Raw genomic sequence first — 69,979 nt, 5'->3', positions numbered from 1 at the left:
AACCCTAAACCTAACCCTTACCTTAACTTGAATCGGCTTGCTTTCAAAGCGCTATTTAAAGCGCCCTTCTTTCTCCGCGCTCGCTGTTGTCGCCCTGTTGATGACGTCAGCGATGCGGTTTAATCGGGCGCGCTTTAGTCGAGCGCGGTTTTGTCGTGCCACGGTGCTCCATTCCTGGAGGCTTCTAAGAGGAGGACCTGTCTGGAATGATATATAGCCGTAATGGCGAACCTATGCCACACCCGCCAGAAGTGGCACACAGAGCCATCTCTCCGGGCACTCCAGCTGTCGCCTGTTGCTCTTCCGGTTGCCAGCTGGTCTTTGCGCACAAATGTGCGCCAGAAACCAAACGATCAGGTGACCAGCGACATGCACACTCTGGAAACGGGAAAGTCAACTTCCCAACACGTATATGCGCACAGGGAACTGCTCTTCCGGTTTCCGGTGCTCCCCCCCCCCCCGCACATGCTTTCATTTCGGTACTAGGTGCTGAAAAGTTTTGGCACAGTGGTGGGATTCAAATAATTTAACAACCAGTTCTCTGCCCTAATGACTAGGTGGGTAGGCCAATGAGCCGAGGTGGCGCAGAGGTTAGGGTGCAGTACTGCAGGCCACTTCAGCTGACTGTTATCTGCAGTTCAGCGGTTCTAATCTCACCGGCTCAAGGTTGACTCAGCCTTCCATCCTTCCGAGGCGGGTGAAATGAGGACCCAGACTGTGGGGGCGATATGCTGACTCTGTAAACCGCTTAGAGAGGGCTGAAAGCCCTATGAAGCGGTATATAAGTCTAACTGCTATTGCTATTGCTAGGTGGGACTCAGTCATGTGACCAGGTGAGCGTGGCCAACTCAATGTCACTCACGTTGATGGGCGCTTTGCCTTAGCTCTTACAATGTAATAAGAATTAACCGGAGAGGCAGTTTCTGTAAGCAGGGCAATAAAGATTAGGCTAGAAACAACACCAGAATGTTTCCTTCCTGCCTTCCTTAGAGTATTAGCCCTGTAAAGTGGGGGGAAAAAACCAAAATGAGATTTCTTCCAACAACCGGTTCTCCGAACTGCTTAGAAAGTTACCAACCGGTTCTCCCGAATAGGTGCGAACTGGCTGAATCCCACCACTGCTCCCAAATCAGTATTTCTCAACCATGGCAACTTGAAAATAGGTGGTCTTCAACTCCCAGAATTCTCCAGCTAGCCATGCTGGCTCAGAAGTTCTGGGATTTGGGAACACTGGTATATAGGATCTCCTGCTGGAGCAGGGGGTTGGGATTAGTAGACCTCCAAGTTCTCTTCCAACTCTTACTTTGTTAACTTCAATTAAGCTTTCTGATTCACAGCAACAAACATGAGAGAAAATCATTCATTGTGGTTTCACAAAATCAATTTTTAAAAATGGAAGGCACCACAGTCTCATAAAATTTGGGGATCCTATGAGATTTGAGGCTTAGGAAATGTGGCACCCAGCATCTGAGAAAGTTGCCAAATGTTTTATAACCCCCAAGTCATAAGAGACAGTGGTATTACCCTTTGACTGAAATAATAAATGTAGGAAGTGCCTAGCCTATAGAATAGTGTATCTATATAATAATTAAAAGGGAGTATGCCATCAGTAGGCTTAAAAAAGAATTGACAGATGGTATTAGTGTATTCCAAAATAATCTTTTCACCAGGAAGCACAGACGCCAAGAAAATTGTATTAGTCCATAAGAAGCAATACAATTTTAATGGTAAACTCAAAAAAAGGACAAACTCAAACATCTACAAAGTTTTGATTAACCTTTCAAGTTTGCCAGATCTTTTCATCAGAAAAGAGGCTGCCAACAACGACAACAAAGTGGGAATGACTCAAGGGGAGGAAGGGATGGGAAAAGGCTGCCTTGATACTGAAAATGAGCTGGTTAGAGTTTGAAAAGAAACAAAAAAACATTCAAAAAGTCTTATTAGATAATATTATAAAGTTATGGCTAAGAGTCTCATAATAATGTTCTCGGTTTTTTAAAAAAAATGTAATGTATTACTTGGATTTATTTCCAGAAGCAGCTGTAGATTAGAGATACGCAAAACAGATCAGGAATACAGTAGATATTTGTATAAAATGTGTGTATGCTGAGATAAAGATATATATTTCAAAGCCAAGGGAAATTATCAAAGCCATTAAAAAAGCAAAAGTTAGAATATTTTGGACATGTGTTGCGACACCCAGAAAAATATGGCATACTTTACTTATCCTCCAGGGAAAGATGGAAGGCAAATGAGGTCCAGGCAGAAGAAGAACATCATGGCTTCAAAAAAAAAAATCTAAGGGGTTGGTTTGGAAAAAAACTCAGCTGCACTTTTTCATGCGGCTGTTGACAAAAATAGGATTGCCAACATGATCGCCAATGTCCGATGATGGATATGGCACAAGAAGAAGAATATCAAAACCACTGAAGAAATAACAATTCCAAATCTGAAAGATAAACCAGATTTGGAGGGGGGAAATCGCCATTCTGGTTGTTTCTGTGCAGAACCAAGGATACCAGCTTTTTCCCTGCTAGATGCAGCAAAATATTTATTGGCTGGTTGGCTGATTGGTTAATTGATTGATTGATTGATTGATTGAATTTATATTGCTGCCTATTTGCCCATGGCAACTCAAGGCGGCTTGCAGAATATAAGAAGCTTAAACTTTTTTTAAACTTTAACTCTTCGTTCAAATTGCCCGGATCCTTGGAGTCCCATAATCCTTCTAAGGTTTTTCCTCACTGATTTTCCAGAGTAGCAAGGGATTGTCATCCAAGATGATGCTAACCTCCTAGAACACTTTTTCCCCCCTTCTCTTGGCAGAGAGAGAGAGATCTTCCTGAAGATGCCATTCCTAACAACAACTTCCTTCGGGAAGATGGTACTTCGCTGGATTTTCAGGCACTTGAATGGGAGAAAGGATATTACACAACGGGTTGATTCAGAGCTACTTCTTCAGGTCCTGCTACATCTCCACGTGGCTCTGTTTTCAGATCTCTGGCTGGCAAATCAGTTACCCCCCCCCCTCTGCTCTTCCCCCTTTTGATCTGGGAGAGAGGCACAATCCTGTTCCAGGCGTCAAATATCGAACAGAAAGGGCAGTTCCCCTTTTCAGCTAAGTCCTCACCCGAGTCCTCACCACCCTTCCCTGGTTCTCCCCACTCTTCCCATCTGTGTCGGCTGCATGTCTTTTGGCATTTGATTTATTTATTTATTTATTTTTAAAAAAACACTCTCCCTCTTCGGCTCTGTTGCTTAGTAACCAGCCTCTTTTCTGTTCCAAGAAGAGGATGGAGTGGGAGGAAAATTAGTTCTAATCCTGGAGGATGTCCATATTGGACATGCCCTCCCTCCACCTATTCTCTTTCCTTTGTTCTCCCCCGTCCTCAGGAGGAAGAAGTCCATGGCCATGTAGGCTTCGTCGGGCATTATCGGCACCCACACCGTGCAGCAGTTCGAATCAACATGAACTGCAGCATTGCCGCGAGTTCTTATTCCATCAGATTATAGTGGGAGAAACTCCCACGGCTGAAAGTAAATAAATAACCATGTGAGGAAGAACACCACCCAGTAGGTTCAACAGCTAAGCCCACTGTTCCCTGTGAGGCAGATGTAATCTGAAAAGGCCCACCTGATCAAGAGCGTGAGGCAACGAAGAATATGGATTTGAAAATTCATCTATCAAAGACAGGGACGTGCAGTCAGGGGAGGCAGGGCCTCACCAGTCTGATAAGGAAAAGAAAAGAAATTTTAAAATAATTAAAAAGGCCAAGGTAGTTGCTGCCAGACTCCAGAGTCACAGTGACTCTGAATCTGCTTAGTGCTAACTGTAGGGGGAGGCGAGAGAACTATGGGCCTCCTTTGCATAAGGAATTTTTCGCCTTTTAAGAGTTAAGCAAGGGTTAAAAGGCCAAAAATTCCGTATGCAAAGGAGGCACGTGATTCTCCCGCCTCCTGATCTGGGAGCAGCAAATCATTCAGCGAGAATGGCCGGCCCGGAAGGCATGCCGGCACTTTAAAGTCCCAGCGCGCCTGTCCGCCATAGAGTGGGCTTGTTCTCTGCTTTAAGGGGGCTTTGAGTGGGAAGAGGGGCTCTGCTTGGCTTTCCCCCCTCTCCTCAGGTGCAGCTGGGGTGAGGGGTGTGGATGGCCCGTGCCCTCGCTCTATTCCGGCTGGTGGGGGGGGAGGCGAAATCCTGCATGCTTGCCTCACCAGCAGTGAACCTCACTGCACGTCACTGCCTCAGGTGCAGCTTTGGGTGAGAGGGGTGGATGGCCCGTGCGCGCGCACTATTCCGGCTGGTGTGGGGGAGGCGAAATCCTGCCCGCTTACCTCACCGCACGTCACTGATCAAAGATAAAGCGAAATGCACTAGACACAATGAAACTGACAGGGAGTTGAGAGTCGGCGTTATACAAGTATCATAAATAAATGACGTGCTGTAAATTTGAGGTAAAACCATCCATGGCAAAAAAATATCTAGATCAAATAGATGAATACTGTATGTGTACCTTGACAGAACATGTATTAAAGGTGAGAGGAAAAGACAGAGACATTTTAAGATGTGCAAATGCTAACAAAGAGGTAAGTTTAGTACATGAACTGTTGCAAGAAATGAATATTTGTCAAAAGAAGTGACAAAGCCTACGTATTAAGGCAGTGATTCTGCCTATGTTTTTATTCTATGGTGGTGGGAGTTGGGTGTGTCACAGAAGTAAGTCATGTGCAGTGAGAAGGCAGCACTTGGGTGTACGAGATGAGGAAGAGGAAGGTTCAAGTATGAATGGGTGGTGCATGATTTTTGGAAGTAGGGGGTGGTTTGGTCAAGTAGAAAAAATAGAGAGTTGCAAAACGAATGTAGGATGAAAGAGTGAATGGGTCAAGAGAAAATTGTGGTTGGATGGAGTGAATGAAATCCTCAGCAAGAGAGGGATGAGAAGTTTCAAGAGCAAAAGGCAGCGTGTGAGGTGGGGGAAACAAGGATCATTGCAAGATGGTTTGAGCCCTGAACAGAAAAGGTGATCACATGCTTCAATGTTGGTGGAGAAGAGAAGAGAAGGGAAAGCAAGGGAGGAAGAGAAGCTGAGTCCCTGGTTTTATGCCCTCTCTGGCCTTTGATCTTGATCTTGTATTCGGATTGGTTGTCAGACTCCCATGGGCCCATGCAGGGGCAACTCTCTAGGCTGCGTTTTGAATCCAGGTTTGGTTGAGTTCTCAGATGCCATGTGGCGTGTTGGGTTATGCCTTAATCCCATCACTCTGGAGCTGAAGGGGAGAACTCTTTATTATGTAAAGTGGACCAGCTCAGGCTTTAATGGCTCATTGACAAAGGGGGGTGGGCAGGAAGCTACAGGCAACTACTCTGTCTTTTAAAACATCTTCCTTCCTTTTCACATTCAGAGAAATATTCTGCCTTTTCAATATTTCCTAGGATATTTCATTTTTCTGGGAGAGGGCTTGGGTGATAACTTCCTACAGCTCCATGCCTGTCATTTTAAGCTTCATGACTAAAGTGTAGGGAAACTGAGCTGGCTTCAACTACAAGGCCGCAAATGCTGTGTGTCTCCGTCGCTGGCTCTATTTCTGCCGTATCTCTATTAAAGAGATAGGAAGTCCAACCGGAAAAAATAAAAGCCGCAGCCCTCCTAGGGATTGAGAGAACTAGCTGTCCCCGGGTCTCTCTCGGCCTCTCTCTTCCACACGCACATTGACGGTTCTCGGGCTAGAAGCTTCCGTTCTCATCGCCACCCTTCCCCTGTTTGCAGTCCCTTCCTGCAAGCTGTTTCCGAGGGATTAATTCATTCACTTTTCTTCCTGTTCGAGGACAGGAAGGGCAGCTTCCTATCCAGAGGAGATTGCTGTCGCCTTGGTGGTCATTCTTATACTTTCTCCGTTATTGTATGCTGTGTGTTTCAGCCCTTATCATCTCTCAACCTCCCTCCTCAAAAAAAAAAAAAAGCTTTAAATACAAGACATTAAAAATTTTTACAGGTGGAAACTGTATAGAATTGCCCAAGTGGGCAGATCTCCTTGGGTGGACCTAAGACCGAATTATGTAACCGTTGCCCTGTTTATCCTGCGGTACAAAGAGCAGCATGAAAGGCCTTCCTCGATCAGATGTTATCCCTATCACATCCTGCGTAATTTCTTAGCCTCCTTTCCTTCCCTCACTTAGTGCCATCCAGATGTGTTGAATTTAAGTCTTAGAAGCCTTAACCAACATGACCCATCGATAATATCTGAAATATGTGACCAATTAAGGGCTGCCATATCTGGGCTGCAAAATCAAGGCCAACACTAGATGGCAACAACGAGGCCGTTTTTCTTTGCATCTCTTTGCTGACCTCTAGTTGTCAGTGCAGGAATCCCACCCAGATCGCTGTCTAGTTTCTGCTTGAACATATGCCAGGATGAGCTCACCATCTCTCTTGGTCCCTCACCCAGTGACATGCAGTCAGGGGAGGCAGAGCCTCACCACTGTCATGAAAAGGAAAAAAAATGTAAAAGGAAAAAGGCTGAGCTAATTGCTGCCAGAGTCACAGTGGATGACTCTGCTTAGTGCTTAACTGTTTAAAAAAGCCTCTTAAAAAGCGCCCTCTACAGGAGGAGGCGGGAGAACCACGTGCCTCATTTAGTCTGACTTTATGATCACTCGAGCAGAGTTAAGCAAGGGTTAAAAGTCGAAAAATTCCTTATGTAGATGAGGCTCTTGGTTCTCTTGCCTCCTCCTGTAGAGGGCACTTTTAGAGGCTTTTTTAAACAGTTAAGCAGAGTCATCCATTGGGGACTCTGGCAGCAGCTAACCCAGTCTGACCTCAGCAGCTCTTGCCTTTTTCCTTTTACATTTTTACATTTTCATGATGGCAGGCAAGAGCAGAGTTGAAATCCTCTGTGATTGTGAAACAACTGGAAAAGGTATGTGGGTCGGAGGGAAGGGGAGGAATTCAAAATTAATGTAATTTGTAAGTAATTGTAAGTAATTTGTGTGTGTGTGTGTGAGTGAGTGAGTGTGCGTGTTTATTTCTTCACTCAAACAAACTCTCAATGCTTTAGTCAGTGGGGTGGCTCAGTGGTTAGGGTGCAGTACTGCAGGCCACTTCAGCTGACTGTTATCTGCAGTTCAGCGGTTCTGATCTCACCGGCTCAAGGTTGACTCAGCCTTCCATCCTTCCGAGGTGGGTGAAATGAGGACCCGGATTGTTGGGGGCGATATGCTGACTCTGTAAACCGCTTAGAGAGGGCTGAAAGCCCTATGAAGCGGTATATAAGTCTAACTGCTATTGCTATTGCTATTGCTATTGCCTCACCAGCCATACACCTCACCGCACGTCACTGCCCTCACCAGAGGTGATATTCAGCCAGTTCTCTCCGGTTCAGGCGAACTGATAGCGGTGGCTGGGGGGAGGCTCCACCCCCCCACCAGGACATAATGCGCAAGCACTGCGCATGCGCAGAAGGCGATGTGCATGCACAGACGAGACATGTGCACTCACGTGTGCAAACCGGTAGGGAAGGTAAGTGAATTCCTACCCCTCACTCTATTGTCAAACTATTGTTAAGATGGAGGGTGGGTTCTAAAATGTGGTCAGAATCCACCTTTCTATTATTTAAATCCTATTTTCTGCTTCCTGTGTTGTGGAATACAGGGCACCAGCTCTGGACCGTCTCCTTTGAGAAAGCTCCATCTTGGTGGAGTGCCATCGTAGCCTCCCTATTTTTTTCCCCACAAGGCTAAACATATCCAACTCCTTTGATGTTTGTGTTCATCTACTGTGTGCTCTGATTGGTTGTTAGCTCTCCAACCGAGACATTGCGAAGAAGTAAACCTGCCAGGTCTCATAAATTCTTGGCAACAAAAGCTGGTCGGAACATTATGTTTCATTGAAATTGTGTAACCAGAAGACTTGGATGATGGGAAGGTGGTTATCTGGAGGAGTCCTTAAAGTCTTTTATTGAACCCAGAGATACCATCGTTTGGAATATATAAAATATGTAATTTGTAATCCCCAACAAGCCTTGGTTTGTTACACAGCTGAATATAGGGTAGTTTAGTTTAGTTTTATTGGTTTTGTATGCCGCCCACTCCCGAAGGACTCCGGGCGGCTTACAATAAAAGGGAAGGGGGATAAATAACACAATACAAAATTTAAAATACAACAACATTTCGTAGCTTATTAACCAAACCTTTTGCCTTAGCATGTCGTGCAAATATAACCTTTATGCTACTCATAAATTTTATAGGTGGCCAGATTCTCCCCATCACTTTGCTGTTTTTGTTCTTTCTAGAAAACCTGCTTTCAGAATGGAAATGCTGCAGAGAAAGGGGGGGGTTCCACCACAAATCCGCGAAGCCCTTATCCGCAGAGACATAAGCGTGAAGACTAATTCACGGCGTTCAAAACGCTAAGGAAAAACGCGACCCTACCGCGATGACATAATCGCGGAGGGCAAATCCGCGCATTCCCAAGCACTCAGTACCCTAAACCTAACCCTAAACCTAACCCTAAACCTAACCCTAAACCTAACCCTAAACCTAACCCTAAACCTAACCCTAAACCTAACCCTAAACCTAACCCTAAACCTAACCCTAAACCTAACCCTAAACCTAACCCTAAACCTAACCCTAAACCTAACCCTAAACCTAACCCTAAACCTAACCCTAAACCTAACCCTAAACCTAACCCTAAACCTAACCCTAAACCTAACCCTAAACCTAACCCTAAACCTAACCCTAAACCTAACCCTAAACCTAAACTTAAACCTAAACCTAAACCTAACCCTAAACCTAACCCTAAAACAAACCCTAAACCTAACCCTAAACCTAACCCTAAACCTAAACTTAAACCTAAACCTAAACCTAACCCTAAACCTAACCCTAAAACAAACCCTAAAACAAACCCCTAAACCTAATCCTAACCCTTACCTTAATGGAAATCGGCTTTCTGCCGCGGCGCCATTTTAAAGCGCCCTTCTGTTGCCGCGCTGTTGTCGCAGCGGTGATGACGCGCGATGATGACGTCGCAGCTTTAGCGACGCGCTTATGTCTCCACGGATAAGGGCTTCGCGGTTTTGTCGTGCCACGGAAAGGGGGTGCATTACTTGCTCAGCATTTTCTTGAATGAACTCCCACTGATTTCCCCTCCCTGCAGGTTATTAGATGGCCTGATCCCAGGACAAGTCTTGAGGGATAACATGAAGCAAGGAAATAGCAAGGGAAGAAAAAAATTAGGCACCATTGCATTTACCTGTCATCTGTCAGACCATTTTGAAGCACGTCAAAAATGCTGCACTTGCAACATTCTACACCCACCTATTTTTTTGGTAAAGCCTATCAACATTGCTACATGGATAAATGGCATGATTTATTGTCATTATTTTCCTGGTCTTCCTATCCAGGGCTTTTAGTTCTGCTTGAGTCAAGTCCTTTATTCCATCTGTATATCTAATGACTGGAATTGCCCAGCTGTTAACTGCCTTGGTATTTCTGCCAGTTAGTGTGGATTTTGACTTCCTTCGTTCTCATGATGTATTCACTTCTAACCTTTTTTTCTTGATTTCAGTTTGCTTGGCGGTGTCAGCTTGAAGGACGCCCAGGTATTTGTCTTCCCCCAAGCTCTTGAAATTATTTCCATACAGGATCTTGATTCCTTCAGTTTTTACAATTCTTCCTTGATTACAATTCCTTCAGTTTTTACAATCCTTACCTTCCCACCAAAGGTGGCTCCTATTTTTCTACTTGCATTTTTACATGCTTTCGAACTGCTAGGTTGGCAGAAGCTGGGACAGGTAACCGGGAGCTCACTCCGTTATGCGGTGCTTTTTTACAGTTTTACAGTTTTTACAATTCTTACCTTCCCACATGATGGTGCCACGTGTGTCCTGTCCAAACCCCACTGCAATATCCTGGCTGCACATTTGAACAGCGTTGAGCAGTGGTTTTATTTCAGATGGTCCTTTTCCATACAGCCTCAGATCATCCGTGTAAAAGAGGAACCGTGTTTTCCTCAAAATATGACCTACCCCAAAAACAAACCCTGACCCGATTTTCATTTCTGAGGCTAATATAAGCACTACCCTAAAATAAGCCCTAGTTAATAGCAATAGCAATAGCAGTTAGACTTATATACCACTTCATAGGGCTTTCAGCCCTCTCTAAGCGGTTTACAGAGTCAGCATATTGCCCCCAACAACAATCCGGGTCCTCATTTTACCCACCTCGGAAGGATGGAAGGCTGAGTCAACCCTGAGCCGCCCGGAGTCCTTCGGGATTGGGCGGCATATAAATATATTTAATAAATAAATAAATATACCCACCCTCCCACCCGATCGACAAAATCAAAAAGGTTAGGAAACTCTGCAATGGAAGAACGCTGGTCACAATCATGGACAATGATCCCCCCCCCAAAAAAAGCATTAAGCTCCCTTTCATGAGCTTCCAATCTGCTAGGTTTCATTGTCCTTTGGCAAGTGATGCGGTGGCTCAGTGGCTAAGATGCTGAGCTTGTTGATCAGAAAGGTTGGCAGTTCGGCAGTTTGAATCCCTAGTGCCGCGTAACAGAGTGAGCTCCCGTTATTTGTCCCAGCTTCTGCCAACCTAGCAGTTCGAAAGCATGTAAAAAATGCAAGTAGAAAAATAGGAGCCACCTTTGGTGGGAAGGTAACAGTGTTCCATATGCCTTCGGCGTTTGGTCATGCTGGCCACATGACAGGGGTGGGTTTCTCGCCCCGTTCCAACCGGTTCAGTTGGAACGGGGCTGGCGGCGTCCTCGTGCACGCACGCAGCGCACACATGCGTACTAGCGTCTGTGCGATGCTCCAGCTGCTCCTGGAGGATCGCGCAGGCGCTGTATGCATCCTGCGCATGCGTGGAAGCGCAGAACTCGTCAAAACCGGGTAAGGAACGCGGGCATGCAGGTGGGCACTTCGCCGTTCCCGGAAGTTACTTACTTCCGGGTTCGCCGACCAACCAGTTCGCGAGGACCGCCGCGAACCGGTTGAAACCCACCCCTGCCACATGACCACGGAGACGTCTTCGGACAGCACTGGCTCTTCGGCTTAGAAACGGAGATGAGCACCGCCCCCTCTAGAGTCGGGAACGACTAGCACATACATGTGAGGGAAACCTTCACCTTTATTGTCCTTTGAAATTGGCCACCCTATCTTCTCAAAGAGTCATGTGCACCACCCAAATCACAAGCTGCTTAATAAATTAATAAAATAATAGCTGTTGATCCTTTTTAATTTTAGCCCACTGAAGTTAATTGACCCTCAGCTGGTACCATCAGTAATTTACAATACAAATCTGCAGTACAACCAATTAGAATTAAATACTCGGTCATTAAAATATATAACATCAACAGTTCTAAGATCCTACAAAAAGAAAAATGACACATTTTTTTTAAAAAAAATGTTGTAGTTGCCTTTAAATGTCAAAACAGTTGTTACAACAATACAACTGTTTCCCCCTAGAACAGTTATGTATTTAATAATGGATCAAGCAGGGAGCAAGTTGAGGGAGTCATAAATAAAGCTGGCCTCCCATCCTCTGCTTTGGAGAAGTTATTGCCAACTGAGAAATTCGGTTCCACCACAAATGCACACAACAAAAGCGTGCCTGACTAAACCGCGGTGACTAAAGCGTGGTGACAAAACCATGCGACGAATGAGCGACAAATTAGCCCTAAAGCGCGCTGACAAAAGCGCACCGACAGAAGCGTGCTGTAACGTAACCCTAAACCTAACCCTAAACCTAACCCTAAACCTAACCCTAAACCTAACCCTAAACCTAACCCTAAACCTAACCCTAAACCTAACCCTAAACCTAACCCTAAACCTAACCCTAAACCTAACCCTAAACCTAACCCTAAACCTAACCCTAAACCTAACCCTAACCCTAACCCTAAACCTAACCCTAAACCTAACCCTAAACCTAACCCTAAACCTAACCCTAAACCTAACCCTAAACCTAACCCTAAACCTAACCCTAAACCTAACCCTAAACCTAACCCTAAACCTAACCCTAAACCTAACCCTAAACCTAACCCTAAACCTAACCCTAAACCTAACCCTAACCCTAAACCTAACCCTAAACCTAAACCTAAACCTAACCCTAATCCTAACCCTAAACCTAACCCTAAACCTTACCTTAAATTAAATCGTGCTTCTGTCGGCGCGCTGTTGTCGGCAAGCCTTTGACATCGCGGGTTTAGCGCCGCGGTGTTGTCGGCGCGCTTATGATGTTCGCGCTTTTGTCGGGTCACGAGAAATTCTGGGGTTTGAAGTCCTCTCATCTTAAAGTTGCCAAGATTGAGAAACACAGTGATAGAGATTAATCTGTTCTAAACTCACTCTCAGGTGCTCCTAATGCCTACTAAAATGGTCAACAAAGCTAGCAGTCTCTGAAGCTTAAAAAAACGAAAGGCAAGATTTCATAAAAGATGTGATGTAAACACTGAAAAAAAAAACCCCAGGCATCCCTCCTCTCTTGTAAATACTCCATTCCCTTATATTTGTGGCTGCTGAGAACGGCATTTTTAGAGTAGGAAGAGTAAGCTTTATGGAGGAAGCTACATTTCCTCTTCTCTCACAGGAAGAAGCCAGATCTGAATCCAAGGTCATGCTGGCAGGAAGAACTTTAATCCGGGGCAAAATCCAGGAGGACCACAAAAATAATATTTTTAGAGCAATGGAACTGTTCAGGAGAGGTTCTCACTGGTTTTATCCAAACATGCCTTTCCTCATCCTGAATTAATTTCGTACAGAAAGAAAATGTTACAGTAATTTTTAGCAGTAGCTATTATGCTATGATGCCAATATCATCGTGTCACCAAGGCCTGAGTGTTGAAGGAACCAACCGGCTTGTCCCTTAAGACATAACAAAGGAGCTTCCACCTTACCAGAAAAGCTTGACATTTTCCTTAAAGGGATCAAATAAAACATAAAGTTGTTAAACATGGTATTTATACAGATTAACAGTTGGAAGGTCATCTAGTCCAACCTGCCACCCAAGCAGGAAACCCGACACCATTTCTTGACACCAATCTCTTCTTGAAAGCTTTCAGTGATGAAGCTCCCACAACGTCCGAAGGCAACTTGTGTTCCAATGGTTCTGTTTCCATCCATTATTCCATGTCTGACCTTCAAGTGCTTTGGAAAATAGCTTGACCCCCTCCTCTCTGTGGCAGCCCCTCAAATATTGGAAGACTGCTATCATGTCTCCCCTGGTCCTTCTCTTCACTAGACTAGCCATGCCCAGTTCCTGCAACCGTTCATCATATGTTTTAGCCTCCAGTCCCCTAATCATCTTGGTTGCTCTTCTCTCCACTTTTTCTAGAGTCTCCACATATTTTTTAATAGTGTGGAGACCAAAACTGGATGCAGTACTCTAGGTGTGGTCTTACTAAGATTTCATAGAGTGGTATTAGTACCTCCCTTGATCTTGATTGTATCCCTCTGTTAATGCAATTTAGGATTGCATTGGCATTTCTGGCTGCCGCCATTTCTGGCTCATATTTAACTGGTTGTTCACTAAGACTCCAAGATCCTCTCACAGTTACTGCTATGAAGCCTGGTTTACCCCCAGTCTATATGTGTCTTTTTGGTTTTTCTTGACTAAGTGTAAGACTTTACTTTTCTCCACATTGAATTTCATTTTGTTAGATAGGGGCCCAGTGTTCAAGTCAAGATCAGTGGTGAGATTCAAAAACTTTTACTACCTGTTCTGTGGGTGTAGCTTGGTGGGCATGGCAGGGTGTTGTAATATAACTCCTTGTGTAGGCGTGGTGGTCACCCATGGCCCAGTGCATAACAGGGCATGCAGAGCCACGCTGAACCACATAGGAAAAAACAAACTCCTAAAGTACAGAACATCCTGATAGTACTCCATAACATCCTGATAGTACAACATAACATCCTGATAGTTCACTCTAGATGTGCCTTACCCAACGCCCAGGATTTGACCATATATAGACAGAACTTCCCTGAGCAGTAGATTACCAATTGTAGTTTGACAGGCTGTCTTAAATCACATGCTGATTGCTCCTCCTGCCTTTGTCCTATCTCAATAAAAGGGCTTCCAGGGTCCAATCTGGGTCGCCTCATCCCGAGAAGAGCTCGTGTCCGTGTCTTTTCTCAACATTGGCCTCATGAGGCGAACCACGGGTACTTCACAGCAGGGGAAGGATATTGCAAAATCTTCATTCCCTCCCACTCCAGGGGAAGGATACTGCAAAATCCCCATTCCTTCCTGATCAGATGGGACTCAGGAGGCAGAGAATAGATGGGGGCGGGGCCAGTCAGAGGTGGTATTTACCAGTTCTCCGAACTACTCAAAATTTCCACTACCGATTCTCCAGAACTGGTCAGAACCTGCTGAATACCACCTCTGGTCCTATCATCTAGGGTGTTGACTATTCCTACCAGTTTTGTATCATCCGCAAATTTGTAAGTTCCCCTACATCTAAGTCATTTATAAAGATATTTATTTATTTCATTTCATTACGTTTGCATTGATTATACTTATGACAACGTAAAGAAACCACCCTGAGCTTCACATAAAAATAAAAGCCTTTAAATAAGACAAGACCCCCAACAATCCAGGTCCACCATTTAAAATAAAAAGATGAGAAGTTGTGGGAAAAAATGGCCCGGACTTCATTTGAATGCTCTCTGGAACAGCTCAGCCTTCAACAGTTCCCTGAGTGTAGTTAGGGAAGCAGTGGTGGGTTTCAAAAAAAATTTGGAACCTCTTCTGTAGGTGTGGCCTGCTTTCCGGGTCCACTAGTGGAACCTCTTCTAACCAGTTCGGTAGATTTGACGAACCGGTTCTACCGAATAGGTGCGAACTGGTAGGAACCCACCTCTGTAGGGAAGGGACCCATTCTGATCTCCATTGGGGGATTGATCCAGAGAAGAGAGAGATGACACAGTAACAGAAATAAGAGAGAGATGAGAGCGAGCGAGCGAGAGATTTTGAGAAAGCCTTGTCTCTTCATGACTGCTCAAAGCACCCAAATCCATTCTTGGTATCTCAGCAGGTGCAGTGCTGCTAACACACCTCAGAGCTGTGAAGAGCTCTACCGTATATACTCGAGTATAAGCCGAGTTTTTCAGCCCACTTTTTGGGCTGAAAAAAGCCGCCTCGGCTTATACTCGAGTCAGTGAAAAATTTGCCCGAAATGGAGGAGAAAAGGGGCGGGGCCATGCCGCTGGGTGACGCTCGTGAATGGCCCAGCGCCCCTGTGAGTTTCCCCTCCCTCTGTGTCAGTTTGCCGCGCAGCGCGCACCGCACCATCCCCCCTCCTCACGTTCTAATGTAATGCAGGGCTGTCTTACGATTCCCCTTCCTCCCCCTCCTGCCGCTCTGCAACGATGTCCCACCTCCTCCTTGTTATGGCAAGCAGCCACATAGCGATGTCCCACCTCCTCTGGTACAGTGATCCAATGATAGGAATCACTGTGCCGTGTGTCATAGGAGGCGGGACATCGCTCCCGCGGCTGCACGGGACATCATCATCACAGCGGGACATCAGCATCATGAGGTGAGTGAAGTATTTCATTGAATACACCGCTAGTTTACTGTTTTTCTTTGAAATAAATATTCAAAAACATTATTGGTATCTATTTTTATTTTTGAAATTTACCGGTAGCTGCTGCATTTCCCACCCTAGGCTTATACTCGAGTCAATAACTTTTCCAGTTTTTTGTGGTAAAATTAGGTGCCTCGGCTTATATTCGGGTCGGCCTATACTCGAGTATATACGGTAAGTACTTGTTTCTGAAAATCAAGCTGCTACTAAAAAGGAGACGGCAAAAAAACCAGCCAGTGTTTGTCCTGTTCCGTTGGCAACTTTTATTCCCAGATTTCCTGAGGGCTTCCTGGATCCTGCTTCAAATGTACAGACTCTGCAGGGGAAGAAGGGGAGGGGGGGGGAAGTCATTGCACGAGGCCACCTAAGTCCCTCTTGCTCCTCTTATTCAACACTTTTCGCCTCCTTCCTTCTATACCAGTGTTTTTCAACCTTGGCAACTTGAAGATGTCCGGACTTCAACTCCCAGAATTCCCCAGCCAGCATTCGCTGGCTGGGGAATTCTGGGAGTTGAAGTCCGGACATCTTCAAGTTGCCAAGGTTGAAAAACACTGTTCTATACGCCCACACAACAGGCTGCAGCATCTTTTCTTATTTTCTGCACTCCCCAAATAAATGGCAGGGATAAGCACTCGAGAGCCCAGGCAGGGGCAGGCAGGTAGGACCACTGAGGTGGAAATCAGCCCAGGTGGAGGAGGAGGAGGAGGAGGTGGTTGTTTTGCGCGGTTCCAATGAAATGTGTGGGGAGGTGTGATTCAGCCAGGAGACAAGAGGGATTCGTCATCAGCAAATGGTTGCATAACTCTCTTGGCATTGCCAGCAGCCTCATAACACCCACCAACTTAGCATGAGACGCCAACACATCCACCCAGTCTCTGAAAAGGGGCATGTCTGCCATCTACTGGAAGACAGATGAAGCTCTTTTTTAATTCCTCTGATCAATCCTGTCTGATTTTTTGGATATTCTCTGGACAAGTCCCTGCAGTTTTCTTGGCGAGGGTTTTCAGAAGCGGTTCCCCTTTGCCTGCTTCCTAGAAGCCAGTGGTGGGTTTCAAAAATTGTTCGAACCTACTCCGTGGGTGTGGCCTCCTTTGTGGGAGTGGCTTGCCGCCCATGTGACCGGATGGGAGTGGCTTGCCGCCCGTGTGACCGGATATGAAGATGCCGACGACACTTGTCAGAACCACCTTAAATTACCGCACACACAGCACTGGCATGCATAAGAATAGGATGCAAACTTGTTTTTTAAAAGGCATCTTTGGTTTGCGTTAAAACAACTTCAACACACGCAATGTTCCGATTGCACCACAAACGCAGTAGTCATCCTTACCTTTCACAGAGGCACTGAGTTTTATAAATAGGAGCATGATAGTGTAGAATAATTATTTCCAAGGACCAGTGGTGGGTTTCAAAATTTTTTGGAACCTCTTCTGTAGGTGTGGCCTGCTTTCTGGGTCCACTGGTGGAACCTCTTCTAACCGATTCGGTAGATTTGACGAACCGGTTCTACCGAATAGGTGCGAACTGGTAGGAACCCACCTCTGACTAGAACTGAGAGAAAATGAATGTCCCAAAGTCATCCAGTTGGCTTTGTGTTCAAGGTGGGACTAAAACTCAGTTTTCTGATGTCTAGGTCTTCCCAGTCTCTAGGTCTCGTGATGGTGAACCTATGGCAGACGTGCCCGAAGTGGCACGTGAAGCCATGTCACCTGGTACATGCGGCGCAACCCATTCCTCTTCCGGGTTTCTGGCACTCAGTGCTGAAAAGGTTCTCCATCACTGCTGTAGATCTTTGGAGGCAGGTGGGATGGGAAGACAGGTGAACGATGCTAGTAGACAAATTGGTCAACTGTTTTCTCTCTCAATCCTGTGCTCATTCGTCGGTGTGATTTCAAACTCGCGCTTTTCTCCCCGTGGTTTTGTCGGCGCGGTTTTGTCGAGCGTGCATTTGTCGGTGAACTGGTAAACAGTAGTTTTACAGAGTAAGGGTGGAGCAGAGGTGGGTTCCTGCCAGTTCTAACCTCTTCTATAGAAGAGGTTCCACAAATCTACAGTGCCGTTTAGAACCGGTTCCAGCTCCCTCCCCCAGCCCGTCTGTACATCATCAAGATGAAGAGCGAGAGGAGGAATTCTGGGAGTTGAAGTCCACAAGTCTTAAAGCTGTCACGTTTGAACACCCCTGGGGGGGTTCTAAAAGGTTAGGGGTACAAGGGTCTTGTAACTTGACAGCTTTAAGACTTGCGTGCTTCAAATGCCAGAGTTTCTGAGCCAACATTCTGGTTGCTAAGCAAGAGTGTTGTTAAGTGAATTTCCCCCCATTTTACAAGTTGGCCACGCCCATCCAGTCACATGACTGCCAAACCACTCCCACCCAGTCACATGGCCAGCAAGCCACTCCCACAAAGCAGGCCACACCTACAGAAGGGATTCTAAAAAAATTTGCACCACTGCCCTGTAAATTTTAAAATAAGAGGTATTTAGAGACTGATACCAATATAAAGAGAGAATAATGCTTCCATAACCCAGGAATTTTCTGGGTTTGAACCATAACAAGCAAAGTGGATGCCATCCAGTCTTCTCTTGTTCATTTATTCTCGGCTCCCTTTGTCCTTCATTCTTCTCCTTGTGTCATGACAAGCAAGCTGACAGGTGTGTTATGCAGCGGGTGGAAGTGGTGAACAGATGGGACAGAAGGAAGGATGGGGAAATATGGAGAGTAACTTTCCGATTGCAGCCTACCCAGGAACTGGGTTTCTCTGTACATGCATACAAAAAACAAAAAAAACCCAAGTAACTTCCTGAAAGGAAAAAAGAAATATTTCCCAGCTAACTCTAAGCTTATATAACCCAGGAGCTCTCAGGTAGGAAATTGCTTTTCTTAATATATTTGAAGGGATGCAGTGGCTCAGTAGCTAAGATGCTAAGCTTGTTGATCAAAAAGGTCGGCAGTTCAGGGGTTTGAATCCCTAGCGCCGCGTAACGGAGTGAGCTCCTGTTACTTGTCCCAGCTTCTGCCAACCTAGCAGTTCAAAAGCATGTAAAAAATGCAAGTAGAAAAATAGGAACCACCTGTGGTGGGAAGGTAACAGCATTCCGTGGGCCTTCGGCGTTGAGTCATGCCGGCCACATGACAGAGACGGCTCTGGACAGCGGCTTCGGCTTTGAAACGGAGATGAGCACCGCCCCCTAGAGTTGGGAACGACTAGCACATATGTGCGAGGGGAACCTTTACCTTAGTATATTTGAGTTTGGATCACACATAAAACCACCCATGTTGGCCAAAACATGATTTTATTCTATAAATATCTTCAATCTTTTTTACGATCATGCTTTTCGAAATCTAAACGTTGAGGCTAAATTAGAAGTTACAATAGGTCTGATTCATACTTTGTACTAAACTCATAACAGCCATGATTTGCAAATTATATTGACTGCATTCATATATGTACTACAATGGAGTTAGTTAGGCTGCTGGTGGTGAGCACCATGTCCATCTGAAATAAGACCTCGTCCATTTACAGTGCAGAGTGTCGGGCGGATAAACAAGTGAATCTAGTGCAGTGATTTTTTGAATCTACTCTGTGGGTGTGGCCTCCTTTGTGGGAGTGGCTTGACGGCCATGTGTTCTCTCTCTCTCTCTCTCTCTCTCTCTCTCTCTCTCTCTCTCTCTCTCTCTCTCTCTCTTTCCTTCCTGTCCCTTTTTCCTTTTTTTCTTTCATCTCTCTCTCACTTTTTCTTTCTTTTTTTCTTTATTTCTTTCTTCCTTCCTTTCTTCCTTTCTTTCTTCCTTTCTTTCTTCCTTTCTTTCTTCCTTTCTTTCTCTTTCTCTTTCTCTCTCTGTGTGAGTCTGTGTGTGTGTGTGTGTGTGTGTGTGTGTGTGTGTGTGTGTGTGTGTGTGTGTGTGGTGGGTTTCAAAATTTTTTGGAACCTCTTCTGTAGGTGTGGCCTGCTTTCCAGGTCCACTGGTGGAACCTCTTCTAACCGGTTCGGTAGATTTGACGAACCGGTTCTACCGAACTGGTGTGAACAGTAGGAACCCACCTCTAGTGCATATTATTGTGCATATTACTGACACATGGTTAAGTGAAATTGGAGATCTAATCCATCAACAGCCTTTCCTGAGCTCCTAGATTAGGGCAGATGGGAGAGCTGCCCCAGGCTTATAGTGCTAAGGGATTTCAATTCAGCACCATGTCCAAATGTGCTGAAGATTTCATGGCAAAACTAGCTTGTCCTGGAATATCTCACCCCCAATGGAGATCATCACATAAAACTGATGTTCATCTCCAAGCATGTGATCTCAATATAGAGGACATAATCACCAATCCTTTGACATGGCGAGATCACTTCTTGGTCAAGCCACACATGATTGGCATCCCTGACCCAGAGGTGGGTTCCTACCAGTTCGCACCTATTAGGTAGAACCGGTTCGTCAAATCTACCGAACCGGTTAGAAGAGGTTCCACCAGTGGACCCAGAAAGCAGGCCACACCTACAGAAGAGGTTCCAAAATTTTTTGAAACCCACCACTGGTCCTTGGATAGGATTATTCTACACTATCATGCTCATATTTGTAAAACTCAGTGCCTCTGTGAAAGGTAAGGATGACTACTGCGTTTGTGGTGCAATCAGAACATTGCGTGTGTTGAAGTTGTTTTAACGCAAACCAAAGATGCCTTTTAAAAAAGAAGTTTACATCCTATTCTTATGCATGCCAGTGCTGTGTGTGAGGTAATTTAAGGTGGTTCTGACAAGTGTTGTCGGCATCTTCATATCCGGTCACATGGGTGGCAAGCCACTCCCATCCGGTCACATGGGCAGCAAGCCACTCCCACAAAGGAGGCCACACCCACAGAGTAGGTTCGAACAATTTTTGAAACCCATCACTGCCCTGACCCCTTCAAAGATAGAAGGCCACTTTTGGATAGTCTGCTCAAAGTACTTAATAGATTTGGATGCTTGGATTTTTCCAGTAATCTTTTGTGGAAAATAGAAAGGACAGTGTTCTTGCAGCCAATGTGACGCATATGTTAGATTATTTACAGATAACATTGCTCATATTTATTGAGGATTGGGTACCACATGGGCAGGATCATGCATAATGACTAAAGTAGTTTCTTGCAATATTATCTGGGATTCAATAACGTTCTGGAACCTGAGAAAATAAGTAACATCCTATAGTACAGTAATGTGAGTTTTGTCATTTGTGGGCAAGGGCAAAGTACATTTAATCTCTTGGAAAGTGTTTAGGATAGTGTTTTCTTGTTGACAGCTGCAGGCAAGGAAAGGTGCCATTGATCCTTCCCAAGCTGCACTTCCAAGTATTTGTCATGGAGATGAAACCAAATAAATAAACGTTTCCAAATTCTCTTCTCCCTTGACTGCACTCATTGTGCTGGCTGAGTTTCTCTAGCCACTGCCATGGAAGAGCCACAAGTAGTTCCAAGGGTCGCATTTAATGTCATATCTTGGCCCAAGCTAAAATCCATCTGAATAAGTTATTTCTAAATTAATTAATAGAGATTCTTGAGGGTTTCTAGGTTCTGAGAGAAAGACCGGTTTGCAATCAAAGTTGCAATCGTCTAGGGAGTCAAATCCATTGAACACCGTGGCAACATTTGCCCAATCCATTCAGCCGGTTTTCTCCAGCTTGGGCATCAGGGTTCTCATTTGACCAGTTGGCGCACATTGGATATTAAATTTGCTGGCCATAGAGACCCACCAATGGCAGCTGTCCTGCAGTGGGCCAATTGGAGGTTGCCCACCTCCCTCAGGCTCATCCTCCATTGACACAGAATAGGTGGTTTGTCTTCTGTTGTTTGATGGAAAAGACCATCATTTGGACAACTTCAGAATGGTAAGCTGCCCAGAGTCATATGGTTGAGCTGGGCAACTATAGAAATTGAATGAATGAATGAATGAATGAATGAATGAATGAATGAATGAATGAATGAATGAATAAATGAATGAATGAATGAATGAATTTTTGAGACATTTTTAGCCTACATCAGTAGCAAGTCCCTGGGATGGAGGCTTTTATTTGAACATAGATCCCTGTTCTGACCCCCTCCTCCGTCCAGTAACAAAAGCTGAGACAAGCTTAAATGAAATGTCCTTTAATAACAAGACCAGAATCTCGGTGGCTAAAAGCCAAGTAAACAAACAGATAAGGACTTTGGCAGCAAGTCCGACAAACCTTGGCAGCAATGCAAACAAACTCTGACAGCAATCCAGCCTGCCAAGTTAGTTTCTCTTTAGTCCAAGCGTTGACTTCTGCAAGAAGGGCGTGTCACAAGCAGTCTCTTTTATAGTCTGGAGAGGAGCCTAATGACCATCAGCTGAGCGTAATTACCTCCTGTTATTGCGTAATTGTTCTTGACGCCGAGTGGTTCTTCGACAGCGTGCATCCAGGAACAACTCACTGTTGGTTTCTGGATCACTCTCCCTTGTCTCCTCCCCACTGATCCAAGGCTCAGGCGCCACCTGGTGGCCAACCAGTCTCTCTGCGCCCTGCTCTGTCGGAACCCTATCCAGGGTCCTCCACATCCTCCAGGGCCGACTCATAGGGCCCCTCGCTGTCGGAGTCTGGTGGCAGCTCCAACGGCTCCTGCTGGGCCACAACAGATCCCTAACTAACAAGCTGGCCACCAGGTAGCCAGGGCAAGGGAGCTATGCGGATGAACTCACAGCCAAGCTGCTGCTATTTTCCAAGCAGCAGACTGAGGGGAAAGAAGTCACACCACCCACCATCCCCAAACGTGTATTGTACTGTTTTTGATAGCCTAGTTTGCAGCTGGATGAATTGCACAATGGGACACCCATCTTCCAGCTGAATTCATCAACAGCCTCAACTGAAATAGGCAAGAGAGGTACTGGCTTGTAAATGGAAGTTCAGTGTCAACCTGCTAAAGCTTGTTCTTATGGCATGGAGAGCATTCCAACCAGCACATTGATTGGCTCCCCAGGCCTTCTGGGAGAAGGAAGATGAACCTCTAAAACCCACGAGGAAGAGAGAGATGGCCGCCGTTTCGCTGAACAAAGACAGGCGTTCCACAACCATATTCCTGTTTTCACCAGTTTATTTGACACATTTGTATAGGGGAGGGAAGCATGAAGGAAAACGATTCTCACCCATCCCACCAAGAATCTTGAGAAAATCTCCAATTCCAAGCAACTCAGCAAAGCAGATGTCCAGTCTAGCAGGTGAGCTGCAGACAGGAGGTGTCAAAGATTGAATATAACTACTGGCCTTGCTACCTGTTTCCCTGTCAATCACTGTCCCTATGATGGAAATCTTGTGGCTACCCTATTGTTTGGGGTGAAGGAGCATCCATGGTCTCCATTCCACTTACAGTGGAGGCCAGATGGACCTTCTTAACATGTGCTAGCAAAACATTTGCTCAAATATCATCAGAGGGATTTCTACATCATCCTTTGGTCATTAATACTTCTCTACACCTACAACTTTTCTTTTTTATTCCCCCCCCTCTTTACCACAGATAATCCATTTAGCTAGAAACAGAAAAAAAAAAACTATTCTACAAAGTAAAAATCTTCTATAGTTCTTCACTCTCAAAAAGTTTGAGAAAATGCCCCAGTTCACTTAATCCCATATTCCAGGATTGTGAATTGTTTTAAACGATAAAACTAAAATTTCAAAGCCCATTCGCTTTTTATATATATATAATTTGCTCTATATCTCGCCTCTATTGATTTGTTTTTTTCCTCGTTCCCTTTCAAGGTCAAAAAAAATAATATTTTCCTACATATGTACTGTATGTAAGCGGATAGCCAATGTGTCTGCACTTTTTAAAATGTTTACCATTTGCTCCTTTGGAATATTGACACAGAAGAAGGAAAAGATGCGCACGAACCTTCTGGCTGGGGATATCAGGATCCCGGCTGTCTAAAGCACATTTTATTTATACAGTTAAGAACCTTAATGGATCCCTTAACCCTTTTATTGTTGCAAAATGTCAAAACGGCAACATTACACTAGGCAGTTTTTACGGAAAACCTGGTAGTATTTTGAGATTCTGGCACAAATAAAGAAAACAGTGTGCAGGTGTGCAAAACACCAGCACCTGTATTTTCAGAACAACCGGGAGAGTGGGGGTGTCTGAGGGAATAAAGGCTTGGTGGGATGGCCTGTAGAAGTTTGAGAAGATCCTGTCGTAATCTGCTTGCTAATGTAGATGGGATTTTTGCAATGAATCGCTAAATGGAAACACACCACGTGGATTCATCTTCCCACAAATTACAAAACCTGAAAAGCAATGGTATAATGGAAAGAAAGATTCATGGATGGAAGCAGCCTAGATGCTAAAGCCATCCTACAGATGGTGGTTCACTTCTATTACAGGAAGGGATACTACAGTAAATAGTAGCCGAGGTGGCGCAGTGGGTAGAGTGCAGTACTGCAGGCCACTTCAGTTGACTGCTAGTTCAGCAGTTCAGCGGTTCAAATCTCACTGGCTCAGGGTTGACTCAGCCTTCCATCCTTCCGAGGTGGGTAAAATGAGGACCCAGACTGTGGGGGCGATATGCTGACTCTGTAAACTGCTTAGAGAGGGCTGAAAGCCCTATGAAGCGGTATATAAGTCTAACTGCTGCTAGTTCTAATTTTAATTAGCTTGGAGCATCAAACTCCTCCAGAGGTCCAAGTCTTCTTCTGACAGGACCCTCTCTGGCTCCCTGGTGGCATTCGTTTCCATCAAATCCTGACAAGGTCTTGTCTTACCCAGCCTAGCAATCACAATATAAACTAAAAAAAAAGAAACCCAACCAAACCCAGATGTGAAGATTCAACAGCAGGTGGAACAAGCTTTTTTTGTATTACCTACGAGTCAATCCTCAGATTGGGCAGTTGCTTCCTAGGCCAAGGAGAAGCCTCAAATCACCACCTTGACCCATCACGCTGGCACTTCTTAAACAAGCAGCTCGTTTTTAAAACATTGCGTTATCTTCAGCAGTGATATCATCCATCCAAAATCTCACTCACATATTGCTCTAAGATCAGAAGGAAGTCATATCCTTTGGGGAGTCTGGCAATATCCAGGCATACCCTTCTAAGGCTCCCCAAACACCCATCGAATTTCATTTTGATCCTGATTCAACTTGAGCTAAGGTAGCTCCAATTCAAGCTATCTCGGGACAAGCCTTCAACTTTGCTCTGGCCGCTCCCAATTCCCTACTGGAGAAGTCCCTTCTCTTCCAATAACAAGAGCTGTCGTGTTTCCCTGTCTTCCTTCCGCGACACCAGCTTTCCCCTCCGTGGGAAAGCTATCCTTCTAGGACTCACGAGGACAGAAGAGAAATAGCTTCTCAAATCAATTTTGAAATTACCCCCCAACAGCTGGCAAAGAACGGCGGAGCGTTTTATTTCCCCCGCCACCGCCTTCTCCACTGATTCCCCAGTAGGTTGCTGGCCTCGACGGCTGACATGGATGGACGTGAAGTGAGTTACGCGGCAAGATTGCAAAGGTTCCACCGGCTCCAATGGGATGGCCTCTGGCCCCAGGCAGGTTGCATTTGAGCCGGCTCGAAGCAGGCTGGACGGTGATGCTCTTGGTTTGATTGAACTCCTGAGCCCCGCGGGGCAGAGATATCCCCAGATGGGGGGGGAGAGCACAAAATGAAAGGATACCCCACACTTGGGGGAGGGTGCTGACGCAGCGTTGTGGCTGTGAAGCCGCATGCAGGAGGGTAGCTCATGCAAGAGAGTGGCTCTCGAAGTACCTGTGGGACAAGAAATGGGTTAGTTAGTTAGTTTAGTTTATTTAGATTGGATTTGGATTGGATTTATTACATTTATATGCTGCCCTTTTCCCCGAAGGGGACTCAGGGTGGCTCACAATTCAAATCAGGGAAGGGGGTACGGACAGGGAATAAAAAAGACGAACATAACAATACACAATTTAAAAGCACACAACAGTCATACCATTCGAGGAGGGGGGCAAAAGCTCTTAGCCCCAGGCCTGTCGGAACAGCCAGGTTTTAAGGGCTTTGCGGAAGGCCTGGAGGGTGGTGAGGGTTCGAATCTCCACGGGGAGCTTGTTCCAGAGGGTCGGAGCAGCCACAGAGAAGGCTCTCCTCCGGGTAGTTGGCAGTCGGCATTGGCCGGCGGATGGAATTCAGAGGAGGCCTAATCTGTGGGATCTGATTGGTCTATTGGAGGTAATTGGCATATTTAGCTTGTATGCCACCCACTCTCGGAAGACTCCGGGCGGCTTACAAATAAAAGGGAAGGGGGAATATAAAAATAAAAAAACAACGATTAAAATACAACAACATTCATGACTTAGGATGGGGCTGGATAATTCAACAGCCCCAGGCCTGCCGGAACAGCCAGGTCTTGGTCGCTTTGCGGAAGGCCTGCTAACGTGCCTGCTGTGGGAACAATGTCTAAAAATTGCGTGACCCGTCAAAACCGCGCTCGACTAAACCGCGCCCGATTAAACCACGTCGCTGACGTCATCAACAGGGTGACAACAGCCAGTGCGGAGAAAGAAGGGCGCTTTAAATAGCGCTTTGAAAGCAAGCCGATTCAACTTAAGGTAAGGGTTAGGTTTAGGGTTAGGTTTAGGGTTAGGTTAAGGGTTAGGGTTAGGTTAAGTGTTAGGGTTAGGTTTAGGGTTAGGTTAAGGGTTAGGATTAGGTTTAGGGTTAGGTTAAGGGTTAGGGTTAGGGTTAGGGTTAGGGTTAGGGTTAGGTTTAGGATTAGGTTTAGGGGGGGTAGGTTTAGGTTTAGGGGTTAATTTTAGGTTTAGGGTTTACAGCGTGCTTCTGTCTCCGCGCTGTTGTCGCCCTTTTGATGACGTCAGCGACGCGGTTTAGTCGGACGCGGTTTAGTCGAGCACGGTTTTGTGGTGGAACCTAAAAATTGTCCCCCTGCCCCTCTTTTTTTAATATAAATTTTTATTTTTATTACACAGACAACACATACACACAACAATAAAAAAAGCATCATCACATACAGCATGTCGTTTGGTTACAGGTGTTTTAACATCCATATTCTCGAATAGCATTTACCACCACAGATTTTTCATCTAGTATAACTAAATACCTCACTTTCATTGTACAGTATATGTTCAATTACGATTTGTATTATTTTTTCCCAATAAATCATAGTTCTCTTACATTCTTGATTATCTATTGGAAAATAGTATACCTTTATATAATCCCCATGTGAAAGAAAAGATTTTTTTTTACCAACCATTTATATTTATATATCACTACTATATCACTACATAATTCCACCAATCAGGTATGTTTATGTTCATTGTTATCCTTATACTTCATACCTTCAAACAGAAATCTTATTCCTTCATTTTTCAGCAAAATATTCTAAATAGTCGCTACATATATATACCATTTTTTAATTATTCCCTTATTAAAATTATTTATCAACAACAAGATATCATTGTAATATGTTCTTAAGGTTATACATTATATCACCAATCCTCTATCAAGTATACATAAAATCGTTGTTATCCTTATCCTTTTTAAAGCAAAAAATTCTAAAGTATTCAATTCACAGATGTATCAGTTTTTCGTTGTATGGTTGTTAATCTATTTCACAGCATGATTGTGTTATCATTTAACTCCTTCAGTTAAAACATGAGTAAAACATTTTTCATTTCCAAATTTTTTCCCCCAGCCACTGATAAAACAAGTCCCATATCTTATAAAATTGCTTGTCCTCTTGTTCTCTAATTTCAAGTGTCAATTTATCCCTCTTGATATCAAGGAGAAATCCAGTGGGCTCCTGATGTTTTTGTCTCCGGTTCTTGACAGCCCCAGGCAGCAGAAATAATGGCAGGGCTTGTTCAAAACATCTGGAGAGCATAAGATGATGGGCCTTGGTCCTATAGGATCTCTTCTACAATGATGCAGGCTGTTTGCCACCGGCAGCACTGCTGCCTCATTTTCCTTTTCCAGGGTAGATGTAGAGGAAGGCAGACAAACACTGAACCATTCAGGTTGACAGTGGCCACTTGGCAAAGCAGACCCCAGCATGCCACAGTGATGGACCTACAGAGATCATATAGTCACCCCACACCCTGAACGACCAATTGGCCAATCATTATAAACAGCCTGTGGTTGTGAAATAATCTAACGAGGTCTGGTGATATAATGTATAATGTTAAGAACGTATTATAATGATATTTCGCTGCTGATAAACAATTTTAATAAGGGAATAATTGAAAACTGGTATATATATATATATGCAGTGACGTTTTGTTGAAAAATGAAGGAATAAGATCTCTGTTTGAAGGTATGAAGTACAAGGATAATAATGAACATAAGTATATTTTCTGGAAAAAAATAATACTAATAGCAATAGCAATAGCAGTAGACTTATATACCGCTTCATAGGGCTTTCAGCCCTCTCTAAGCGGTTTACAGAGAGTCAGCATATTGCCCCCAACAACAATCCGGGTCCTCATTTCACCCACCTCGGAAGGATGGAAGGCTGAGTCAACCCTGAGCCGGTGGGATTTGAACCGCTGAACTGCTGATCTAGCAGTAGCCTGCAGTGCTGCATTTAACCACTGCGCCACCTTGGCTCTTAATGTTAACTGAATATATATTGTAGAATGAAAATGAGGTTTTTAGTTATACTAGATGAAAAGTTTGAGATGGTAAATATTATTCGAGGATGTGGATGTTAAAACACTTGTAACCAAACGACATGCTGCATGTGATGATGTTTTTTTTTCTTTTTGTGTTTTATTTATTTATTTATTTATTTATTGATTAATTGATTGTTGTGCCTATTAAATATATAACAGAGAGATACGGGGTGTGTGTGGGGGGGAAACGTAGTTGGGAGGGATTGCCACAGGTAGGGGAATAAGAAACGATACTAAATTATAATCTATTAAATGAAACAATGAATGTATAAGAATGATAAATGTTAAAACACCTGTAACCAAACGACACACTGTATGGCTTTGTTTTTTTTTTCTTTTGTGTGTTTTTTTTCTTTTTTCTTTTTTGTTTTTCTTTTTCTATTGTTGTGTGTATATGTTGTCTATGTAACAAAAATAAAAATAAAAATTATAAAAATAAATAAATAAATAAACAGCCTGTGGAATTTGTATATATAAGGATTCCTTAGGTAATCCAGAAGCCTGGATGACGTTCGCCAGGAGTAAACTTCTTTTGCAAAGACGGCCATATTAATTGTGATAGCTCAAAAGCTGCACATGAGCATTTTCCTGCTGCTACGTAAACACTTTGGTGTGCAGTCCTGAAAACAGGCAATTGGCCTTCTCAATCTAAGCCAGGTGATAATTCAGTAAAAACCAGGACTCGAAGAAACCTTAAGCTGACGTTAAACCTATTTTTCTTTAGTGAACCCACCTCTGGGAGGGGTGTCACCATTTTCCACGCTGTCCTCCAGATGTTGCCTCTCCAATTTCTTCACCCTCTGCACCTGGTCCCATCTTGGTGATATGGCGTAAAAAGGACGTGGCATTGATTGCTCGCTGAAAAAACAAAAATGGGAATCAGATGCCTAGAAGGATGGAAAATTGTCTTGATTGGGTTTTTTTTAAAGCCACTAGGTGAAAGTTACTAATAGAACTACCGTATATACTCGAGTATAGGCCAGCCCGAATATAAGCCGAGGCACCTAATTTTACCACAAAAAACTGGAAAAGTGATTGACTCGAGTATAAGCCTAGGGTGGGAAATGCAGCAGCTACCGGTAAATTTCAAAAATAAAAATAGATACCAATAATGTTTTTGAATATTTATTTCAAAGAAAAACAGTAAACTAGCTCTGGGACATCGTTATGTGGCTGCTTGCCATAACAAGGAGGAGGTGGGACGTCGTTGCAGAGCGGCAGGAGGGGGAGGAAGGGGAATCGTAAGACAGCCCTGCATTACATTAGAACGTGAGGAGGGGGGATGGTGCGGTGCACCCTGCGCGGCAAACTGACACAGAGGGAGGAGAAACTCACAGGGGCGCCGGGCCATTCACGAGCGTCACCCAGCGGCATGGCCCCGCCCCTTTTTCTCCTCCATTTCGGGCAAATTTTTCACTGACTCGAGTATAAGCCGAGGCGGCTTTTTTCAGCCCAAAAAGTGGGCTGAAAAACTCGGCTTATACTTGAGTATATACGGTATTAACATACAGTATCCATCAGTGTGTTACTGTTGATAGGCCCAGGTATGCAGACGGCTGTAAAGCTGACAATAATAGTTGAGCAATATACAAAATGATGTTGTATCTCCTTTGATTAAAGAACACAAAAACACAAGCAGATAATCAAACAAGCCAAAGCTGGAAGGACTCATATATAGAATTGCAGCAGATCTGTCACCATGAAGTATTTGTTTGAAGAAATTCAGGGCGATTTCCTCTCTAAAATATTGAACGTAACTTTTTGTAAACATCACCCTGAGTAGCGAAGTAGAACCAATGAAAAAGGAAAGCTGATGTCGTTTATTTTTATTTAATTCTAATTCTAGTCTACCTAATAATCAGAACACATTGTGTGGATTACAAAGTATCCCAACAAAGTAAAACCCTAGAAATGAAAATGGTAATCAATAAACCGAAAAGAAATATATGTGTGTTTGTGTGTTGCAATTGTGCTGATAAATATTGTGCTGATGGTCTCTTGAGATGAGCCAATAGACAGAGAAAGGAAAGCAGTATGCTTCCTGCCATATTTGGGCATACCAGGGGTTGTGACACAAAATACATACATACATACATACATACATACATACATACATACATACATACATACATACATACATATATATGTGTTGTGTTTGTGCAACACAATGTAACAAAGGCAACAGTAAAAATATTGGGTTTCTGTCTGGATGGTCTCTTATGACGAGCCAATGGACAGAGAATGGAAGTAATGACCTTCCTCCCATATTTGGGCATACCGGGGGTTGTGACTTTATATATATATTAGATTATATATATATTTATATATATATATATTAGATTTTTACAACCCCTGGTAAGCCCCAATTATGGGAGGAAGCTAACTGCTTCCATCATCTGTCAATCGGCTCGTCACAAGAGTCCATCACGACAGAAACCCATTTTTTTATTTTTTACTGTTGCCTTTGTTATATTTGTGTTTTTTTATTTGTGCTGATAAATTTATTTATTTATCAGCACAAATAAAAAAACCACATATATGTGTGTGTGTGTGTGTGTGTGTGTCTGTCTAGTTATTCGGGTTTTCTCCCGCGTAAAATTGGAGATGTCTTGGCGACGTTTCGACGAAGTCTCATTCGTCATCTTCAGGCTTGGTGCTTCCAGGAGCAATGTGAGATCTCAGCTGTTTCTTCCTTTTAACTGCCAGTGGGGGTTTGAACTGATTGGGTATATATATAGCCAAGCTCCCACCCAATATATATATATACACACACACACACACACATACACATATATATATATATATACATACATACATACATACATACATAGGTTCACCAACAAATGCGCACACAACAAAACCGCGACAACAAAACCACGGCGAGAAAACTGCGAGGTCGGAATTGCGCCCACAACAGCACGCTGACAACAGCATGCCGACAAAAGCGCACCATCAACAAACAATGCGAAAACAAGGTGATAACCCTAACCCTAACGCTAACCCTAACCCTAAACCTAACCCTAAACCTAACCCTGAACCTAACCCTGAACCTAACCCTAACCCTAACACTTACCTTAACCTAATCGCGCTTTTGTTGGCGCGCTGTTGTTGGCGCGCTGTTGTTGGCGCGCTGTTGTGGGCGTGGTTTCGACCTTGCGGTTTTCTCGCCGCGGTTTTGTCGGCGTGCTTTTGTCATGCACGCATTTGTCAGGTCATACATACATAAATACATACATACATATATACATACAAAATTTAGGTTTAATTATAGCCCATCTTTCCCGGTTTTCATGGAGAGCAAAACAATTTTGATCAAAAGGGAATCTAAAATGTAGAACTCATGCATACTTAAAACAGACTCAAGTTGAATGCTGCCAAATCTGTATTCTTCATCAAACGTGACAAGAAATGGGAACACAGAGGGGCAAGGGGGAGGCTTCACTCTCAGGTTTTGCAAAAAAGGTAACTTTTTAAAAAGTTGAGAGAGGACGCTTGATGCGCCTAGGAGCCAGAGACTGAAAACAAATCAGAAAAAGATGGGAGTTTGAATACTGTAGAGTCATCAAGAGTAAGGCATTGTTCACAGGAATCTTGACAAGGACCACACCTGTCAAGAAGCAGAAATCTGCTAGCACTAACCAATTTAATTAAAAGGTACCAGCTTTCGTAAGCTGCAGCTCTATCCTGTCAGGAAGGTGAGAACTAAGCTGCTAAATTCTGCAACGGGCGCCTCTTCTGTTTTTCTACTGTTTAACAAGGTGTCTCTAAAAAGATACAATTTAACTTATCCAGACCAGAGGACAAAAGTAGGAAGATTCATCACAGCTACTGAAATCCAGCATGCCTTTCTTTGAAATTAAAAAGGGAGTGCAGGAGGAAGGCAGAACCATCCCCATCTTGAGTTGACCTTCACCTTTTGACCTTACCTTCCATTGACTGCGGGCAAAGTTCTTCTGAATCTGCTCACACACAGATCCATGGATATCCTTCTCCAGAGCTGTATCCCCAGAGATCCTGAAAGGGATAAAAGAGAGGGAAGTAATCCTCTGAGTGTTTCCTGAATTGTGTATGATCTATTTCCTTGTTCGCGAGAATTCTTGTTTTACCCTGGGCTCAGGGGTGGGTTTCAACCGGTTCGCGGCGGTCCCCGCGATCCGGTTGGTCGCCGAACCCGGAAGTAAGTAACTTCCAGGAACGGCGAAGGGCCCTCCCCCCGCGCCCGCGCGCCCACGCACGCCCACGCTCACTCCTTACCCGGTTTTGCCGAATTCTGCGCTTCCACGCATGTGCAGGACGCATATAGCACCTGCGCGATCCTCCAGGAGCAGCTGGAGCATCGCACAGACGCTAGTACGCATGCGCGCGGCACGCACGTGCACACGTGCGGCGCACTCATGCGCGAGGACGCCACCGGCCTCGTTCCAACCGAACCGGTTGGAACAGGGCGAGAAACCCACCCCTGCCTGGGCTCCAACCACACTATTTGGTCTTTGAAGGAGAAAGGTGGCTTGATGACTTTGCTGCTCACTGCCAATAGGAACTGCTCAGGGGATTTTTTTGTGCATATCCAACCAAAGGCAAACCACTTTAAGAGCATGATGGTAGTCAGGGCCGAGTTTTTCTATAGGCTAACTAGGCTTCAGCCTAGGGCCTCAAGATCAAGAGGGGCCTACATTCAAATTGTTAGCAAAATTAAAATTACACTATTCTAAAAACAGTGAACACTAAAACACTGAACCGAAAATAAGGAGAAATTCTACGCATATGACTAATAAACAAACATAAAAATGTATTGGTTAAGATTGTTCCAGCGCCACGGCAGTTGGGGAGCCCGCCCACGTTCCCGGCACCGGCGGTCGGGCGAGAGGCGCGGCCGCTCCCTGTAGCCGCCCTGTCGACGCGGAGCCCACCAGTGGCCAGGCAGGTGAGGGTGAGGGGGCCGAGCCGGGCAGCTGAGCGCAGCAGGGGAGGCGGCTGGCCTCGCTGCCTTTGCCGCAGAGCAGAGCCGCCTTCCGTCGGGAGGCCAGCTATATATATTGATATATATTGATATATATCACAGTAAAGATGTATTTTATTGTCTCTCATGTAATTTACAAACTTAAAAATGGGAGGTGAAAGGGCCTCATAAGTGGAATAGCCTAGGGCCTCTTTTCATCTAAATCCGGCCCTGATGGTAGTAGAAGTGGGGGATGCATATAATTTATCTTATTTGTTTTTTGTGCAGAGTGGTATACGGGAATCTTTGTCACTCCAGCATCTACAGTAGCGTAGGACAGGGCAAGATTCTTTAGATCAGTAAAAGAGCTTCAAAAAAAAAAAATCCAAGATCCATAATCCTTTTAAGGCAGGGGTGTCAAACTCACGTTATCACGTCATTGTCACGTGATGTTTTGGGACTTTTTTCCCCCTTCGCTAAACTAGGGGTGGGCGTGGCCAGCATCTGGCCTGCGGAACGGGAATTTGACACGCCTGTTTTAAGGGATCGAGAGAATAGGAATGGAAATGGGAGTGGTGTGGAAGAATGGTTAAAAGGGAAAACGTTTATTCCCTCAGAGAGTGAGATTTACCAAGGATGTTGCAGAGCTTGTTCACAAGTGAATCGTTTCTCGGGGTCCCGTTCTAGAAGATGCCGAATGAAATCTTTGGCTACAGGGGAACAGAAACACAAACCTCTCATGATTTAGTTTAAAGTTACCAGAAAAAGCTTTCCCCCACCCCCACACCCCGGCAAGCAAATAGATAAAACGCCCCCATTATGTCTATATTTAATATCTTAGCCACCGAACCATCACTTTGTCACTTAATGTAGCAAGATTGGGGAGTGTCAAAAGATAGCGATTTGTGCCAGCTTATTGCCACTAGGAACCAGTGACAGTTGCTGGAAATCTGAAAGAAAATACCACTTAAAATGCTTCATGAAGATGGTAGATCTGGAGGGTCTGGAGGGTTGCGGGGGAGGCAGTGGTGGGTTTCAAAAATTGTTCGAACCTACTCTGTGGGTGTGGCCTCCTTTGTGGGAGTGGCTTGCCACCCATGTGACCGGATGGGAGTGGCTTGCCGCCCATGTGACCGGATAGGAAGATGCCGACGACACTTGTCAGAACCACCTTAAATTACCTCCCACACAGCACTGGCATGCATAAGAATAGGATGTAAACTTGTTTTTTAAAAGGCATCTTTGGTTTGTGTTAAAACAACTTCAACACACACAATGTTCTGATTGCACCATAAATGCAGTAGTCATCCTTACCTTCCACAGAGGCACTGAGTTTTATAAATATGAGCATGATAGTGTAGAATAATCATATCCAAGGACCAGTGGTGGGTTTCAAAAAAGTTTGGAGCCTCTTCTGTAGGTGTGGCCTGCTTTCCGGGTCCACTGGTGGAACCTCTTCTAACCGGTTCGGTAGATTTGACGAACCGGTTCTACCTAATAGGTGCGAACTAGTAGGAACCAACCTCTGGGGGGAAGTATCAATAAAAGCCAAGATGCCCCAGCTGTTCTTGCTAGGTATAATTACAGATTGTACAGTTATAGAGACTAATTTGATTCTGAATTTAACAACGGCAGCAAGATTGTTGGTGGCGCAGTACTGGAAGAAGGAAGAATTGCCTACCATTCAAGAATGGACGTTAAAAGTAGTAAACTTAGCAGAGATGGCCAAAACCTCAGCATATTTGAAGGACTATTCAGATGAGAAATAAAAAGCTGGAATGGAGAAGATGGATTGACTACATTCAAAATAAATATTGGACTAAGAAATTTCAATTAGCTTATGAATGAATGAACAAGGAAGGTTACGACTTATCTAAAGTTAGCTTAATAAAAGGGGAGTTAAAGTACAAGAGGGAGGTAGGATGCTATAGTTAGTTAGCTTATGTTAGTGTATGATTGTTAAATGTTTATACCCTGTATTTTGCTCTGGGAGGTTGGGTGGAGGGAGGGTTGGAGGAGGGGCAGGATTGGGGTGGAGGGAGGGCAGGGAACAGGGTAATATTTGTAAAATCTATTAAAACTCTTCAATAAAAAAATAAAATAAAATAAAATAAAAGCCAAGATGGCAGCTTGAAGCATATATTCAAAGCCCTGCTCTTATTTTACATGCCATTCATGTTAGTAAAGGGATGGAGCTTTGATCACACAGTCATAGCCGCCATCTTCTTCTTTTTTCAAACCCCTCCTTAAGGATGTTCCTTGTGGGCCCTTCCCTTTGTGCATCACAAGGCTTAATGATTCTCTTCATTCCTTTGAGAATATGAAGTATGTGACAGAGTATATTGCCAAGCAAGAAAGAAAGATATACAGAAGTTTAGAGCAGTGTTTCTCAACCTTGGCAACTTGAAGATGTCCGGACTTCAACTCCCAGAATTCCCCAGCCAGCATTCGCTGGCTGGGGAATTCTGGGAGTTGAAGTCCGGACATCTTCAAGTTGCCAAGGTTGAGAAACACTGGTTTTAGAGGACCCTGCTTATCCAATTTTTAACATGAATTTTCCAGACCATTTAAATCTATAAAAGCACACACAGTAACGTTGCAACTAAAAAGATGCCAAAAAAAGAAGGCTTATATTAAAGGCAAAATGTGTACATTAAAGGACAGCTTGCACAAAAGATACTATTTTAGAGGGAGGTGTGCATGAAAATGTATTCTGTTAGAAGAAAAACGCTTTGCAAAATGCTTACTTGGCAAAAAAAGTAAAGAATATGCACACATTTTTGTTGTTGTTGTTGTTGTTGTTGTTGTTATCAACAAATCTACTCATGGGGGAAAGGGGGCCAACCAGAATATGCAGATAGCAAAATGAATAGGATGGTTAAGGCATGGATCCCTGCATTTAAGGAACAGGATTGAAGTCCTTTCCCCAATCAATATATTTCAGTCAAAACACGTCCCCTTTAGAGGGATTCTGAACAGGGTTTCTACCCCTTGAGAGACCGCCTGCTGCCAATTACCTCCTCTAGACCGATTAGATCCCACAGATTAGGCCTCCTCCGAATTCCATCCGCTGGCCAGTGTCGACTGGCGACTACTCGGAGGAGAGCCTTCTCTGTGGCCGCTCCGACCCTCTGGAACGAGCTCCCCGTGGAGATTTGAACCCTCACCACCCTCCAGGCCTTCTGCAAAGCCCTTAAAACCTGGCTGTTCTGACAGGCCTGGGGCTAAAAAGCTTCTACCCCCTTCTCGAATGGTATGACTGTTGTGTGTTTTAAATTATGTATTGTTGCGTGTTGTTTTAATTTTTTTGTCTGTATCCCCCTCCCTTAGTTGAGTTGTGAGCCGCCCTGAGTCCCCTTCGGGGGAAAAGGACAGCATACAAATAAAATAAACATTCAAACATTCAACATCCTTCCAAGGTTAGAACTGGCAAGAAATCCTTCCAGTGCCACTTTCTTTACCCAAATGTGCCACTCACCTGACTCAGAGATGTCATCCCAGTAAGGGGAGTCAAATTCATATTCAGCTTTCAGGATCTGGTTGAAAAGCTCGGAGTCGTTCTCGTCATAGAAAGGAGGATAACCACAAAGTCTACAGATTGGAACACAGGCAACAAATCTCACATATGCATGCAAAAACATGTTGTGACTTATTCTAAATGCAAAAGATGGATAGTTAGGTGTTGTGGCCCAGCAGGAGCCGTTGGAGCTGCCACCAGACTCCGACAGCGAGGGGCCCTCTGAGTCGGCTCTGGAGGAGGTGGAGGACCCTGGACAGGGTTCCGACTCCGAGCAGGGCGCAGGGAGACTGGTTGGCCACCAGGTGGCGCCTGAGCCATGGACCAGTGGGGAGGAGACAAGGGAGAGTGATCCAGAAGCCAGCAGTGAGTTGTTCCAGGATGCACGCCATCAAAGAGCTACTCGGCAGTCAGGAGCAATTACGCAATTACAGGAGGTAATTGCGCTCAGCTGATGGTCATTAGGCTCCTCTCCAGACTATAAAAAAGACTGCTTGTGACACGCCCTTCTTGCAGAAGTCAACACATTGACTAAGGAGAACGTAATTAACTTGGCAGGCTGGATTGCTGTCAAGGTTTGTCTGAATTGCTGCCAAGGTTTGTCGGCCTTGCCGCCAAGGTCCTTATCTGTTTGTTTGTTTGGCTTTCAGCCACCGAGATTCTAGTCTTGTTATTAAAGGACATTCTAATTAAGCTCATCTTGGCTTTCATTACTGGACGGAGGGGGTCAGAACAGTTAGGGAAGTAGAAATGTACTCACAAGATATAGGAGATGACACCAAGTGCCCAAGAATCCACAGCTTTTCCATAGGGCTTCTGCTCCAGGATCTCAGGGGCTACAGAGACACAATGGCCAGGAAGGTAAGGAAGGTATGAGGCTTTATTAAGAGCTGTACCCACAGTTCAACTTTCTGCAGCTTAACATTGTTTTAAACTGTGAAAGGAAGAAACAGTTATCCAATAGACCAACTACAATTCCCACCAACCGCAGCCAGTACGATGAGCTTGGGGTTTGGTGCAGTGGTGGGATTCAGCCAGTTCGCACCTATTCGGGAGAACCGGTTGTTAACTTTCTAAGTAGTTCAGAGAACCGGTTGTTGGAAGAAATAATAATGAGAATGTTTTTCCCCACTTTACAGGGCTAATCCTGTAAGGAAGGCAGGAAGGAAACATTCTGGTGTTGTTTCTAGCCTAATCTTTATTGCCCTGCTTACAGAAACTGCCTCTCCGGTTAACCCTTATTACCATTGTAACAACTAAGGCGAAGCGCCCATCAACCTGAGTGATGTTGAGTTGGCCACGCCCACCCAGTCACATGACCACTGAGCCCCGCCTACCCAGATGGTCCTTAGGGCAGAGAACCGGTTGTTAAATTATTTGAATCCCACCACTGGTTTGGTGACATCTATTGGGAACTGTTATCAACAAAACCTATTAATGTTGATCTTGCAACTTCCACCCTTCCATTGGGTGTATGTATTTACAGCCAACCCTCCACCCCTATAGCTGTGCACAGAAAAAGGGCAAAATAGCAATTCTGAGTACTATTCTTTTTTTTTTGTACTGTTCACCACTTAGTTAATTGAACATAATACTGAACGGAACATGTGAGTTGTAGTACCATAGACTGCAAAAATAATCAATCAATCTGTCCTGGGCAATAAAGACTTATTGTCTCTTGAGGTAAAGCAGACATTTGCATAATTTGGACATAGATATGAGCAGAAGATAAACTAGAAAAAATATTATGCTTGGAAAGACAACAAATTAAGTAAATGAACAAATTCAAAGAGATTATTGAAATGTTCTTGGAACAACTATTTGTTGTTACAAATAGATCAAAGTGTTCATACCAGAGGTGGGTTCCTACCAGATCGCACCTATTCGGTAGAACCAGTTCGTCAAATCTACCGAACCAGTTTCAAAAATTTTTTTGAAACCACCACTGGTGGGTGTGTAATGTCCCGCAGTTATCTACACATTAATAATGATCTAGTAATATTTCCTTATACATTTTAGGGACCTTTCCTTACATATTTGGTGTTTTCTTTCATACTTTTGGATTTCTAATTTCTGTTTCCGTTAGTTGGCAATTGCTAAAACCAATCCCACGCGAAAAAGTATTCAAACCCTTCTTGATTTTAATTGTCAATTTATTTATTCCTGCACATTGTAATATTTATTCATTTACATATCTCTGTTTTTCCACTGTTGTGCAAACACAATTCCAGCAGCTGCTAACATGTGTAAAATTAAACATACGTATATTATAATCCCTTTCAAACAGCCAACAAAATATTTCTGGTTTTAATTCCATATCTTGCTTTACGATTGCTTCTAACCACTAACTTCTGAATAGCTACTTGGACCGACCTAAGTACTAATTCATAATTTCATATCCGGTCACATGGGCGGCAAGCCACTCCCATCCGGTCACATGGGCGGCAAGCCACTCCCACAAAGGAGGCCACACCCACAGAGTAGGTTCCAACAATTTTTGAAACCCACCACTGGCTCATACGTACATGTCCATACAGTCAAAAGTTGAATCCAACATATGGACATCTAAGTAACTAACTAATCCTGTAATGCTGTCCTTGTAACCCTATAATTAAAATGCAGAGTTATTTCCCAGACTATAACAGTTAAGATTCCCATGTAGATTCAGTGCATTGCTCCAGCAACTCCCTGTTTTGGTTAAATGTAGTACAACCCTCGCTTTTGTTGTCAGTATTTAAGGCAATTGCCAGTTGCAAAGTCTTGCGTTAATTGTAATCTCTTCTTGACATATCTATTCTCAGCCCACCACCCATGTAGCATCCAAGCAGCAGGAGGAAAGAGGAAACAGTAAAGGTTTAGGAAAAGACAAAATATTCCCCAATCTCTTTCGATTCTAATTCAAGGCCCCCGGAAGTTTGAACAGCATCTTCCTAGAGATAAGGATGGTGCCATCTTTCCGGGAATTCCAGAAAGCTTGAGAAAATCTGGCCTTGGGGTTGATGTATTATTGTTCATCTAGGATCCTTTTTTTGTTTCAATTTGTTATTGTCTGTAAGATTATTGTAGTCTGGGCTGCCCATTTAGTTAAAGGATTTTATCTGTTGTTAAGGTTGTTTGTTTTTTTCCTGGTTTGATGTACCACCCAGGATTGGACAGCTTATAAATGCCAATACATTGGAGAGGAATAGGAGAAAGGGAAAGACAGAGGAAGAATGGGAGGGGATATAAGAGTAGGAAAGAGGGGAGGAATCGGAAGAAGGGGGGAAGGTTAAAGGGGAGGAAGAGTAAGGAGAGAAGGGAAAGGAGAGGTGGAAAGAAGGAAGGAGAGAAGAAAGAGAAGAAAGCGGGGTAGGAAGGAGGGAGGGAGGCAGGGAGGGAAGCAAGGAGGGAAGGAGGCAGGGAAGGAAGAAGAGAAGGAGAGAAGGAAGGAAGGAAGGAAGGAAGGAAGGAAGGAAGGAGGGAAGAAAGGAGGGAATCTAAGAGAAAAGAAAGAAAGGAAGAAGGGAAGGAGGGAAGGAAGGAGGGAATGTATGAGAGAAAGAAGGGGGGAAGGAGAGAGGAAAGGGAGGGGGAAGGGAAGGAGAAAAGGAGAAAAGAAAGGAGGGAAGGAAGGAGGGAAGGAGAGAAGGAGGGAGGGAAGGAAGGGGAGTGGCAGAGAAGAAGCGAGGGAAGGAAAGAGGGAGGGAGGGAAGAAGATTCCTAACTTTTGATGTCTATAATGATTTTGTTATTATGGAAATGTCTCGAAAAGTAGTCAATTGTAAAGCAAAACAGTGGCGGATGTTGTATTGTCTTTTGCAATCTATTGGCTGTTGTATTTTTCTTTTACTAATAAAAAATATATATATAAAAAATGCCAATACATAGAATAAATAACTAATAGGTTTGTGTATTCCTTAACTGGATGAAAGTCATTTTTTTAGCTCTCCCACTTGCAAATGAGCAGATGGACTGTGAGCAGATGGATTAGGAATCGGAATATGCTATGAAAATATTGCAAATCTCAGTTTGTAGGTGAAAAAGGGAAACAGAACAGAAACAATTGGCAGCCTCTTTAAAATTGGGGGGGAATGCTCCTGATGGTTCAAAACCCACTGAAGGCTGAGTTTCAAAGTTTTGGGTTGCATTTTCCGGTCCCCATATTATCCCCAGCTCAAGAATAGTGGAGCAAATCAAATGTTGCCAAAAAAAACACCCCGTAAATCACATGCTCTGTAAAACATTTGCATAATGTAGTCTTTCTTTGTCATGGACTGTTATCATTAAATATTTAATTCAATGATCAATTTTCTACATGAATGGCAAAATGTGCAAAACATCTACACAAAAGTAGATATTAACACAGAACATGTTTGGCCCTGTTGAAAGAAATGTCCTTCTGGGTTCAGCTCCAAGTGGGGGAAAAGACACTGGAGACATGGAGGCTGCTTGGAAAGATGGTTTATTGGTGGACAGGACCACATGGCTTGAGCCCTGTACAGAAAAGGTGATCACATGCTTCAATGTTGGTGGAGAAGAAGAGAAGGGCTGAGGGAGGGGCTTGCTAGGCTTTTTATACCCTGTTTAGTCCCACCTCTCTGTTTCCTGTTCCTGTGTAAGAAATGTATTCTCATTGGTTGTCAGACTCTCATGGTGCCATGCAGGGGCAACTCTCTGGGCTGTTTTGAATACAGGTATGAGTTCTCAGAGGCCATGTGGAGAGTTGAGTAATATCCCTTCCCCCTACAGCTGCAGTGGGGAAGTCTTTATTATGTAAAGTGGACTAGCTTGTCCTTCTCAATGGCCTATTGACAAAGTGTGGATGGGCAGGAAGCTACAGGCAACTCTTCTGTCTTTTAAAGCATGTTTCTTTCTTTTCACATCCAGAGAAATATTCTGCCTTTTCAATATTTCCTAGGATATTTCATTTTTCTTGGAGAGGGCTGGATGATAACTTCCCACAGCCCCTCACCCTCCCCCATTGCCACACTCACCAACATAGCCAGGGGTTCCACAAGCAGTAGACATGATGCCATCAGCCTCAATTTTAGACAGCCCGAAGTCCGTAATCATAATCTTGGCATCTTCAAACGGTGTGGCATATAGAAGATTTTCAGGCTGTTTCAGGACAAGCAAAACAGAGTAAAGTTACATACCTTAAGTTTCGTATGTCTTCCTTCATGTAAGGAACTTAAAAGAGTTCCTAGTTTCTACACAACCAAAGATAATAAGAGTAGAACTTTTCTTCCACTTGCACTTTTTTTTCTGCTCTGCCCTAAAGGCATTGCCTTCGTCTTCTCGACACCACGTGACTGGCACAGGCTTAAGTTGGCCTTAACTATATTGGCATTAATATAGGCTCCCCCCCGCCCTTATTCCAACACCTTCAGGGGTGCAAAAGAGACCCTTATATAGATATGTCTGGCAGCAAAAATTCAGAGGAACATTAGATGACAGCAAAGAAATTCAAAAAAACTCACTCTTTGTCTGTCTGTCTGTCTGTCTGTCTGTGTGTGTGTGTGTGTGTGTGTGTATCAGAGGTGGGTTCCTACCAGTTCGCACCTATTCGGTAGAACCGGTTCGTCAAATCTACCGAACCGGTTAGAAGAGGTTCCACCAGTGGACCCGGAAAGCAGGCCACACCTACAGAAGAGCTTCCAAAAATTTTTTGAAACCCACCACTGCCACAGAGAGAGAGAGACAGACAGACAGACAGACTGACACAGAGAGAGAGAGAGAGAAAGAGAAAGAAAGGAAGAAATAAATAAAGAAAGAAAGAAAAAAGAAAGAAAAAGAGTGAGAGAGAGACGAAAGAAAAAAGAAAAAAAGGGACAGAGAGACAAAAGGAAGGAAAGAGAGAAAAAGAGAGAGAGAAAAAAAACATGGCCGGCAAGCCACTCCCACGAGGTCACATGGCTGGCAAGCCACTCCCACAAAGGAGGCCACACCCACAGATTAGGTTCCAAAATTTTTTGAAACCCACCACTGGTGTGTATGTGGGTTTGTGTGAGGGAGGGAGGGAGGGGGAGAGAAAGAGAAAGGGAGAGACAGAGCAAGAGGGGGGAGGGAGGGAGGGAGGGGGAGAGAAAGAGAAAGGGAGAGACAGAGCAAGAGGGAGGGAGGGAGGGAGGGAGGGAGGGAGGGAGGGAGGGAGGGAGGGAGGGAGAAAGAATGAGATGCCCGTGCACCATCTAATGCTATTTTCCCTTCATGGATCAGTAAGGGGGTTTATCCATTCCAATAATACTGAGAGCTACATCATTGTGTAACTTCCAGGTGTCACAAACCAGAGATCATAACCAAACCCAATGCAACTTAGAAGACAATAGTAACCCACTCCAGTATTCTGCCAACAAATGGATATTTACAACCAAGAGAACCGCAAAATAATTCTGGACAATGACCCTCACACGGACGCACGTACAAACAATTTGAAAGGTACTCTACAAGGTATTGGGAGCAACCAAAGAAGGTAAGCAGAAATAGCACTGGAGTTTAGGATTTGACAAAAGCCAAAAGGATGTTCAGCTGCTGATGTGTCCAAAGCAAAATAAAAATCTGATGCTACAGATGCTACATGTGTATCCCTGGCAAATGAAATGTCAGATCTATGAACCAGGGCAAATTTGATGCTTTCAGAGCAGAAACATTAAGGCTGACATTGACATTCTGAAAATCAACACAATGAAATGGACTGAAACGCATCACTTCACATTAGTGAGACACCATATTTTTTGCCCTGGGCAAGAACAGGAGAAATGGAGTAGCCATCACTGTTAACAAAAGGGTGTAGAAGCCAATGCTTAGATACAACTTAAAAATGGTGGAATGATCACAAATAAATCCAAGGCAACCCGATCAATGTTACAAATAATCCAGTGGTGGGTTGCAGGCGGTACGCCCCAGTAACGGGCGTACCACAGCCAGCCCGGAGCACCGTTCCAATACAGTGCTCCGGAGGGCCTACCTGCCCGCCCAAGCTCCTTACCTGTGTTTTAAAGCTTCTGCGCTGCCATGCACGAGCACGGCGCGTACACCACCTGCGTGACGCTCCACAGAGCAGCTGGAGCATCGCAGAGGTGCTAAGACGCATGTGCGCGCACGCTGCACGCATCCATGAGGACACCGCCAGCCCCGTTCCAACTGTACCGGTTGGAACGGGATTTGAAACCCACCACTGAAGTGATCCGAAACTATACTCCAACCATAGATGCAGAGCAAGTTTTATGGCAACGTGCTGCACCAAAAGAAGAGATCATACTAAAAGGATGTTTTGTTGTTTCCTTGGTTCCTTCGAGTCAGTCTTGATTCCTGGTAACTGCTTAGACAAGTTCCTGGAAAGTGAATGGCCCAAGGTCACTCTGTGGTTTCATGCCTAAGGCGGGACTAGAACTGTCTCCTGATTTATAGCCTGAGGTATTAGCCACAAAACTTTTCTCAAAAAGCTATGCAATACCATTTCTGAATAACAGGAAAACTTTTCTCTGTGCCCAAAACAAAGTAGAGGAGAGACTAATAGGAATTCTGGCAAGAAAATGTAATGTTTATAGCAAGTATCTCCTCCCAACAATCTAAAAGGTACCGTATTGTTCAGAGTATAAGATGCACCTTCCCCCTCACCAAAAGAGTGGAAATGTTGGTGCGTCTTATCACCAAATACAACCATTTTTGGCCTACTGAAGCCCCCACATCCCACTTTTGCAAAAAACAGGCCGTTTTTCACAAAAACAGTGGCTTTTTTGCCTTGCCCCAACAGCACTCTGCAGACTTCAGCAAAGCTGGAACAAGACAAACATGCCCCTGTTTTTGTAAAACAACGGGCAAAAAACAGGCTGTTTTCCACAAAAATTGAGGCCTTTTTGCCTTCCCTCAGCCCCCAGGGCACTCTGCATGCTTCAGCAGGGCTGGGGCAAGGCAAAAAAACCTCCATTTCTGCAAAAAACTACCTGTTTTTTGCTTGCCCTAGCCCTGCTGAAGCCTGCAGAGTGCCCTGGGGGCTGAGGAAAGGCAAAAACTTTTTTTCTTATTTACCTCTTCGAAACCTTGGTGCGTCTTTATACACTGGTGCATCTTATAGTCCGAAAAATACGGTAACTCTACACATGGACATTAATGGATGGACAATCCCCAAATCCCAAAGACTGGATTATTGTAATGTGCTCTACATGGGGCTGCCCTTGAAGAGTGTTCGAAGACTCCAATTAGTCCAGAATGCAGCCGCGTGAGCGATTGTGGGTGCACCAAGGTACACCCACGTTACACCTATCCTCCGCGAGCTGCACTGGCTACCCATTAGTCTCCGAATCCGCTTCAAGGTGCTGGTCGCTACCTATAAAGCCCTACATGGCATCGGACCTGGGTACCTGAGAGACCGCCTCCTGCCGATTACCTCTCTCAGACCAATTAGATCGCACAGGTTGGGTCTCCTCCGGATTCCATCTGCTAGCCAATGTCGGCTGGTGACTCCCCGGGGGAGAGCCTTCTCTGTTGCAGCTCCGGCCCTCTGGAACGAGCTCCCTGTTGAGATCCGGACCCTTACTACCCTCCCGGCCTTCTGCAAAGCCACCAAGTTCTGGCTGTTCCAGCAGGCTGGGGGGGGGGGGGCTGAGAAGCATCTACCTCCACGGAAATTGTGAATGTTGGTTTTGTTTTTAATATGTTGTCTTTGTCTCGTTTCCCCCTTTCCCTTGTCTTTTGTGAGCCGCCCGGAGTCCTCCGGGAGTGGGCGGCATACAAGACAAATAAATAAATAAATAAAAATCAAATAATGTATTGTGGGCTATACACTCAATAAACAAAAACAGAGAAGCTCTCTTTGATTAGCACAAACAAGGCCTAATGCTAATTAGGGCACAGATTACTACTCCCTGCCTACAAAATTACAACTTAAGCAAAATAATCAGTCCAACAGTATTCACCTTCATGAGCATGCAGCAAGGGTAAAGATAGATAGAAATTAATTTGTATCTTAATTTGAACGGAGACTCGATTTGATAAATAGATTGCTTGAGGATTTCTAGACAAAAACCTGTGGGTTTCTTAAAGATGTAACCAACAAAAGTATCCTGAAATGCAAAAAGCAGAACAAAGCTAAATGGCTGTTTGATAATATTATCCTGGGGGGAAGAGCTGCTCTACTAAAACAAGAACCAGAAAAAAACAGAGGTCTGAGTTTGATTGTCTTTATTAAGATACCTTTGGTTCCACCACAAAACCGCAAAGCCCTTATCCGCGCCGACATAAGTGCGGAGGGCAAAAGGCGACCCTACCGCGATGACATAACCGTGGAGGGCAAATCCGCGCCTTCCGAAGCACTCAGCACCCTAAACCTAACCCTAAACCTAACCCTAAACCTAACCCTAAACCTAACCCTAAACCTAACCCTAACCTAACCCTAAACCTAACCCTAACCCTAACCCTAACCCTTCAGCTCCTGCCAACCTGGCTCTTTGAATGCATGTAACTGCAACTAGATAGATAGGTGTTGTGGCTCAGCAGGAGCCGTTGGAGCTGCCGCCAGACTCTGACAGCAAGGGGTCTTATGAGTCAGCCCTGGAGGAAGTGGAGGACTCTGGACAGGGTGCCGACTCTGAGCAGGGCGAGGAGAGACTGGTTGGCCACCAGGTGGCGCCGGAGCCTTGGATCAGAGGGAGTGATCTGGAAAACACTTGTGAGTTGTTTCGGGATGCACGCCCTCGAAGGGCTACTCGGCGGCAAGAACAACTGCGTAATTATACGAGATGATTATGCTCAGCTGATGCTTATTAAGATCCTCTCCTGATTATAAAAGAGACTGCTTGTGCCACGCCCTTTTGCAGAAGTCAACATTGACGATTAACAAGAAACAAACTTGGCAGGCTGTATTGCTGCCAGAGTTTGTTTGCATTGCTGCAAAGTTTGGTAGGACTTGCTGCTGGAGTGCTTATCTCTTTGTTTATTTTGGGCTTGCAGCCAACGAGAGTCTGGACTGATTAAAAGTATTCTTATTTACGTTTGTTTTGGGCTTTTGTTCCTGGACGGCGACATGGGGGTGAGAACAGATAGGTACCATTTTGGTGGAGAGGAAACAGTGCTTCATGCATCCAAGTGTATAGTCATGCTGGTCACATGACCACAGAAGCAACTTCAGACACTACTGGCTAAGAAACGAAGATGAGCACTGTCCCCTAGAGTTGGACACAAGGACAGGGGAAACCTTTACCTCTATCTTTAGTATAACCCACAATCTTAATCTTACTAATGAGGCAAGTATTTGGACCCAGACCTTGAAATCCCATTTGATTCCTCTTTTTCCCTAATTTGCCCCACTGAGCAAAGAAGCTGGGCCTTCTGCTTATTCCCTTTATGGTGATAAGCGGCCCTACTTCATACATCTCCTAGTTTGATAGATTTAGTTTATATCTTCTTATCTACTTATCTCAGGTCAACAATTGTTGGTTTCAGAGTGAGGAAAGCTTTCTGCATTCCTCATTTGTTGTTTCTTTAACTTGGATAAATATACCACATTGTTTTAAACCAGAAGAACTGGTCTCCTGTTTTCTTTGTGAACCAAGAATAAAATTCCAACTTCTAAACTCCACAATACATCAGAAATAACTGAAGGAAAGCAGATAGCAAATGGCAATCCAATGCTAAATTCCAAAAAAAAAGCAGAAAAGGGCAATTGCTGACTCATTGCAAAGAGCCTGCACGAAGTCTGGTTAAGATAAACCTGTCTTTTTTTTTTTCCTAGACAAAAATTAGGTATACAAAATTCAGCTGCTTCCTCCTTGTAGCCTCACTCTTAGTTTACATCTTGGTTATGCCAACATGTGGCAGAGAGACAAAATACAGGAGCCGATTTTATAGATAGGTTATACATTGAAGTAACGCATTCAGAAATTTGTAGATCACGTTTTAGAATAACTTCTTCCCTTCAGCGCTCATGGTCAAGTGCTTTGGGTACTTTACAAACATAGCTAAGTACCTTGGCTACAATACAAAATCTGTGTCCTCGTTGACATCCTAAAAGCAATGCTGCTTCTGTACAACACACTGGGCCAGTTTAACACACAACGTAACCCTGGCTAATTTTAATTCTCAATTCAACTTAGATAGATAGATAGATAGATAGATAGATAGATAGATAGATAGATAGATAGATAGATAGATAGATAGATAGATTATATATATATATATATATATATATATATATGTATGTATGTATGTATGTATGTATGTATGTATGTATGTATGTATGTATGTATATATATATATATATATATATATATATATATATATATATATATATATATATATATATATATAGAAAGAGAGAGAGAGAGAGAGAGAGAGATAGATAGATGATATAGATAGATAGATAGATAGATAGATAGATAGATAGATAGATAGATAGATAGATAGATAGATATAGATGGATGATAGATAGAGATAGATAGATAGATAGAGATAGATAGATAGATAGATAGATAGATAGATAGATAGATAGATAGATAGATAGATAGATAGATAGATAGATGATAGATAGATGATAGAGATAGATAGATAGATAGATAGATAGATAGATAGATAGATAGATAGATAGATAGATAGATAGATAGAGATAGAGATAGATGATAGATAGATAGATAGATAGATAGATAGATAGATAGATAGAGATAGATAGATATATAGATAGATAGATGATAGATAGATGATAGATAGATAGATAGATAGATAGATAGATAGATAGATAGATAGATAAATAGATAGAGATAGATAGAGATAGATAGAGATAGAGATAGATAGATAGAGATAGATAGATAGAGATAGATAGAGATAGGCCACCAAGAGGCGCCTGATCCTTGGACCAGTGGGGAGGAGACAAGGGAGAGTGATCCAGACGTCAGTTGTTCCTGGATGCCCGGCACCAAAGAGCTAATAGGCGTCAGGAACAGTTGCGCAAGTATAGGAAGTAATTACACTCAGCTGATAGTCATTAGGCTCCTCTCCAGACTATAAAAGGACTGCTTGTGCACACGCCCCTTTTGCAGAAGTCAACGCAGGAACTAATGTTGGAGAACATTATTGTGAGCTTGGCAGGCTGGATTGCTGCCACGGCTTATCTGTGTTTATTGCTGCCCAAGTTTGTCTGTGCCGGTTTGCTGCCAAGGACCTGTCTGTCTGTTAATTAAATGCCGTAACTTATCTTTGGCTCGGAGTGTGTTGGGGGGGGGACGAGGGGGGCCAGAACAAATGTCTATCAGCAAAACATGGTTTCTAGTTTTTTTTTTGGGGGGGGGGGGTTCCTCTGTCTTGTATAAAGTTGGGACCTGCTGGACACCCCAACATACTCACTTTGAGATCCCGATGAACGATTCCCAGATCGTGTAGGTAATTCACAGCCTCTAGCACCTGACGGACGAGGTGGCTGGCATCCTTCTCTGTGTAATAGCCTCGTTCAATGATGCGGTCAAAGAGCTCTCCACCTGTCACCCTGCACCCCGGAGAGAGAGCTGGTTTACATTCACACTCTTTCAGCAGGAGGAAGAATCCAACTATCAGGAATGATTTTCTTTCCCAATTAGCAATAGCAATAGCAGTTAGACTTATATAGCGCTTCCTAGGGCTTTCAGCCCTCTCTAAGCGGTTTACAGAGTCAGCCTATCGCCCCCAACAACAATCCGGGTCCTCATTTTACCCACCTCGGAAGGATGGAAGGCTGAGTCAACCCTGAGCCGGTGAGATTTGAACCGCCGAACTGCAGAACTGCAGTCAGCTGAAGTGGCCTGCAGTGCTGCATTTAACCACTGTGCCACCTCGGCTCTTGAAAAGGGAGGCTAGGGAATCTAATGTGCAGCTTTATATGAGTAATGCTGATTTGTTTATTTTATGCCTTTGAGTCAGTTTGGTGTAGTGGTTAAGACATCACGCTAGAAACCTGAGGATCAGAAACTCAATCCCATCTTAGGCACAAAGGCAGTGGGATGACCTTGGGCCATGGAAGAAGAAGGGCAAACCCCTTCTGAAATCTTGCCTGGAAAATTGTCCAGACAGTCACCGGGAACACTGATTCAAAGGCACAACTATATACTCATATATACATACATACCAGTGGTGGGTTTCAAAATTTTTTTGAACCTATTCTGTGGGTGTGGCCTCCTTTGTGGGAGTGGCTTGCCGGCCATGTGTTTTCTCTCTCTCCCCCCCTCTCTCTCCCTCCCTCCCTCTCTCTCTTTCCTTCCTTTTGTCTCTCTGTCCCTTTTTCCTTTTTTTCTTTCATCTCTCTCACTTTTTCTTTCTTTTTTCTTTTTTCTTTCTTTCTTTCTTTCTTTCTTTCTTTCTTTCTTTCTTTCTTTATTCCTTTCTTTCTCTTTCTCTCTCTGTGTGAGTCTGTGTGTGTGTGTTTGTGTGTGTGTGTTGGATTTCAAAAATTTTTGGAACCTCTTCTGTAGCTGTGGCCTGCTTTCCGGGTCCACTGGTGGAACCTCTTCTAACCGGTTCGGTAGATTTGACGAACCGGTTCTACCGAACTGGTGCGAACTGGTAGGAACCCACCTCTGATACATACATATACAGTATTTGATATGGTGAGCTCCAGAGCTTCTGTTCATACCAGAAGAAGGTAAACTGGTCCTACAAACTGGGATCCTTTATTTAGAGGGTTTAATGTGCTATCTTTCTCTAGTTCTCTCCTCCAAACTCATTCTTACATGGACTTGGAATAAAATTAAGTATCTCAAATATCAGTTGCTCTTGATTCTCTGCAGACCTGCCTTCCCTATGTTATCTGATTATTATAACCAGCCCTTCCCAAGATGCAGTTCCTCAAATTACAATCAGGATTGCACCAATTAGGAAAAAAAATAATTTGAGTTGTAACCTCATTGGATGCAAGGACCTTCTTCTTTGAAAGAACTACTTGCATTGTTGTGATCTACAAAAGAATTGTCATTTTATATCCCTCCAGAAGTAGACATTTATCTCAGAGGACAAATTGCCCACCCCAGACCTCACAAGTAGAAACACATTCATAAAGCAGGGACTTCTACTCACAGCTGCATGGCCAGGTACAAATGAGTGGGACTTTCATAAATATCTTCCAAAGCAACAATGTTCTCATGTTGAATCCTATAACAAAAATTAGGAGATTGGAGAGTGAAGGGCAGCCAACATCCCAAGAATCTACCCTCACCTTTTCAGACAGGTATGTGTTGTCAAGCACCAGGGAAATCAAGGCAATCCAATTGTGTATAAAGATTTATTGTAAGCTCAAGTTCTCTACGAGAATCTGAACTACTAATGGTCAAGGGAAATTAGTGGGAGTTAAGAAAAGAAAGGAATTCAAGGTGGGCTGGCTTAGATCTCCTGTGGGACTCATGAGATGAGATGCGTTTGACTCAGCCTGGACAACTCCTACATGTGTAGGAAGCATAATGAAAGATAAGATAAGATAAGATACTTTATTTGTATGCCCCCCTTTTCCCTGGGGGGACTCAGGGCGGCTCACAGTTCAGGGGGAGGGGAGGACAAACCAAGTTACATATAAGACAATACATCATTAAAAGCACAACATTCATACTATTCGGGCAGGGTTAAGGTCTTTAGCCCCAGGCCTGTCGGGACAGCCAGGTTTTAAGGGCTATGCAGAAGGTCTGGAGGGTGGTGAGGGTACGAATCTCCACGGGGAGTTCGTTCCATAGGGTCGGAGCTGCCACAGAGAAGGCTCTCCTCCGCGTGGTTGCCAGTCGACATTGACTGGCTGATGGAACTCGGAGGAGGCCTAATCTGTGGGATCTAATTGGTCGAGTGGAGGTGATTGGCAGTAGGCGGTCTCTGAAAGCCATGTAGATACTCCTAAGGCCAAAAGTTTGATTAGAGTTGGGTAAAGCCCTACTCACATAGGAATCTCACCAGGGACTCTTCTCTACAGTTAAGATCGCTCTCCACACCAATCCTTGAGCAAAAAAGTATCCTGGCATAAAACCTGTTGCTCCCATTGCCAGCCACTAGCCAGAAAATGGTGCTTATTTACTAGCGCTTATATAGAGAGCAAGTTAGGGAGGATAGTGGATTTCTAGAGTTTGGCTTCCCTCTACTTCCACCAAACATTAACAGCTGGTGAGAATCCACCAGTTACACTCTTTAACTGGGACAAGGCACAGGAGGAAGTAAGTTCTGAGAAGTGGATTATATATCTGCCAGCTGTACAGCTGTGAGAGGTGGCAGAAAAAGGGGAGAGCAGATTCTGATGCTATGGTAGGATTAGAAATTTAGAGGGTAAAAAGGCCAGCTCTCCTCAATTAAGCTGACTTCTCTCCCAGTTGTGGTGTGGAAATCACCACATAGCTCTCCCACATTTTTCAGCAAAGCCAAAAAAAATGGGATTTGGGGATACTGTGTTTTCCCCAAAATAAGACAGAGTCTTATTTTCTTTTGACCCCTGAAATAAGCGTTTGGTCTTATTTTCGGGGAGGTCTTATTATTTTTGAGGTATAGGAGGCAGCGAGCGTGGTCACCTCATGCCTGCTGCTGTGTTGCCATATTTTTGGGGAGGGCTTATTTTTTGGGGGAGGGCTTATTTTAGCACATGCACTCAAAAGCCTGATTGGGCGTATTATCCGGGGAGGTCTGAAACAGGTAGTTGAATGGTGCAATAGACGGGTGTGGATGGCTTGGGTGATAAGAGAGTTTCCCCAGTACTTATTAGCTATTTTCAGGTGATATTTAGACATAGTTTCAATGCTTCCCTGAAAGATCAGTAAATCCAGGTTTAAAAGTAATCGTACTGATAATAAGGAGGGGGACTGCATGGTGTGCCAGGAGTCTTTTTCCTAGTATTTCCCCCTGCCCCAATTCCAGTACCTGTTAGCTGTTAATTGGGCTGATCTATTTTTTTAAACACAAGTCTCTAAGCTGGTCAGTTTGGAGACTTGATGGGTACAGGGGGAGAAGCTGGTTTAAAAGACCCACATTCTCCTACTACTGTCCTCAAATGGACAGAATGGCCCCAGAATACAGAGGAGATGGGAGTGGTCATACCCCCATCAGCCTAAACTTGCCATTAGGTGTGTGCCATCCTATCCATTCTCTAAATGAATGCTGTCTAAGGAAGAAGACCTTGTTAAGGATGACTTAAGGCCGGGTGGAAGGAGGAGAAAGAGAAGGAGAGATAATAGGAAGGGAAGAGGAAGAGTGGAGGAGAGGTAAGGGAAGAAGAAAGAGGTAAGGAGAGGAGGGTGGAAGGGAGAGAAAGAGAAGGAGAGTGGATAGGAAGAGGAAGAGAGAGAGAGCAGGAGTAGAGAAGAGGTAAGGGAAGAAGGAAGGGAAAGGAGAGGAGGGTGGAAGGGAGAGAAAGAGAAGAAGAGATAGTGGGAAGAGGAAGAGTGGAGGAGAGGTAAGGGAAGAAGAAAGAGGTAAGGAGAGGTAAGGAGAAAAGAAAGGGAAAATAAGGTGGTGTTACAACAGGTGCTAGGGATGGTAAACAAAGCAACCCAAACTGTATATTATAACATTTTAAATGGAATAACAAAAGTATAAGAATGGCAAAGAAAAAGAATAACTATGTGAATGTATACCTATAATTGTATGTAAGAGAATAAATGATAGTAAGAATATAAAGCACAATATAGGTTATAAATAGCTAAGTATAAATAAATATAGAATAGTACATAAAAATGGATAACGAATAAGGGGACCATGAATACAAGATAGAAATGTATAGAAGGGAAAACACTAACTGTAAAGAAACCGATACGGAACTGCTGTATGATAGATGATGGAACTTCTTGTTCCTATGTTGTTTTAAGTCATGTGTTTGTTTTTCTTGATGTGTTTATGTGTTTAAAATAAAAATTAAAAAAAAGGGATGACTTAAGGCCACTCAGATGTGGATTGGCAATGAGCTGAAGGGAAGGTCTTGAGATCATGACAAAAAATCTCACAACTGCTAGGACATGTTTATTCCATGGTCAAGTGCAAAATGGGGAAAAGTGATAAGTAATCTTGAGACAATTACTATCGCTAACTTTAACCTTGCTAGATAATTTCTTAGGAAAAGTACATCACTCTGAGGTTCTTGGCTGAAGGCTAAAATATGGAATAAATAAAATTATCCCTGCAAAACTCACTGAAATCCCTGCTGAATGTGGGGTGCTTCTTATTTCAGCCCAGACATTATCGAAAGTTAAAAGAATGGAAAAGTGCAGTCAAGTGAAGGCAATCAAAACCACAGGGAAACTGCAACCCAAAGAGAAAAGGCATTGCTTTTCACAGTCCAGAACTGTGATAGGTTGGCCTATGCAAAAAATGCTTACAGGTCAAGTTGCCTCTCTGATTTTCCCTTTGCCATACAAAAGGACAGACAATGTTATCTCTTTTCCATGTCTGGAAACTGGGCTTTCTACAAGATCAGTGAAATATTGTCTATACTTGCATTAAGTTGTTATTATTATTATTATTGTTGTTGTTGTTGTTGTTGTTGTTGTTGTTGTCTCTGAACAAAATGAAGTTCTAATATAAAAAAATGGATCCTGAGCACTGAACCAGTAAATTCATTTTACATTCCGGAACAAAAGTGCAGAAATGCAAACTGACTTACTTTTTGAGCACAGCAATTTCGTTCTCCACAGCTGCTTCTTTACCACGCAGTGCTTTTTTAGGAATACATTTGAGGGCTACAAGGCGCTGAGATCCATGTTCCTGGGCCAAGACCACTTCTGAAAAGGCCCCTCTGTAAGAATAAGAATTAAAGGATAACAACAGAAAAAGAAAGGGAGAGAGGAGGAGAGGAGGAGAGGAAGAAGAAGGAAGAAAGAGAGAAGGAGAGGAGGGTGGAAGGGAAAGGAAGAGGGTAGGAAGAGGAAGAGGAAGAGCAGGGGAGAGGTAAGGGAAGAAGGAAGGAGAAGGAGAGGAGGAAGGAAGGAGAGAAGGAAGGGAAGAAGGAAGGGAAAGGAGAGGAAGGTGGAAGGAAGAGAAAGAGAAGGAGAAGAGAGGGGGTAGGAGTAGGGGAGAGGTAAGGGAAGAAGGGAGAAGGAGAGGAGGAAGGAAGTAGAGAAGGAAGGGAAGAAGAAGGGAAAGGAGAGGAGGGTGGAAGGAAGAGAAAGAGAAGGAGAAGAGAGGGGGTAGGAGTAGGGGAGAGGTAAGGGAAGAAGGAAGGGGAAGGAGAGGAGGAAAGAAGGAAGTAGAGAAGGAAGGGAGGAAGAAAAGAAAGGGAAAATAAGGTAGTGTTACAACAGGCGCTAGGGATGGTAAACAAAGCAACCCAAACTGTATATTATAACCTTTTTAATGGAATAACAAAAGTATAAGAATGGCAAAGAAAAAGAATAACCATGTGAATGTATATCTATAATTGTATGTAAGAGAATAAACAATAGTAAGAATATATAGCACAATATAGGTAAACAATATTTGGTGATAAATAGCTAAGTATAAATAAATATAGAATAGTACATAAAAATGGATAACAATTAAGGGGACCATGAATGCAAGATAGAAATGTATAGAAGGGAAAACACTAACTGTAAAGAAACCGATACGGAACTGCTGTACGATATAGGATGGAGCTTCTTGTCCCTATGTTGTTTTAAGTCATGTGTTTGTTTTTGTTGACGGGTTTATGTGTTTAAAAAAAAAAAAGAATTAAAGGAAGGAGGAATAGAGGCATGTAATTGTAAGTGTTCACAGCTGCATAAGCAGTCGCTAAAGTTCCTTACAAAAATCCAATACAGTTGCAACAGCAATTCAGCAGTATACACATTAAGTCTGTTTATGTACTTTTATGCCCAACTAAATTAATTGTGATTTCTAGGAAAGCTGAGTTTCGTTTTGTTTCGTTTGTTTGTTTTCCCCTTAAATTCCTTGGAGCCTTTTCCTGGATGTTGGATGTTAACCAAAAGCAGCATTACGATTGCAAGGGGGGAAAGCGTTGCCAGGCCGCCAATATAATTCTTTTAACTCCCTGCAGATTTGTCCGAGTTGAGAGTTGCTACATAAAAAAAAATAAATGTTCAGTTTGCTTCAAACTGTTCTGGGACAAAGAAGCAATTGTCTGTTCCACTTCAAAATATGGAACCAGTCAACAGAACTTTGCCTTATTTTAAAAAATGGGAGAGGGGGGGGGGGCAGAACGAGTCGTTCAAAGGGGGGGGAAGGTTGTTTTGTTTTGGGGGAGATCACGTTTTGTTTTTGGCTTGGCAGGAGGGAAATCATTCGAAGTAAACAAGAGTGACCAAAATACAAAGGTGGTCGCATTTTTTGAGACTTGCTACACAGGCTCTCCCAAGGGGCTAGAGCCGAGGTGGCGCAGTGGTTAAATGCAGCACTGCAGGCTACTTCAGCTGACTGCAGTTCAGCAGTTCGGCTGTTCAAATCTCACCGGCTCAGGGTTGACTCAGCCTTCCATCCTTCCGAGGTGGGTAAAATGAGGACCCGGATTGTTGGGGGCGATATGCTGACTCTGTAAACCGCTTAAAACCGCTTGAAAGCCCTGTGAAGCGGTATATAAGTCTAACTGCTATTGCTATTGCTATTGTCTTCCAACTCCCCCACCCCAATCTTTGCTCTACCACACACCAAACTGGAGCTAACCCTCACCCCCCTCCAGGCCTTCCGCAAAGCCCTCAAAACCTGGCTATTCCGGGAGGCCTGGGGCTAAAGAGCTTCTGCCCCCCCCTTTCTCGAATGGTATGGTTGTTGTGTGTTTTTAAATTGTGTATTGTTCGTTGGTCTGTTATCCCCCTGTTTGTACCTCCTTTCCCTTGACTGGGTTGTGAGCCGCCCTGAGTCCCCTTTGGGGAAAAGGGCGGCATATAAATGAAATAAATCCTAATCCTAATCCTAACTCAGGTCTGCCTGATCCCTTGGTTGGTGCTTTATGGTTTTGGAATAAATTGGCTGAAGCATCTCCGGCATTGAGTATGCAAACTGGCAACGTGTATATTTTTTTCAGGGATGGCTGACTCATTCTCCTCGTGCTGCAGAGAAAACAACAGGGAGGCATTCCCTAGGAAACCTGAGCAAACGAAGAAGCCCGTATTTGATGTCCCTCTGGAAGGGCAACTACCCGGAGGAGGGCCTTCTCGGTGGCTGCTCCGTCCCTTTGGAACGAACTCCCCGTGGAGATTCGGACCCTCACCACCCTCCAATCCTTCCGCGCTGCTGTAAAGATCTGGCTGTCCCGGCTGGCCTGGGGCTAAGATTATAGCCCCACTCGAATGGTGTGATTGTTGCGTTTTTTCTCTTTTAATATGCTGTATTGTTTATTGTTTGTCGTCTCCCCCCTCCCTTTTGAATTGTGAGCCGCCCTGAGTCCCTTCAGGGAAAGGGCGGCATACAAATAAAGGTAAAATCAAATCAAATCAAATCAAAGGGATTTTGATTCTCTGCCCAACTGCCCTTCATCCAATCTCGAAGGCTTGGGCGCATTTGGTTAAGAAAGGGTTAACCTGTCTTCTCTCCCACCACCCTCCGCAAATTCCCTCTGGCTCCTGATCTATTATTGTCCAATGCACGTCAGATCTGTCCGAGGGCATCAAAAGCCAATGGGAATCGCGGTATGCAAATGAAGCCGAGATCGGGCTGCAGCATTCCTGGAGTCTGCAGAAGAGGCTTCCAGGAGGAGGGACCACATCCAGCCGCAGAGAGAGAGAGAGAGAGAGAGACCCGTCTGTGCTGGCGGGGAAGGATGAGGACCTCAGGGCAAGGAAAGCAGATGGGGAGCAGTCAGCATCATGCTAGGGATGGAGAACGGGAGAGTAGAAGGCAGATCTCAGACCTGCAAAACACACTGCAACGTTGCACGTGGGAGATGATCTGCTACACTGCGGGGGAGGAGGGGGGATGCTTCTTTAGGCATATATTTAAAATCACACCATCTCTCCAGTGCTTCATACTCGAGGGGTACCGAAGACAAGGAGGGGAGCGCGGTTTAACTGCATGCTAAAATGTGCGACTGAGAAAGGGGGAAAAAAAGAGAAATGGAAGCAGGTGGAGGGAAAGCAAAACTGAAGCTATAACAGCCTCCTGCAGAGTCTTGCACCCCAAGACTCTGAATCCCCCAGGCGACGTGGCCTATGAGAACCCCCAACAATTCATCTTCCCAAGTTGGGGGAAAAGAAGCGTAAAAGTAGAGAAGGGCTAACGCAGAGCATGGAAAGTAAATTAGGTCAAGAAATGGAGGGTGGGATGAAGCCCAAGGGCAGGATTCCCAGAGCAGGAGAGCTCCACGCAGATCCTGAGCCAGCCCCTCCTTTTTACTCACGCGCCCAGCTTCTCCTTGATGTCGTAGACACTGGCGATGTCTTCCACTGTTTTCTTCCAGCCTTTCCCAAGAGGCATTATGAACAACAGCTCGAAGCAGGACGGCCAGAAAGAGCTGGGGATAGGGAAGCAGAGGAGAGGGGGAAAAATGTTACAAACAGAGATGGAAATTTGTAATAGAAACATCTAGGAAGGGGTCAGCCTGTTCCCATGACTCCTTGGGCCAGAAATCTCCTGGCCACTCCTCTCTACTGTAAGGTACTGAATGAGAAATCTTGATTCTGAGATGGAGATTTAAAAGGCAACACGCAAACACGTTTGGGGCTACACGCCCCTAAGAAGTTCATTCTCAGTTCCAAACATTCTTGAAATAAAAGGAAAGGCGGTTTTCTGAAGATCCCGTGTTCTGCTGTGCTTAATAATACCTGAGTGGGGAGGTCTCCTCATTTCAGGGCAGCTCTAGATCTGCAACCACATTGCCTGCAAGGCTTTCCAAGAAGTTGTGCCGATGTCTGGGAACTGCAATTTATCACAACCGGAGACCAACGGACTGCAAGAAGCTACAGTTGCCCTATGGGAAGTTATCACCCAGCCCTCTCCCAGAAAAATGAAATATCCTAGGAAATATTGAAAAGGCAGAATATTTCTCTGGATGTGAAAAGAAAGAAACATGTTTTAAAAGACAGAATAACTGCCTGTAGCTTCCTGCCCATCCCCACTGTTAATGGGCCATTGAGAAGGCCAAGGTAGTCCACTTTACATAATAAAGACTTCACCAGCAGCTACAGGAAAGCATGATAATATTGGCCCTTGAGCATGGCATCTGAGAACTCAACTAAACCCGGATTCAAAACACAGCCTAGAGAGTTGTCCCTGCATGGCCCCATGGGAGTCTGACAACCAATCAGAATACATTTCTTACACAGGAACAGGAAACAGAGAGGTGGGACTGAACAGGTTATAAAAAGCCTAGCAAGCCCCTCCCTCAGCCCTTCTCTTCTTCTTCACCAACATTGAAGCATGTGATCACCTTTTCTGTTCAGGGCTCAAGCCATGTGGCCCTGTCCAACAATAAACCATCTTTCCAAGCAGCCTCCATGTCTCCAGTGTCTTTTTCCCCACTTGGAGCTGAACCCAGAAGGACATTTCTTTCATCAGCCTTATGGTATGTTCTGTCCAAATGGTTTAAGGATTGATTATAGAGGCACATTTGAACCGAGCAAAGGTAGAGTTCTGTTCACATCCTGACAATTAAGAAGACGCTCCCCTAGTGTAAATAACCCCTAGTTAACTATAATAATAATAATAATAATAATAATAATAAAGATATGTTAGAGAGAGGAAATTTTAGATGTCCTACTAATTGACTTTTTTTTCTTAGAATATGTTATAAAGATATAAAGATATGGTAGATTGACTGGAACTAGGGCAAGGGGAGAAAAAAAATGCCAGCAGGTGGCTGTGTTTTTGAATCTTAACTAAATGTAAATTGTGGTATGGTGATAGTAAAATATATAAATTTTTAACATATACAATTTAAACTGAATGGAATATATGTGATTGTGGACAGAACGCATGAAATGTACTTGTGACCAATGGATACGCTTTCTACAAGATGTAATGAAAGATGATGGGTTTTTTTGTGTGTTTTTTCTGTAATAAAACTAATTAAAAATTTTATTAAAAAAAAAAAAGAAGACGCTCCCCATGGCCACGTAACGGGGGCTGTAGAAAACATTGACCCAGAAGAATTTGAAATCAGAAAATCCTAGATCACTTTGATCCGTAAACTGCCATGAATCTAGTGGAATAAAAAAATAATTCAAAATGTAAAAAAAAAATAAACACCACATCTGGACCACTTGGCAACTTTTGAGGTTTCTTATTCAAGTGTCAATAACACAGGAAGTGGAAATTTGTCACAATGGCATGAGAAATTTTCATTGCCAGCTTCGGCACATCCACTTGTAGTTCAAAGCATGAGAACAAACCAGACTGGAGGCTGTTTTGTCAAGTAAAAGCTTAATATAAACTCTTAAGTAAAGCTGTTCTAGAGAGTAAAAAAAAATGGTCATGAAAATCTAGCATCTTTGACTTTTCTCCCTAATATTTAGGAAGAAATACCAAAAAAATGAGGAAAGAATGCCAGATTCATTCGTGGCACGACAAAACTGCGGTCCACTAAAGCGCGCCCGATTAAAGCGCGTACCTGACGTCATCAGCAGCGCGACAAATACGACCGCGGAGAAAAAAGCGCTTTTAAAGCAAGCCGATTCACGTTAAGGTAAGGGTTAGGTTTAGGGTTAGGGCTAGGTTAAGGGATAGGGTTAGGGTTAGGGTTAGGTTAAGCGTTAGGGTTAGGTTTAGGGTTAGGTTAAGGGTTAGCGTTAGGTTTAGCGTTAGGTTAAGGGTTAGGTTTAGGGTTAGGTTTAGGGTTAGGTTAAGGGTTAGGTTTAGGATTAGGTTTCGGGGGGTTAGGTTTAGGTTTACGCGTTAATTTTAGCTTTACCGCTCACAGCGTGCTTTTTTCGTCGCGCTGTGATGACGTCAGGTACGCGGTTTCGTCGAGCGCGCTTTAGTCGAGCGCGGTTTTGTGGTGGAACCAGATTCATTAACAGCAACAAATGATAATCAGAGGTCATAGAAAGAAAATTATATAGTGTAAAAGCTTATTGGCTATATTATTTCTGAAGATATTATCACTGAACATTATTCTGTTTCTTTAGTATAATTTACTAATAAGATGTAAAATAATAACCAGTTTACTATTTACACATCAGAGATGCTAGGAAAGTAGTAGTTCAATCAATCAACTTTTATTTGGGTATAGACCAACAAAAAGAAGTGAGGTAATCCTTAACTTACAATTGAGCCAAAAATTTCCATTGCTAAAAAAAGTCAGTTAAGTGAGTTGTGGCGCATTTTACAAACTTTTCTGCCACTGTTGTTTAAACGAACCACTGCAGTTAAGTAGATCATGGGGTCATTGTTCTGACCCCCCTTTCCAGGAACGAAAGCCAAAACAAACGTAAATGAGAATGTTTTTTAATCAGTCCAGACTCTCGTTGGCTGCAAGCTCAAAATAAACAAAGAGATAAGCACTCTGGCCGCAAGTCTTACAAACCTAGGCAGCAGCGCAAACAAGCTCTCAGAGCAATCCCATTCGCCAAGTTGGTTTCTCTTAACCGTGAACGTTGAATTCTGCAAAAGGGCGTGGCACAAGCAGTCTCTTTTATAATCAGGAGAGGATCTTAATAAGCATCAGCTGAGCGTAATCATCTCCTATAATGATGCTGTTGTTCTTGCCACTGAGTAGCCCTTCCACGGCGTGCATCCCGAAACAACTCACAGGTGTTTTCTGGATCACTCCCTCTTGTCTCCTCCCCACTGATCCAAGGCTCCGGCGCCACCTGGTGGCCAACCAGTGTCTCCTCACCCTGCTCGGAGTCGGCACCCTGTCCAGGGTCCTCCACCTCCTCCAGGGCCGACTCATAAGACCCCTCGCTGTCGGAGTCTGGCGGCAGCTCCAACGGCTCCTGCCGGGCCACAACAGGTCATTATGGAATCTGGCTTCCCACATAGACTTTGGTTATCCAAAGCTAGCTGCGAAGGTTGCAAATGGTGATCAAGGACAACGCAACTGTCATAAATACACAACAGTTGCCAAGCCTCTGCATTTTGTTCACAGGATGCTACAACAGTTGTAGGTGTAAAAACCAGTCATAAGTCTCTTTTTTCAGTGCTGTAAAAAGATTGCAAGTCAAAGACTAGCTGTAATTCACTACTGGACAAGATGGTCTGATCATTTGTATTTGTTTTCAGGATTAGACAGAATCTTGTTAAAAACTTGAAAGATTCTCTTGGACGTACTTCCCACTGCAACAAAGAGATATGTCCACTCAACTGAATAGAATAAAAATTGATCTGGACAGATTTATTAAGAAGTGTGCTTAGGCTGTCATTTCAAATGAAGAACGCATCTTTTTCAAGTGATAAGAACAAGCAGTATTTCACACTTTTCTATTCTATTTCCACATCAAACTTTTGCTTTTAGAATCTCTAGGTTTCCCTTTCTATGAATGCATTCAATTGTGAGAGACAAAGAAAGAAATAGTTGCAAGTCCTTTTTGCGGCTACTTAGGCCAGCTTTATTATAAACCATGATAATCTCAGGAAGGAAAAAAGAGAGACAATATTTTATGCCTTGAATCACTGTCTGAAACAATGTAAAGAAAATAGAACAACTTCCCCCCAAATGAATCCTTCTACATGTGCCAAATTACGTAACCCCTTACGCCTTAGGGGGCACCAGGTTGAAAAAAAACCAATATGGGAAAAGAAGAGCAGAGAAGAAGAGGAAAGCTCTCACTATGCCATTTTTCTTCTCTTCTTTCAAGAAGTTTCAGGAAGAAAGTTAAAAAAAAAACACTTAGGGCCAAAATAGAATTAAGCCTCCCTCCTGTCTTATATGCCCACATCTATAGGTTTCTCTCTTTCAGAGTAAATAAAGTTTGATGGGCAAGGGATAAATTAAGTCAAGAAAGGAAAGAGTAGCCTGGTCAGTGGATATATTTATCTCCCTCCCATCTTGTTTGTTCTTCAATTATTCGGGTCCCTGCAGTGGTGGGTTTCAAAAATTGTTGGAACCTACTCTGTGGGTGTGGCCTCCTTTGTGGGAGTGGCTTGCCGCCCATGTGACCGGATGGGAGTGGCTTGCCACCCATGTGACCAGATATGAAGATGCCGACGACACTTGTCAGAACCACCTTAAATTACCTCCCACACAGCACTGGCATGCATAAGAATAGGATGTAAACTTCTTTTTTAAAAGGCATCTTTGGTTTGCGTTAAAACAACTTCAACACACGCAATGTTCTGATTGCACCACAAACGCAGTAGTCATCCTTACCTTTCACAGAGGCACTGAGTTTTATAAATATGAGCATGATAGTGTAGAATAATCATATCCAAGGACCAGTGGTGGGTTTCAAAAAATGTTGGAACCTCTTCTGTAGGTGTGGCCTGCTTTCCGGGTCCACTGGTGGAACCTCTTCTAACCGGTTCGGTAGATTTGACGAACCGGTTCTACCGAATAGGTGCGAACTGGTAGGAACCCACCTCTGGGTCCCTGAGTCAAGAGACTTGGTTCACCCTTTTCAATTTCCCCAAAGGACTGTAAGAGTGAAGACAAGGTGTGCTTTGTGCCCTTTACGAAGGGCACCGTGAGCCTCCTGCAGTCCTGATCTTGAGCTGGCAGAGGCTAGAAAATATCATGCCACCTGCCTTTTTTCCAGCCCTTTTTTCTTATGCCACAGAAATCCCTCCCCGTTGCTCCAACCTTAATAAAGCAGAGTGTTTCTCTCTTTAATAAGCCTTCACCACCACCACCACCATCACTAACTACTACTACTACTACTACCACCACTACTACTGCCAATTACCTCCCAAAGACCCGTCAGATCTCACAGGGTCGGCCTCCTCCGGGTTCCGTCCACCAGCCAATGCCATCTGGCTACTACCCGGGGGAGGGCCTTCTCTGTGGCAGCTCCGGCCCTCTGGAACGAACTCCCCGCAGGGATTCGGACCCTCACCTCTCTCCAGGCCTTCCGAAAAGCCGTCAAAACCTCGCTGTGCCGGCAGGCCTGGGGGTGATGAGTTCCCCTCCCCTCTCGACTTGTATGGCTGTGTGATTTTCGTGTATTTTAATTATGTGTACTGTTGTTTATGTTCCCTTTCCCCTTTGAGTTGTTCGCCGCCCTGAGTCCTCCCGGAGAAGGGCGGCATACAAATAATAAAATTCTATTCTATTCTATTCTACTTTTGAATCTGCAAGAACATATTACCTAAAGGAATTAACGCTCTCACTAACCGGATGCATTTTTTTAAAAAATCCAGAGCAGAATAGTTTCAGTTGTTAGTTGGCAGATGGGATGTGTGCATTTGTCAACTAGAAAGCTGCACCACGGGTGCCTCAGATAGCCAGGGTGTGTGCATGGATGAAAGGCAATTAATGTGTGTTGTGAAAGTTGAGCCATGCATTAAAAAACAAAGAATGATACTTAATGCAGAAACTGGTAGTCAGATCACAAAAACCACATCCATTTCTTTTGAGAGAAGAATTTCCCATTTTTTGCCCACTGGATGCCAAATAGACATGGACTGGCCTTTGGCACAATAAATCTGATGAATAGCACACTACAGAGGGAACTTACCACAGGTTGTCCTCCACTTACAACACTTCATTTAGTGACCAAAGTTACAATGGCACTGGGGGGGGGGGGGAAATGACTTGCGACCATTTTTCACACTAAACAACTGTTGCAGCATCCTCGGGGTCATGTGATCAAAATTCATACACTGGTCATATTTATGACCTTTGCGGTGTCCTGGGCTCATGTGATTATCTTTTGCAACCTTCTGAACCAGCAAAGTCAATAAGGAAACCAGACTCACTTGTGTTTCTAACTTCACAACTGCAGTGATTCACTTAACACAGTGTTTCTCAACCTTGGCAACTTGAAGATGTCCGGACTTCAACTTCCAGAATTCCCCAGCCAGCGAATGCTGGCTGGGGAATTCTGGGAGTTGAAGTCCAGACATCTTCCAAGTTGCCAAGGTTGAGAAACACTGACTTAACAGCTGGGACAAAGAAGGTTGTAAAATGGGGCAAAATTCACTTAACAGCTGTTCTCACTTAGCAACAGAGATTTTGGGCTCAACCGTGGTTGTAAGTTGAGGAGTAACCTGTAGAGGTTTTGTTTTGTTTTGTTTTTACAAAAAAATAGTTGCTCACTGCTAAAATCTGGCAGCCTGGTGAGCCATGCAAATGAGGTCTTCCTCCTCCAAGTCTGATTGCTATCCAGCCTTCCCCAACTGGGATTCTTCCTTCCAGAGTTGCTGGGAGAGAATTTTAGGACTCATAATCCAAACCCATTTGGAAGACCCCAGGTTGAGGAATCCTTTCTTATACTCTCATATTCTTTAAATAATTATAAATTTATGTACTAAGTTTCTAGTGATGTATATATAGTTATTTGGAACTGCTTATTGGTCCTATGTTTAACAGTGCACACACAAGGTATATATATACAGCTGTGTTATATAACACAGCTGCCTAAGATGTAATACAGAGGTTCTAATCCCAGGAAGGGTATGGCTAGCTGATGAGAGCTAAATAGCTTGAAATAGATCTATACTAGTCTCCCTTTATTTATTTATCAGCACAAATACAACACAAATGTAACAAAGGCAACAGTAAAAATATTGGGTTTCTGTCTGGATGGTCTCTTGTGACGAGCCGATAGACAGAGATAGGAAGCAGGGGGCTTCCTCCCATATTTGGGCATACCAGGGGTTGTGACACTAAATACATACCTATTTCCCTGGCTTAGCTGATAAAGGAGGAGAACCTTGTGGCTTAGTGGTTAACATAACTGCCTAAGATGTAATACAGCACAGGTTCTAATCCCAGTAAGGGTATGGCTAGCTGATGAGAGCTAAATAGCTTGAAATAGATCTATACTAGTCTCCCTTTATTTATTTATCAGCACAAATACAACATATATATATATATATATATATATATATATATATATATATATATGTGTGTGTGTGTGTGTGTGTGTGTGTGTGTGTGTGTGTGTGTGTGTGTGTGTGTGTGTGTGTGGTGTGTGTGTGTGTGTGTGTGTGTGTGTGTGTGGTGTGTGTGTGTGTGTGTGTGTGCGCGCGCGCGCACACATATCAGTGTGTCTTGATAGAGTTCAGTTAGCCTAGAAGGGAAGGAGAGAGGGAGGTTGTTTATGTGCCATGTGTAATATTTATTCCTTTGGCCTGAGGTGAAACTGTCTGAATCCATATAAAGTGCACAATGCACTACCACTATGCTTCGTATTCCAGGGGTATGGTACACGATATCAAAAACATGATGTCTTTAGAGAATGGGAAGAAGTAGGTGAAAAATTACAAAAGCTACAGTAGTGTCTGATGAATGCAAAAACACACATAAACACGCAGGCATTTCCTTTTGTTGCTGTTGACAACACATGGGTTTTACAATAGGTTGCAAAAATATTAATATGTGCAGTAAGGGGAGTTACCCATCAATCCTTGCAAACGGTGCTATGGGTCTTCTCGAATCTCCGATGGAACAACAAAGGTTTCCATGCAAGATAAATAAAGCAGATGTGTGTGTGTTTGCTCAGGCACGCACCCGCCTTGTGACAAGAAGGTCTGATCCTGCACAAATGGTTGACAACCTGTTGCCCTTTGTGTACAAATACCGGCATGAAAAGAGAACGGATGAGGAATGAGATAGGATGAAAAGAACAGAGGGGCAGAAGGGAAATTTGGTGACGGATGAAAAGGGAGGGAGGAGAGTTGGGGAAAGAGGGATATATTTAAGGCATTCACAAAAAAGGGGAATGTTGTGGAGATAATTTGGCGAATGCTATGAAGATGCATACATCATGTTATAAGAAGAATGGAAGAAGATAGATAGATAGATAGATAGATAGATAGATAGATAGATAGATAGATAGATAGATAGATAGATAAATTTATTTATAGGCCGCCCTTTTCCCTGAGGGGACTCAGGGCGGCTTACAACGTATAGGGAAGGGAGTACACACAATGACATATAAAGACAGTACGTAATTAAAAATAGAAGCAACATTCATTCATCATTTGGGAGGGGACGGATTATAATCTTTATCCCCAGGCCTGACGGGATAGCCAGGTCTTGAGGGCTGTGCGGAAGGTCTGGAGGGTGGTGAGGGTACGAATCTCCACGGGGAGATCGTTCCAAAGGGTCGGAGCTACTACTGAAAAGGCTCTCCTCCGCGTAGTTGCCAGTCGACACTGACTGGCAGATGGAACTCGGAGGAGACCTAATCTGTGCGATCTAATAGGTCGCAAGGAGGTAATTGGCAGGAGGCGGTCTCTCAAGTACCCAGATCCACTACCATGGAGGGCTTTAAAGGTGGTAAGTAGCACCTTGAAGCGCATCCGGAGATCAACAGGTAGCCAGCGCAGCTCGCGGAGGATAGGTGTTATGTGGGCGAACCGAGGTGCACCCACAATCACTCGCGCGGCCGCATTCTGTACTAGCTGGAAGGATAGGCAAGGGGTCAAGGAGGAGTCAAGAAAATGGATATACAGACTTAGTTGAGTGAACCGGACTGATGAAACATAGATAAAAGCTTGCTAGGGCCTCCACTTTAGGACCGCAACATGTAGGCTTCCAGGGACACAGCTTAAAATGAAGTATTTCAGATTCCCACCACCCACCCACCGCTCTTTCAGCCAATGGTACGGCCACCTGTTTTGGAAGCCCAGCGCAACCAAGCCCAGAGCTTTCCAACCCGAGGGAAACAACCCATCATTCCTAGAGGCCCCCGTTGTTTTCCTGCCGAAACAACGGCTCGGCCGCGGTCTCCAGCGCGCAGGTCTAAGCTCAACTTTACAGCCGGGGCAACCCGAAGCAATTTTTTTGCGTCAAAATAACTGGAAGCACCGCCTTGCCGGCCAGGCGGGTGTCTTTAAGGTTGCAGCATTGCTTTCGTTTACGCACCCTCGCGAAGGATCCACCTGCTTTCCGCCCGCCCCAACTTCGGACGTGCGTGTGCGGTTGCAAGCACACCCTTAGCATCCGCTGCCCTTTGGTTAGGATGGGGAGCCCCGAAGAAGCGCAGGCGAAGAAGGCAAGCTGTGTGTGCCTCGCCGCGTCGCGTCCCTTTGAATCACCCGCAAGGCACCCCGCTTCCCCTCTTTCCCCGGGTCCTCCCAGCCCAGGTGTTCTACCTCTCGCGGTTTCACTCCCTCTCTCTCTCCGGCGATCTTCCTCCTCCGCCACCCTGCCCGGATCCGCTGCAATCCGGACTCGTTTACATTCCTTAGGCGTCTCTGCATCCCGCGCGCTTCCCAGCCTGGTGCAGGCGAGCGGCTGGGTGGGGCGGGGAATGGGGACCGAGCGAGACGCGCGTGTGTGCGTGGGCAAGCGCGGGCGGGGAAGGGAAACCGACCCTTCCTCGCCTCCCCCCCACGAGTCCGATTTCTCCTCTCTCCCTCCTCGTCCTTCTCACTTACCTGCTTCCAAGTCCTGAGCCCCTTGGCTGCCGGCAGTCCCCCTTCCCATCCTCTAGCCAGCGCTTTGCCTCTCCCGCCAGCCCGCCCGACCCACCTCGCCACGCCACGCCACGCCTCGCCTGCTGACTTACTCCACCCTTCTACTCCGTCTTCCTTAGGCTTCTCTTCACCCCTGCCTTGTAAGGCAATAACAGGCGGAGGTGGGCTTAGGGAAGCGGCTGGAAATCAAGCGAAGAGGGACCCCCCACCAGTGGTCATCCCGCAGCTGGACTTCTCGGCTCTGCAGCTTGGGAAAGAGAGCGGGGACCGCAATTTAGGCACGTCCCTAAAGTGAAACCTCTACGAGCAAAAGCAGTGTATCTCTGAATCACGCGGGATGAGGTAGTGGGGTGGTCTAAAGAGATTGGCTTACAACTCAGAAGGGAAGCCAACCTTCCTGGGTCTTACCTTCAGCTAGCTCAAGCTTTCTCTCCCCCCACACACACAAGAAATATACTGTGATTGAGAATAACACTGCAGATCAACTATACAAGATTCTAGCAAGGCATGGGAGATAGCCCCTATCTTGTCATCTTCTGTGAGATGGGCAGCCATCTAGATGTGATTTATAATTAAACGAATAAATCTTTATGGCCAACTCTAGGGCAGCCTGGTGTCCTCCAGATTTCAGTTCCCTACAATTCCACAGCTAAACTGGATGCCAGCACACGGGGGAAACCTCAAAAATATAATAAAATATATAAAATAGTGTCTGCTAATAGCAAAATGCAAGAATTGCTGCTTTCAAGAACTAAATCTGAGGTTTAATAACATGGGATTTTTTTAATATTCCATTTTCTATTGGTCTTAATTGAGGCGACTTGGAGCAGGGTGTTTCAAAAGCTCTGATTTTCGAAATTCCAATTGACTGATGCTGTCAAGGCAATATATGTAGACACTGGAAAAGAAAGAGGGGAGTGAGCATCCTCAGTAAGTTACGGGCCATCCAAAACCATACTCTCCCATTTCCAAGACAGGATCTTGTAAGATGTCATCAAACTGCACTCTGTCCAATTGTCATTTAGGCCCCAAGACAATTTCCAATGTTAGAAGAGTACAAGAGAACCCTTAGCAGGAAGACAGAAAAGTCAAGTTTCTTGCTCATTTCTGCTCACCTTGTTTTTTAGCGATAAAGAGGGTAACAGGCTTGATTCTTTAGGTTTAGGTTTAGGTTTTATTTGACTTGTATGGCACCCTATTCCCGAAAGACTCAGGGCGGCTAACAATCAGAAGGGGAGGGGGTACAAAAATAAAAATAGAAAACAGAAATTTAAAATACAACAACAGTCATAACCTCAAAGGGGGCTAGATAGTTCAACAGCCCCAGGCCTGTCGGAAAAGCCAGGTCTTAGTTGCTTTGCGGAAGGCCGGAAGGGGTAGTAAGGGTCCGGATCTCAATGGGGAGATCGTTCCAGAGGGCCGGAGCAGCCACAGAGAAGGCCCTCCCCCAGGAAGTCGCCAGCCGACATTGGCCGGCAGATGGAATTCGGAGGAGGCCTAGTCTGTGGGATCTAATAGGTCTTTGGGAGGTGACTGGCAGGAGGCGGTCTCTCAAGTAACCAGGTCCGATACCATGTAGGGCTTTAAAAGTAACAACTAGCACCTTGAAACGTGTCTGGAGACCAATGGGCAGCCAGTGCAGCTCGCGGAGGATAGGTGTAACGTGGGTGTACTGAGGTGCACCCACAATCGCTCGCGCGGCTGCATTCTGGACAAGCTGAAGTCTCCGAACACTCTTCAAGGGCAGCCCCATGTAGAGCGTGTTACAGTAGTCCAGTCTTGAGGTGACGAGGGCGTGAGTGACTATCCGAAGGGCCTCCCGGTCCAGATAGGGTTGCAATTGGTGCACCAGGCGAACCTGGGCAAAGGCCCCCCTGGTCACAGCCGACAGATGGTGTTCTAGATAGATTGTCTCCTGAGATCAAATAAAGTGTTAGACTGGATGCAAACCAGCTCT

General features: G+C 44.3%; 1 protein-coding gene across 3 annotated transcripts; it reads right to left on the bottom strand.

Moving 5' to 3' along the window:
* Nucleotides 1-22,651: 22,651 nt before the first annotated feature.
* On the bottom strand, nucleotides 22,652-68,306 carry PNCK (pregnancy up-regulated nonubiquitous CaM kinase). Of its 3 annotated transcripts, none has more exons than XM_087710865.1 (12): nucleotides 68,115-68,306; nucleotides 57,902-58,015; nucleotides 54,239-54,370; nucleotides 50,695-50,769; nucleotides 48,997-49,135; nucleotides 41,655-41,778; nucleotides 37,442-37,517; nucleotides 36,643-36,755; nucleotides 33,796-33,874; nucleotides 32,152-32,239; nucleotides 28,959-29,083; nucleotides 22,652-25,328 (listed from the first exon to the last, which is right to left on the bottom strand). In XM_087710865.1, exons 2-11 carry the CDS (start codon nucleotides 57,976-57,978, stop codon nucleotides 28,973-28,975), a joined length of 1,014 nt encoding a protein of 337 aa, XP_087566991.1. In that variant the 5' UTR covers nucleotides 57,979-58,015; nucleotides 68,115-68,306; the 3' UTR covers nucleotides 22,652-25,328; nucleotides 28,959-28,972. The 3 variants fall into 3 exon arrangements, with proteins under 3 accessions (XP_087566991.1, XP_087566990.1, XP_087566992.1); XM_087710864.1 differs by lacking the exon at nucleotides 68,115-68,306 and adding an exon at nucleotides 67,984-68,074; XM_087710866.1 differs by lacking the exon at nucleotides 68,115-68,306 and adding an exon at nucleotides 67,699-67,837.
* Nucleotides 68,307-69,979: the final 1,673 nt, after the last annotated feature.

The sequence above is a fragment of the Thamnophis sirtalis genome, unplaced genomic scaffold (genome assembly GCF_051295495.1).
Source record: "Thamnophis sirtalis isolate CommonGarterSnake01/CBP01778 unplaced genomic scaffold, rThaSir2_p1.2 scaffold_3, whole genome shotgun sequence".
Classification (NCBI taxonomy): domain Eukaryota; kingdom Metazoa; phylum Chordata; class Lepidosauria; order Squamata; family Natricidae; genus Thamnophis; species Thamnophis sirtalis.
Note: the sequence above shows the minus strand (reverse complement) of the source record. Positions and strands in the feature narration are given on the sequence as shown.

Coding starts and splice junctions, on each gene's coding strand:
- PNCK (XM_087710865.1), bottom strand. CDS start 57,978: ATGCCTCTTGGGAAAGGCTGGAAGAAAACAGTGGAAGACATCGCCAGT. Junction 41,779..48,996: donor TCGTTCATCGGGATCTCAAA/GTGAGTATGTTG, acceptor GTCCTGAAACAG/CCTGAAAATCTTCTATATGC. Junction 37,518..41,654: donor TGGAACCCCTGGCTATGTTG/GTGAGTGTGGCA, acceptor GTGTCTCTGTAG/CCCCTGAGATCCTGGAGCAG.